The sequence below is a fragment of the Nicotiana sylvestris genome, chromosome 6 (assembly GCF_000393655.2).
Source record: "Nicotiana sylvestris chromosome 6, ASM39365v2, whole genome shotgun sequence".
Taxonomy (NCBI): domain Eukaryota; kingdom Viridiplantae; phylum Streptophyta; class Magnoliopsida; order Solanales; family Solanaceae; genus Nicotiana; species Nicotiana sylvestris.
The window spans coordinates 158,385,443-158,457,531 of NC_091062.1; the positions used below are offsets into that span (position 1 = coordinate 158,385,443).

The 72,089-nt window shown below is 36.8% G+C and overlaps 5 protein-coding genes across 7 annotated transcripts; 3 read left to right on the forward strand and 2 right to left on the reverse strand.

The window, feature by feature from the left end:
- Window positions 1-14,785: 14,785 nt before the first annotated feature.
- On the forward strand, window positions 14,786-15,678 carry LOC138871535 (uncharacterized). Its single transcript, XM_070149417.1, has 2 exons — window positions 14,786-14,961; window positions 15,144-15,678. The coding sequence occupies exons 1-2, from the start codon at window positions 14,786-14,788 to the stop codon at window positions 15,676-15,678; spliced, it is 711 nt and encodes a 236-aa protein (XP_070005518.1).
- Window positions 15,679-31,009: 15,331 nt separating this feature from the next.
- LOC138871536 (uncharacterized) lies at window positions 31,010-31,965 on the reverse strand. The gene is made up of 2 exons (XM_070149418.1): window positions 31,786-31,965; window positions 31,010-31,447 (listed from the first exon to the last, which is right to left on the reverse strand). The coding sequence occupies exons 1-2, from the start codon at window positions 31,963-31,965 to the stop codon at window positions 31,010-31,012; spliced, it is 618 nt and encodes a 205-aa protein (XP_070005519.1).
- A 2,732-nt stretch (window positions 31,966-34,697) lies between these two features.
- Window positions 34,698-35,105, forward strand: LOC138871537 (uncharacterized). Its single transcript, XM_070149419.1, has one exon. It carries the CDS (start codon window positions 34,698-34,700, stop codon window positions 35,103-35,105), a length of 408 nt encoding a protein of 135 aa, XP_070005520.1.
- A 1,062-nt stretch (window positions 35,106-36,167) lies between these two features.
- Window positions 36,168-38,185, forward strand: LOC104223581 (uncharacterized). 2 transcript variants are annotated; one of them, XM_070150061.1, is made up of 3 exons: window positions 36,168-36,690; window positions 37,607-37,697; window positions 37,858-38,014. In XM_070150061.1, the coding sequence occupies exons 1-3, from the start codon at window positions 36,271-36,273 to the stop codon at window positions 37,920-37,922; spliced, it is 576 nt and encodes a 191-aa protein (XP_070006162.1). In that variant the 5' UTR covers window positions 36,168-36,270; the 3' UTR covers window positions 37,923-38,014. The 2 variants fall into 2 exon arrangements, with proteins under 2 accessions (XP_070006162.1, XP_009773341.1); XM_009775039.2 differs by having other exon boundaries at window positions 36,170-36,690; window positions 37,607-37,728; window positions 37,858-38,185.
- A 159-nt stretch (window positions 38,186-38,344) lies between these two features.
- On the reverse strand, window positions 38,345-45,192 carry LOC104223582 (UDP-galactose transporter 1). Of its 2 annotated transcripts, none has more exons than XM_009775040.2 (5): window positions 44,772-45,192; window positions 41,444-41,693; window positions 40,966-41,173; window positions 39,637-39,868; window positions 38,345-38,954 (listed from the first exon to the last, which is right to left on the reverse strand). In XM_009775040.2, exons 1-5 carry the CDS (start codon window positions 44,880-44,882, stop codon window positions 38,733-38,735), a joined length of 1,023 nt encoding a protein of 340 aa, XP_009773342.1. In that variant the 5' UTR covers window positions 44,883-45,192; the 3' UTR covers window positions 38,345-38,732. The 2 variants fall into 2 exon arrangements, with proteins under 2 accessions (XP_009773342.1, XP_009773343.1); XM_009775041.2 differs by lacking the exon at window positions 44,772-45,192 and adding an exon at window positions 41,994-42,107.
- Window positions 45,193-72,089: the final 26,897 nt, after the last annotated feature.

Genomic DNA, 72,089 nt, shown 5'->3' on the forward strand with positions numbered 1-72,089 from the left:
TTTGCACATAAGTTCATATTTGTATAAAATCAGATAATCAAGCCGAATATAACAGTTGAGCGACCGTGCTAGAACCACGGAACTCGGGAATGCCTAACACCTTCTCCCGGGTTAACAGAATTCCTTATCCGGATTTCTGGTGCGCAGACTGTTAAACAGAGTCATTCTTTTCCTCGATTCGGGATTAAAATTGGTGACTTGGGACACCCTAAATCTCCCAAGTGGCGACTCTGAAATAAATAAATAAATCCCGTTTCGATTGTCCTTTAATTGGAAAAAACTCCCTTGTACCCCCTCGGGTATGTAAAAAGGAGGTGTGACAAGGTGCAGTGAACGAAATGAAATTTGAAAGTGAGGATCAAGTTTGCGATTCGGTGTTTTACGAGGATGTCACGAGCTCGGATGAGCAGGAAGGGGATTTGGATATTTGGAGTAAGTTTGTATTGTCTTCAGTGTCACCTGAGATCGGCATTTTGTGTCGGAGGCTTTGCATCTTAGTTATGGATTCTTGATATGTTTTACAGAATTAGTGTGACCGGTGGTATGGATGTGCAGACTTGTTATCTAGTGCGGAAGGTCGTGGGAGTGTACCTCACGGGAAGATTGTATAAGTGTGACATGTAGTCACTTGATTGATTGAAGATTTAAACCAAGTGTGAAGATTGTGGTAGTATCACTAATTTGAGAATTTATGCCTGGAAGGCACTCTGTTTATTGGGTTGTGGACTATGGAGGTTAGTTCCGGATATGAGGGTTGTTCTTGTGAGTCATGGGAAAAAGGGGTTATATGGACCCTTGAAAGGTTATTAGCCTAGTAAAGTGCGGTCAGAATCGGCTCGAGGTTGATGGGTAGATTTAAATATAAATATTGGCTCTATATCAGGCTGGAAATGTTCATTTTAGCATAGCACTCCTTATGGAGAAGTATTCGGACGTTGGATGTTATCTCGTTGTCGGCTATTTCATGTCATGCTATAGTGTGCCATGTGAGTTGTGAAACGGCTTGATAATTGTCTTATGTGTTGAGATTCTGCATAGCAATGGTGTTATGTGAGCGAGATGACTCTTGAGATTCAGATCATATATCGCACCCCAGTTGTTCTTGAGTTCTGTAGCGTATGGCGCTTTCCGTCTCCCCAGGGATGGTATTATTCACTTAGCGTGCTTATGGCCGATATTCGGTATTTTTTATTAATGAGCAATCTAGCTCGGTATGTATCTCCTTATATAGATTTTATGTGTGGATCGGGTGGCACACCGTCACGGGTATGTTGATGGGATCGGGTTGCACGCCGCAATAGTGTGATGTTGAGTACAGTCCCCTACATTCTATTTTGTATGTTTTGTTTCCCATTTTTCCTGAGGGAGGTTTATAACACCTTTTCGGTTGTCTAATTAGTTGTGTGAGTTGAGTAATCCCTTCCAGAGTTCGTTTTCCTTATGTATCACGTTCAAGTCTGTAGCCTATTGGCACATTGTGGCATCATATGAGACTTTTGGTCATGTCTGGAGTGGCTTGTTGCCTGAGCAGTTCGTACTGGGTGAGACGAGATTATTGGATCTAAGATCAGTGCGATCGGGTTATATGAAGCATATTAAAGATCAAATACCATTATTTCATTCAGAATGAGGTAATGGTTCTTGTCAGGAGTGTAGACTCAATGAGTTCTCGACTTGGCAGTTGGTTACAAATTTCTACACATCGCTTCCGTTGTGGCGGCATTGTGAGAGTTGGAACAGGACCTATATATGTCATGGGGTGCATTGTGAGCATCAGATTTGGGAAATGTTGGCTATTATTATCAGAGAGTGTTATTATGGTCTTGTGAATGATGTGGTGCATGGTGTGAATTCAGCAAGGGTGTGCAGCATGTTCTGGTACAGCGTGTGGTGCTTGATACGACATTCACATGTTGGAAACAAGCCTGGCAGAGAATTCCGCATGTTGGAACTGGACTCTAAGGCTTATTTGCCTAAATGAAAGAGGATATCTTCAGATTTGATCGAGCTAGTGAGCTCAACTGAGTTGTGGTAGCATGGGTAGGTGCACAAGGTGTTTAACTGTGATTTCAGACAACTCCAGCGCAGTTCTCAGCATGTTTGTGGACGAACGTATGTTTAAGTGGGAGAGAATGTAAAGACCCGACCGGTCGTTTTGAGCTCTAGCGCGTCGTTCAGTGGTTTGAGGCCCTGAGTAGCTTCACTTCAGGTATTATGACTTGCATGCATGGTTGGAATTGAATTTCTAGAAGTTCGGAGTTGATTCAGAAAGAAAATTCTCATTTCGGAAGCTTTAAGTTGGAAGAATTGACTAAAGTGTGATTTTTGAGTACATGACCTCAGAATCGGGATTTGAAGGTACCAACAGGTTCGTATGATGATTTTGGACTTTGGCGTATATCCAGATCGAATTTTGGTTGACTCAGGAGCGTTTCGACGCCTATTGTTGAAGTTAGCATTTTGGAAGAATTTCATAAATTTGGGTTGAAGTGCATTTCAATGTTATCAATGTCTGTTTGGGATTCCGAGTCTGGGAATAGCTCCGTATGGTGATTCTGGTGTTGGGAGCTCGTCCAGAAGTAGATTCGGAGGTTTGTAGGTCATTTCGGAGTCATTTGGCGAAAGTTATAAATTTGAAGGTTTTTGAGAAGTTTGACCGGGAGTGGACTTTTTGATATCGGGGTCGGATTCCGATTTTAGAAGTTGGAGTAGGTCCGTAATGTTGAATGTGACTTGTGTGCAAAATTTGATGTCAACCGGACGTGATTTGATAGGTTTCGGCATCGAATGTAGAAATAAGAATTTTTCAGTTTCATTAGAGTCGAATTGGGGTGTGATTCGTGATTTTAGCGTTGTTTGATGTGATTTGAGGCCTCGACTAAGTCCGTGATACATTTTGAAACTTGTTGGTATGTTCGGACGGGGTCCCAAAGGGCTAGGGTGAGTTTCGGAGTGATTTCGGACCATTTCTAGGCCATTTTTATCTGCTGGATTTTGGCTACAGTAGTATGCTACGCGATCGCGAGGAATTGGTTGCGATCGCGATGAGTAAAGTGGGAGAAAATGGCCAGTGATTCGCGAGCCTTTCGCGATCGCGTAGAGGAAAGTTTCTGCTGCATTGACCCGACTTTGGAAGCTTGTATCTCGCAATCTATAAGGAATTTGGAGATGATCCAAAAATGAAAGTTGTATCCCTTTGTGTCTAGATTTTAGAAAATTAAACCATGTGGCATTTGGAGTTGTGTACAAAAAGTTATGATTGGTACACTACAGCCTATTCGGGAAGAGTTTGGAAATCGTGAAGAAGAAATTTGTGTTGCACATGGCTGACTTTGGAAGCTTATATATTGTAATCTATACGGAATTGGGAGATGCGCAAAGCAAGAAAGTTGTAGTACTTGGAGTCTAATTTTCAAAAAGTTAAACCATTTGCAATTTGGAGTTTTGTACAAAACGTTATGGCCATTATACTAGAGACTGTCTGGAAGAGCCGGACATTTGTTCTTTGCGATCGCGAAGGGTAAACTTTGGGCTGAGAAATGTTGTGCTTCGCGATTGCGAAGCATTTTACGCGATCGCGAAGAGTAAATACCTGGGCATGAGCTATATTTCGAGGTTTCAGCCATTTTTAACATATTTGGAGCTATGGAGCTCGGATTGAAGCGATTTTTGAGGCGATTTTCACCATATGGGTTGGGGTAAGTGTTCTATATCCGAAAGTAATTATACTTCATGATTCTATGGTTATGTTCATCATTTATTTCGGATTTAAATGGAAGAAATCAAGATTTTTGCAAAACTTTTCAAGAACGAAAATTCAAGATTTGGAGGTCAAGTTGTTATCGGAATTTGATAAAATTGGTATGGTTGAACTCGTATTGGAATGGGTTGTCAGATTTTGTGAGTATTTTCGGAATCCGGGCTCGAGGGCGATTTTGTCAACTTTTCGGACGGAGTTAGGAATTTATCCAAATTGAATTGTTATGAGTATTAGAGCATATATTTATGGATTTTCTCATTTATTGGCCAGTTTGGAGCGTTGTGCATCGATTTGAGTCATCGGAAGGGCTTGGAAGCCAGTTTTGGAACTTCGGAGCGAGGTGAGTCTTCTTTCTAACCTTGTAAGAGAGAATTGTCTCCATAGATGAATTAATTGGATATGTTCTTCTATGTGTGGGGACTACGTACGCACGAAGTGACGAGAGTCTGTATGTAGCTACTACTATGCTTAAAACCGGGTAGTCTAGGACCCAAAACATGCTTTACTTGTAATAATTGTAACCTTATTGACAGTTTAAATTGCTTTAATTGCATTGAAGTGGTAAATGATTTTCTAAAAGAGTTAAACTTTGTTTTCTCGACTTGTAAAAGAGAAATTGACACTTCCTTGAATAATTGTCTCCCTGATGGAGTTTTGATTGACTGTTTGAATGTGTGTTTCTATGTGTACCTGCGTCGCATGTATGATTCGCGAGCGGGGTGATTGTTTATTTATGTTTGACCGCATCGCATGTATGATTCGCGAGCGGGGTAATAGATGCATCTATGGTTCGCACCATTCGACCCTCTAGTAGTGCACAGTTTAAATATTTGTTGGATCGGACCGTACGATCTCGGCATGATTTGCACATGCTTGTATTGCTTGCCTTGAGATTTATAGATGTTGATATTTGTTCTCCCTGACTTGAGATAAATGTATAAATGATGAAAATGAATTTGGAAATTTCCTATTAATAAAAGAATTGCTTACTTGTTCATGCTATTGAGTTACAACCATCTTTATGAAAATCCTCGATTTACTATATTATTGGTATATTACTTTTGGACCACTAGTAAGTGTCGAAGTCGACCTCTCTTCGAGATTAGATGGGATACTCACTGGGTACATGTTGTTTTCGTACTCATGCTACACTTGCTGTGTATTTTTATTGCACATGTACATGTACATCTAATGGCATCGTTGGGCACAAAAACATGGTTGACATGGAGACTTAGGTGAGATACATCTCTCGAGATGACCCGCAGCCAACAGAGTCTCTTTCAAAGTATAGTAGTTCTTTTCTGTCCAATTGTATTTCGGACAATTATCGTATTGTGCTTTATTTAATAAAAATTGCTCATGCACTCGTGACACTGGGTTCTGGGATTATTATGGGGTATTTTGTATACATTTTTATTTATTTTGTAATGATTATCTTTTACTAGTAAAATTGAAGGAAAATCATAGTTTTCAAAATTATTAAAACGAGAATTTAATTAAGTATTTATGGTTGGCTTGCCTGACAGCGGCGTCCGGGGCCATCATGACCTTTAATGGATTTTGGGTCGTGACAGTAAGTGATAAGGCGATCCTTGTGGTAGAGGTGGAAAAGGAAACACCAGATGAACCTGGTTCACTGGTTAGACGGTCTCAGAAAAAGAAGCAACCTGCTTCAGTAAAGAAGGCTTCAACCTCTAGCTCCAAGTTGAAAGATGTTGTGAGTGAGTTCTCGATGTCTGATGGGGATGTGTTAGTCAAATCCAAGGAAAAGGAGAAATCCAGTGGTGGGAAATCTGGCAAACGAAAGTCTGAACTTATTTAGGAACCTGGTTCAATGAAGAGGATAAGAAGTGAAGTCAGCTTTGGCTCAGAATGCCTGAGGCACCAAAAAGTCCTGTTGGGTTGCACTTTTGACCCAGCAATCTCTGAGATGGCTGATATACGACAAATTCTTGAAATGGTCGAGTTTCAACGATGGGCGCATATATTCCAAATAGATGCACCTAAGGCATATGAGGATGAGGTATAAAGCTTCTTTGCTAGCCTCTTTCCCGTTAAGACAGACCACATCTATGCTTTGGTGAATGGAGTGGACATCGTGTTCGATGTAAAGTTTCTTGGAGAGATCCTTAAAGTTCCTACAGTTGCTGTGTCCAGTGTAAAGGATGTGTGTCAGTTTAACTTCAGAAATGTCGTGGTAAAAGACAATGCAAACCAGAAGTGGGACCAGATCCATAAGAAAGCGTTACTCCCTGTCTATCAGCTGTTGTTCGAATTGGTAAACAAATTTCTATTGCCTCGAGCTGAGAGGAGGTCAGTGACTTCTAAGTCTGACCTATTCATGATGGAGCAACTGGATAGCTTTACTCATGTGAGTCTGCCTGCTATTATGATTGAACATATACAAAAGGTCGCCACCTTCAAAGATGGTAATCATGGCCTTCCCTACGGGTTCTTACTTATGCAAGTGTTTAAATTCTTTGAGGTGCCACTGGGGACAGGGAAGGTGGGGACTAAGAAGCAGACTTTCTCACAGACAACATTGGAAGAATGCGAGTGAATAGAAAAGAATGGGGGAGTAGGAAGTACATCAACCGTCTCACAACTTATTAATGCTCAGAACAATGCAGCTGAGGAGATTCGTCGGTTGAAGGCCAGGAATGCTATCCTGGAAGGTCAGCAAGTCCAAGGGGTTCCGCCGTCAAATGATGAGGTAGCTCGTTTGACAAAAGAGAATGTTGATCTCAGGGCGCAAGTAGAGAACCTGAAAGCACAACTGCTCAATGAGCAAAAGTCGGTCAATGCCCAAATAGACCTTGTTCTCCAAACACTTAATGCAGCTTCTAAGCCCTTTACTCCTAGTGCCCTCTAAGTACCCCTTCAGTGACTAGTTTCTGGAAATGGTTTTTTTGTTTGGCAGATGTTTTGTTTTCTTTTTTTGATGTGGTTGGGATGAAACAGTGATGCTCTCGTCTTAATAGTCCAATGTTGCCTTTGCTTTTTAAGCGAAGGCATATAAATTTTTTATTAATATCAAATCTATCCCTTTTTTATTATCTCAGTGCTTCTATGTTTCTCTGCTCTATCGATGTTAAGTTTGTCATCATCAAAAAAAGGGGAAATTAATAGGTTTTAAATGTCCTTGCATTATGTTTTGATGATCTAACAAACTTACTGTTAAGAACCAGATAGGGAACCTGGCCTACTTGGACTATACTGCAAGTTTAACGGATTCTAGCTAAAGGCGAACTGCTATAGCTTCAGGAGATAGGAAACCAAACAAGGACCTCATACCCTTGTAGTTTCCTTGTAGCAGTACAAAGTTAATTGGACACAGCTGGAGCGACGTGACTGCCTGCATTTTTTCTGCCTACACTGCATTGTTTCAAGTATCCACTTATTCCTTGACCAACTAAAGTGCTTACATCATTTCAAATGATGTCATCAAGGTGTATCAACAATGAGTTTATACAAAATATCACTTAAACATTTCTGTTTCTCATTCAAGCCTTTTGCAAAAAACAGAAAAATCAATTCTCATGAGCTTGAAGAACAAAGTTGAACGCTACTACGGATCAATTCCTAATGTCAGTATTCTGTTGTCCTTAGTTGAGTTGTAACTTTGTTATTGTACTTATCGTATCTCCTAAATTGCTCAGCTGGAAGCGTTGATTAAGAATCTTCTTGTAAATTTCGTAAACTCTTTGAGTTTATGTTGTGACGAGGTTTAGTCATAAGCAAAAGCCTTTATAACTGTACAGTGACAAAGTGACTTGTGGTGAGAGCATCACAAGTTAGTGAAAGTCTTTGTAACTATGGAGGCACAAAGTGGCTTGTGATAATAGTACCACAAGTTAGTTGAGTCATTACAAAGTGGCTTCTAATAGGTTTTTACAAGTTAGTGAAGTTGAAAGCCTATAGGTGTAGGTCGTGATTTTTGTTTTTGGTCTCCTTGTGTGGGATTTTCCATGTAAAAAATCCCTTGTCTCATTTACTTACAGTTTATTAGCATTCTCAGCAGAATCTCGTAGAGGACCAGGTACTCTACTGTTTGGTGGACTCATACAAACTAACAATCTTTACTTGTACATGATACTAATGTAAAACGAGTTTTAATTGACCCAGGTAGTTCTGTTAATATCATTCTGTTGAGAGTGGTAAACGAGATGCAAGCCGATGATAAGCTGATACCTAAGGCGCACACCTTGTCTGGTTTTGACAACTTGAGCGTCGTAATAAAAGCGGAGATAATACTCGCCACATTCGCAGAAGGAGTAATCAAAGACACCAAATTTCAAGTAGTAGAAATGGATATGGCTTACAATATGATTCTCGGTAGACCATGGATTCATGAAATGGATGTTGTTCCATCCACTTTACATCAAGTTATCAAGTTTCCATCACAATAAGCAATACGATAAATCCGTGGTGACCAACAAGCTTCTCGAAGCATTAACTCTGTGGCAGATTCAAGCGCAAAAAGTGACGAAAAATAGCAATCACAGAATTCAGTTGAGGACGCAGCAACACGAACCTCAACTGAAGATGGGCAAACAGATGTAGACTCGAGGCCCGATACTGCTCAAGAACCAGAAGAAAATGAAAATATCAAAACAACAATCGAGGAACTGAAAGCTATTGTATTATTTGTACATTGGCCCGATAGAAAAGTCTACATTGGAACCAACCTCAGCCCAGAGATGAAACGTAAGTTGATTGAATTTTTAAAGGCTAACGCAAATTGTTTTGCTTGATCCCATTCAGATATGACAGGTATACCACCGGAAGTAATGACCCACAAATTAAATGAAGATCCATCATACCCATTTGTTAAATAAAAGAAAAGGAAGCAAGGCTCATTCAAGAATCAACTGATTCAAGATGAGGTGCATAAGCTTTTAAAAAACGGGTCCATCCGCGGTTTAAAGTATCTAGATTGATTGGCTAATACTGTAGTAGTGCCCAAAAAGAATGGTAAGTAGCGCGTTTGTGTAGATTATACTGATCTAAATAAAGCTTGCCCAAAAGATTCTTTTCCATTACCACACATAGATCAACTAATTGATGCTACAGGGCATGAATTATTAAGTTTTTTAGATGCCTATTCAGGATATAATCAGATTAAAATGGATCCTCTAGATGAAGAAAAAACTTTCTTTATCACAGACAGGGGGACTTACTGTTACAAAGTTATACCGTTCGGCTTAAAGAATATTGGGGCCACATACCAAAGGCTAGTGACCAAAATGTTTAAAGAACACCTAGGAAAAACCATGGAGGTGTATATAGATGATATGCTGGTCAAATCACAATAAGTAAGGGATCATATTCAACACTTGACTGATACATTTCAGATTCTTCGCAAATTTAACATGAAGTTAAATCCTGAGAAATGTGCATGTGGCGTGTCATCGGGTAAGTTCTTGGGATTTTTTGTTTCTAACCGTGACATTTAAGTAAATCCTGTGCAAATTAAAGCTATTGAGGAAATTTCAAATATACTCACGAGCGTGAGCAAAAAAGAAGTACAAAGGCTGACAGGAAGAATAGCAGCCTTGGGAAGATTTATTTCCAAGTCATCGAAAAAGTGCTTCAAATTCTTTTCAGCTTTAAAAAAGCAAAATCAATTTGAATGGTCTGAAGAATGTCAACAAGCACTTAAAAATATAAAGGCGTACTTTTCAAATCCACTATTGCTAGCCAAACCAAAAGATGGGGAGAAATTGCTTATCTACCTTGTTGTTTCAGAAGTAGTGGTAAGTGCTCTATTAGTTCGAGAGGACCAAGGTAAACAATCTCTAATTTATTATGTTAGCAAGTCTTTATTAGATGATGAGACTCGATATCCTCATTTCGAGAAACTTGCACCTAGCATTAATTATGGCATCTAGGAAATTAAGGCCTTATTTTCAATGTCATCCTGTCTTAAGGCTGTATTGTGGCCCGGGACCGGCCCAGGACCGCGGGCTTAACGGGCTAGTTCAACCGGGCCTGGGCTCTAGTGGTGTAAAAGCCCGTGGTGGACCGGTTCAAGACATTTAGCCCGTGAGCCCGGGACCGGCAGGTGGGCTTGGGCCGGTTCAACCGGGCCCAACGGGCTCCAACGGCTAATTTTTAAATTAAAAAAAAAAAAAAAGACCAACGGTCAGATTTTTAAAATTTATCCGTTGGCCACTTTAAAAATAGCCATTTGGCCCCCAAACTTTGCTTTAACCCCAAACTTTTTATAATTACACTTTTTCCCAATTCTCAACTATAAATACCCCCCTCCCCATTCTTTCATTTTTACTCACAAAATCATCAATCTCTCTCTAATTTTCTTCTATAATTGCTTGCTTTATTATTACAATTTCGTAAAAAATTGTGAAGTTGATGAATTGAAGTATTCAAGTCTTCAACGATATTCAATTTTCAAGAAGTTGTTCGTCAATTCGGTAAACACGTTCCAACTCTTAAGTTTTAATATTATAGTTTTGTTAGTTTTATTTAGTACAATTATAATTAATATGGCATTTTCTTTGAAAAATATTTTTGGTGGTAAGGATAAGGGAAAATCAAAAATTGGTGAATCTAGTAGCCAAGCTACTACTCTTCCCTCGGCTCCCCGACCCAGACCTGTTACCCGTCCTCCTCCACCTATTATTCTTGATAGTAATAACCCTTGTTTTCAATTTTTCGATAGTCAATTTTGCCATGATGTTGCACCGGGTCAATAATTAAATGAAGAAGTTATGAATGCTCTTTATCCTAATGAAACTATCTTTGAAAATGATGAGAAAAATGATGATTTAGATGAAACACAACCGGATTTAGATGATACACCTACTAGTCCTGTTAATAACCCAACTGATGCCCCGCCTGACCCTCCTATAGTAACCCCTACTTTTAATAGACAACCTTCTAAACGGCCAGAAACATCTCTTGTTTGGTATTTTTTTTACCCACCTAAGAGAAAAAAATAAGGCTAAGTGTAACACTTGTGGGTCTCAACTAGTTCATAAATTTACTGGAAACCGTAGCGGTACGGGCAGTTTGACTAGATACATATTGAAACACCCTAGAGATAAAGCTAGATTTTTACAAATGAAAGCTGCGCAAGAGGGGACAAGTGTAGATAGTACGGTTAACCCTAGTACAGGTTCAAATCTAGTTCAACCGGGAATTAACATTGTTACCGGTGGCATTTTATATTATGATCCAAATAAAGATCGTGAAGAATTGGCAAAAATGGTTACTGTTATGTGCTTACCCTATAGTTTTCCTTCTAACCCTCATTTTGTGCATTATATTAGAAGAGTTTTTAATCCTACTTATAAAGGATGGCCTCGCGCAACCGTAAAGAGCGATATTTATAAATATAAACATGAATATGAACAATATTTGCGCTATTTATTTACTCATATAGATTGTCGCATTGCTATTACTACTGATATTGGTAGAAGTGGTAATGACTGTGATTATCTAACTGTTACAAGTCATTGGATAGATGAGGAGTGGATAATGCAAAAGCGCATTATTGCTTATAGAATAATTAATTCACGCCACACATGTAAGTTTATTGCAAACACAGTTGCAGATATTTGTAGATATTTTTGCATTAGAGATAAAATTATGTCGGTTTCAATGGATAATGCTTCTAGTAACACTAATGCTATAGGCTTGCTTACAACTACACTAAATCCTGCATTTAGTAATATTTTTCATGTTAGATGTATTTGTCATATTTACCATTTAATCGTCGGTGCTGGTATGAAAGTTTTAAATGTAGAAATTGAAAAGGTTAAAATGGCTCTTAATTGGCTTTTTTATTCAAACCGTAGAAGTAGACTTAGAGACTATTTTAAAAAATGTGATGAATTTGGCCTTAGAGAAAGAAAGGTTCCTAAACCTTGTCCGACTAGATGGAATTACATGTATGAAAGTTTAATTGTTGCATATGAATATAGGAATCCAATAAGCGCAACGTATAATGCTCGTGTAGGTGATGGTGATGATGATGATGATGAGCACCTTACAAATCAAGATTGGAGTAATGTTAAAATGTTTGTAGACTTTTTAGAACAATTTCATATTGCTACAAATGAATTATCTGGCCAATATTATCCTACTATTTCTAACTGTTTAGTTTATATTGCAGCACTTGTAGATTTATTTACTCAATTTTCAGAGGGTGGAGTAATTTATGAAGAAGCTATTAATTCTATGAAAGCTAAGTTTAAAAAATATTTTTTCCCTATCCCCCCTATTTTTGGTGTTGCTGCATTGTTAAATCCTACAATGAAATTAGGAGGTCCTCACTTTTGGTATTCAAAAATTTATAACGCTTTATCACTTTCAGCTGAGGAATTTGCTACACTTGGAGATGCAAAAGCCTCAATTAAAATAAATGCTCAAACTATTTATAATGCTTATCAACTTGCCTTAGATCAAGCTAGACCAAATGTTCCAACTCCTACTTCGTCTAGTTCGCAAGCATCTAAAAGAACTGCGAGCCTAAAAGCCCTTAGTTCTTGGACGGAGTTCAGGGGTTTTCAAGGTGATAATTTTGGTGATAGTTCACAACAAAATGAGCTTCAAGTTTATTTGTCGCAGGGACTTGAATAAGAGAATCCCGACGGCTCCTTCGATGTTTTGGAATGGTGGAAGGACAAACAAAAACACTATCTGGTTCTTTCAAGGATGGCTCGAGATATTTTAGGTGTTCAAGCTTCAACAGTGGCATCGGAGAGCGCATTCAGTCAAGCGAGGCTTCAAATCGGTGATCATAGAGCGTCTATGAGGGAGAGCTTGGAAAAATCAGTACTCTTCAGAGATTGGATCCATTCAAAAAGAAGAAATTTTGGACTTGCAGAATCACAACCGGAGATAGATGAAGTTTATGAAGAAATGCAGCGGAACTTGCGCAGGATGCTGCTTCGCCCGGAAGCGGTAATAAACAAGCTTCTTTTCCACCACCACCAACGGAAATTCCTCCGGACCTTCAAGGATTTATGAGATTTGTTAGAGATAATACATAGACTAACATGTAACTTGTATTTTGGCACATCTTCCTTAGTTTTTTCCTTTTAATGGTGGTATTAGTACCTTGTTGTGCTCATTCCATTAGGGGGAGGAAGACTAAGAAAGATATTGTCATTCTTTGTTAATGTCGTAATAGTAAAATATATAAGACATTCCCTTGAATATTTCTTTGCAATTTATTTTGTGTTTAAATTTGATATAGTATATATATTATATATCTAATACATATAAACTATATATATATATATCTAATACATACTATATACACTATATATACTATATATATTTATATAGCTATATATAAGCAATTTATACTAGTATATACATATATAGTTTACAAGAAAGTGCCTTACATAAAAAAAATTTAAAAAAATAGCCTATATATATATATATATATATATATAAGGCAATATATATTACATAAGGCAATATATAATTATATATACACATAATACACCCTTATATATACATACTATTTATACTATATATACTATATATATTTATATAGCTATATATAAGCAATTTATACTAGTATATACATATATAGTTTACAAGAAAGTTCGTTACATAAAACAAATTAAAAAAATAGCCTATATATATATGTGTGTGTGTGTATGTATGTGTATATATATATAAGGCAATATATATTACATAAGGCAATATATAATTATATATACACATAATACACCCTTATATATACATACTATACATACTATATATACTATATATATTTATATAGTTATATATAAGCAATTTATACTAGTATATACATATATAGTTTACAAGAAAGTGCCTTAGATAAAAATAAAATAAAAAACATAGCCCGAAACGGAAAAAGCCTGATAGGCTCATTTAGGCCCGCGGGCTCGACACATTTAGCCCGGGACCATGTGAGCTTAGGACCGTCGTGGGCCGGTTACACACATTGGGACCGTTTGGCCCTGGACCGCCTCAGTCCGGCCCGCCTCAAGCCCGGGCCCTGCCCGATCCGTTTAGGCCCGTTTGGCCCGGACCACAATACAGCATTATCCTGTCTCTGTAGTAACTGCGTACCCCTTACGTAATATATTTCATAAACAAGAGTTATCGGGTAGATTAGCCAATTGGGCTATAGAGCTAAGCGAATATGAAATTACATATCAACCTAGAACTCCAATAAGTCACAAGTTTTAGCAGATTTTATGGCAGATTTTAGCCAAGGGATACAATTGAAAGCAGAAAAAGAACTACGGGTATTTAATGGGTCTAATCTAGGTACTTGGACCTTATTTACTAACGGTTCGTCAAATGTAAAAGGAGTAGGTCTAGGCATTGTCTTGGTACCACCTGTGGGAGAAACCATACGACAAGCCATAAAATGTCATCCTATCACCAATAATGAGGCGGAATATGAAGTTGTGATTGCAAGTTTAGAATTGGCATGAGAGCTCGGAATATAACAAGTCATAATCAAAAATGATTCACATCTTGTAGTTAACCAAATGCAGGGGACTTATATAGCTAGAGAGGCAAGGATGCAACAATGCCTTGAAAAGGCACGAGATTTGGTTAGACAATTTCAAACTTGAAAAGTCACGCGGATACCAAGGGAGAGAATGCCGAGGCAGATGCTTTAGTAACCTTGCATCCGCTGCAGAAGTAACAAATGAAGAAAACGCTTCCGTAATACATTTGTTTCATTCAGTGCTTGATCAAGATAAAAACGAGGTAAATTTCAATAACCTAACTTGGGATTGGAGAAACGAGATTGTCAATTTTTTGCAGTATGGAATACTACCTGAAGATAAGAAAAAGGCTCAGGCACTTCGCCAAAAGGCTGCTCGTTACTATTTAAATTAGGGCAATTTATATCGGAAAATATTCGGTGGCCCTCTAGCAAGATGACTCGGGCCTTCTCAGATGGAATATATGATGAGAGAAATACACGAGCGGCATTGTGGAAATCACTCTAGAGGAAGATCTTTGGTAAAAACAATAATTAGAGCTGGCTATTACTGGACAAAAATGGAAGAAAAAGCGGAAAATTTTGTGGTTAAATGTGACAAGTGCCAAAGATATGGCAACAACATGTATCGACCACCTGAATTATTACATCTGGTTGTTGCACCATGGCCTTTTATGAAGTGGGGAATGGATATCATAGGTTCACTACTACAAGCCAAAGGCAAGGTAGGATTTCTGTTAGTACTCACCGACTATTTTACTAAGTGGGTAGAAGTAGGAGCCTTCAAACAGGTACGAGAAAAAGAGGTTAGCACTTCATCTGGCAAAACATCATATGCCGGTTTGGGGTTCCAAAGGAGATCGTGTGTGATAACGGCCCGCAATTCATAGGTACGCAAATCACAAAATTCTTCCAAAGTTGGCAAATTAAAAGAATTATCTCAAAACCTTATCATCCGGTGGCCAATGGACAAGCTGAATCAACAAATAAAGTTATTATCAACAACTTGAAAAAAAGACTAGAAGAATCAAATGGAAAATGGCCAGATGTACTACCTAGAGTCTTGTGGGCTTATCGAAACAAAGCAAAAACAAATACGGGAGAAATACCATTTTCACTTATATACGGAGCTGAAGCCTTAATTCCAGTTGAAATAGGAAAGACAAGTACGAGATATACTCAAGCTACTGAAGAGTCAAATGAAGAAGAGATGCGGGTAAATCTGGATTTACTTGAAGAATGGAGGGAAACTGCCTTAATAAGGATGGCAGCGCAACAACAAGTTATTGAGCGGTATTACAATCGGAAAGCTTGTCTCAGATACTTCAAGATTGGGCACTACATATTTAAGAAAGTTTTCCAATCCACGAGGGCAGCCAATGCAGGAAAGTTAAGTCCAAATTGGGAGGGGCCTTACAAGATTCATGGTATCGCAGGAAAAGGGTGCATATGAGTTTGAAACATTGGATGGCAAGATTCTACCTTCAAGCCGGAATGCTATTCATCTGAAGAAGTACTATTTCTAAGGGAAGGAAATACCGACGGTCAGGTATCCCCACTTACGATTTTTATTTTTGAATTGTTAAAATTTTACTAATAATTTTAGATGATAGGCAAAAAGCTAGCCCACACTACATGATGAATTTAGACCTGAAAGACACGCGGAAGGAACACAATTCCCGGTCTAGGGTTACAATTATTCTAATGGAAATGTAATGGGTTAAGCAGTCTTCATCTAAAATTATACCTCCGAGTCCCGTATGTTTTTCCTTTTCAGGAAAAGGACCGCATGGAAGGAATAATCAAGTGCTCAAGATTTCATACTTCAAAACTCAAACACTTGGGGACTATATATATATATAAGGAAGGCAAAGAAGGCTGAAACAATTAAATTTCAAGTCAAGCCTAAAGTCTACTCAACAAACATCAAGTTCAGAGCAAAGTCACGAGCCAAAAAATACAAGCCTGATCCAAAAACCTGTGATGAATACACTCGTGGATACAAATTTCAAACATCTACGAATGATTAGGTTAAAAGCAGTATTTAGCCATGGGTCATAAAAACCCTTGGATTTTCTTTTCTACAAATCTGTTGTAAAGAAAACAGTTACGGAAGAGTTATAAAAGATATTTAAATACATGTAAGGTGTTATTTAAAGCTTGACAAAGTTCGAATGAAAACTTTTATCAAAGTTATTCCAAGAAACATGTGTGTTCCTATTTCTCCGTTCGTATGTTTACACCATTATAATATTGAGATGTCTTCTTCATTAAGTGTCGTATATAAAAGGGCCCTCTTTTATAATTCGTGCTTGATTCAAAAAGTCACGAAATTAATATAGCATTTTTAAATGCAAAAGTTAAAGGGTAAAATAAAAACCCACATATTAACACTAAAGTGGAAAGTAAAGCCCCAAACTTATAAAGAAAAAGGCATGGGTAAATTATTAAAAGAGTATAACAGAAACTCAAGTCAAAGATATTATAAGTTGAAACAAAAAAATTTATAATATTTAATTGAAACTAAGTATGAACTTAGTCCTAACTTAATTGTCATTATAAATCCCCGAAAAGACCTGGGGATATGTTGTTACAAAAATATTACCCCTAAATAGGACCAAGGGTAAAACCACCAAATGTTCCACCATCAAAACAAAAAAAGTTAAACTTCACAAACAAACTTTCACTGTGGAGCAGGTTCTGAAGAAGAATTCAAGATGGCATCATCAGCAGCAGAAGGCTCGATTTGATCAGAAGGAGCTGGGACATCCACCGCACCAGAATTAGCTTCAACATTTTTGGGAGTATCAGCCATGGGTGAAGAAAAACTTTGACTTTGCTGAGTTTTTTCTATTGTTTCCTTAATCTTTGCTAACTCAGCATCCAAGTTAAAACCTTCCTAGCTTACCTCCATAAGAGTATCATGACGCGTGTTCAAAATGGCTCAACTTACTTCAATAGCAGCCTTGTCCTCAAGAGCCTCGTATTCTCTTTCTCAATGATCAATTTCACTTTTAAGCTCCTCCTTCTCGGCTAAAGCAGCATTGTAAGAAGACTGTAAAGGGGAAAGTGAACTCTTCAAGAACTTAACCTTATCGGAAGACACTCGAAGATCTTTTTTGGGTCTGGGTGAGTGTTTGAACAAGCTCACTAGCATAAACCTCTTTCTCATTCAACAGGGCCTTCAGACCTCTGATCTCTTCAGTAGTTTTGGAGAGTTATTCAGCAAAAGACGACTCGAGGAGATTTTTATCCTTGCCCGCCAAGTTGGAAGAAGTTTTCTCAACTGCTAGCTCTGATGCCATGACTCTTAACTGCTGCTCTAAGGTACATTTGTTTTCTTCTAACACTTCCATCTCAAGTTGGAGGCTTTCATACTGCTCTTTCCAATTATCTATCTCAATCTGGTAATCATGCATCAATTGCTCTGTATGGGAAACCCTTTTCATCATCTCTGTACCGATGAGATTGATCTACATAAAAAAGGGATAAGAATCCTAGCAGAAGGAAAATGGAATAAAATATAAAAAGAAATATGTACCTTCAATGATGATTGCACGATGTCATTCATCCAAGTCAAAGAACTGTGACTTTCTAGCTTGGACTTTTCAACCGTACCAATCAAGTGTTTTAACCATACGTCAGCCTGGCTTGACTTCTTCAGAAGATTACCATCGGCAGGAACTTTAATGGTAATTGCTTCATTACCCTGCTTCACTTGAAGAACCAATTTTAGTGCGAGAAATATTGGTAGCAGGGATGGTAGACGAAGTCATAATGGCTTGAGGCGAAGCAGAAATAGTAGTAGTAAGAATAGGCAAGTGGCGTTCCATTGGGACAGATACGGGAAAGGAGGCAAGAGGTACTTCCTCAAACACCAAGTCAAAGCCTTCATTATCAAACCCACGCGAGAAGAGTTGATCAGCAGAGTCACGAGTTGCCATGGGAGTAGGAGTAACCTCACTAAAGTGGCTTTAACAGGACCAGTCACAGAAACAAAATGGGGAGTAGGAGTAACCTCGTCATCCGAAATGACGCGTCTTCTAGCCCGCGGCTTTCTAACAAAAGAACTTCCATCCCGCTCCTGTTCGTCTTCAGAATCCTGGGGTCTGTCAGCTTTCCTTTTCGATGAAGAACTCAAGATTATCTCCTGAGCTCTTGCCAAAGAAAGTCTAGAAGCTGCGATAGACTCAGCGCTTACACCATGAATAGGAAACCCTGATAAAAAGAAGGGTCAAATACATTCTAATGAAAGAATGAACAAAAATATAAGGAGAAGAATAAAATTCTTACCATGAGTTTTAACCGTCCAACCAAACCTATTTGAGAGGTACTTCCAAGATCTAACTTCCATCGGAGCAATGGTCAACAATTTCTCTACCCAATCACAGAAATTGGGAATCTCTTCAACAGTTCCCATGGTTTCTTAAAGGAGAAAAGCAAAACAGTCACGGGAAGTACAAACCCTTTTTTAAAAAAAAAAAAGAAGAGAGAAAGTTGTAAAGAAAACTTACGTGCAAAATTTCATTTTTCAGGGAATGACATATTTTCTTCACTCACTAACCCTACCATAGGAGCAGCAACAAATCGGGCATACCAGCCATGATCTGTATTGTCCTCAGGGCTGAATAAAACCCTCTTACTCCTCGCCACAAAAGTAAAGATCCCATGACGGAACAACTTAGGGGAGTAGAGGTGGATTAGATGAAAAAAGGTGAAAGGCAATTGAGCCAAATTAGCCAAGTATCTTAAATATGCAACAGCCCTCAATACAATATGGCCAATTTGTCCTAAACACACATTAAAAAAGCGACAAAATTCAATAATAACTAGATCAATAGGGGTCTAAAGTCCAATGTGAAGGGGTACGAATACACAAAAGAAAAGCCAGTCTTGAAGGAAGTGATCCTTTGATTTGCATTAAGGATCAAAATTGGGAAATCAAACCTCCAATGACAATCTCTACGGACAACAGAGATCAAACCTTCAGTAATCTATGAAGGGTAAACATTGGCACGATCATGAGAGGACATAGAAGAAACTTGGTTTCTAATTGATTCTCTATCAGTATAAAAAGAAAGTTCAGAAGGGATAATTTCGTCTACTGTAGGTTCATAGACTAGTTCACTGAAATCCCTACTTCTGGCAGAAGACCTATGTGGAAAAGAAGCCCTAGTTCTAGAAGATGAAGGAGGAGTGGAACTAGGTAGAGAAGAAGAAGAAGAACCTCGAATGGAAACTGACCCTAAACTACGTGGCCTAACCCCTCTCCTGGTAGGAGCAAGGGGAAGTTCATCTACGATAAGAACTTTTTGAGGATCAGGGTTTGAAGAAGACATAACTATATGAAGAGGAAAAAAAGATTGAATAGTCAAAGATGGAAAACTTTTCTATGAAAGAAGAGACAAAGGATATATTTATACTCAGAAGCAACCGTACAAAAAAAAGGTAATGATGGGAATGTCATAATGAAAACTGTCACTTCATGATTGATGCAGCCGTAAAAAAAGCCTTAAAAGACGTTGAAGGGTTGCAGAACCAATCAAAAGCCGCCACATGTCACATGCATTAAATGGAAGTGACATGCGAAGCGTCAGTTCTGGAGAAGGTATAATGATATGTGGAATGGCGGGAAAGATGAAAGATTCCCGCTTTAATGAGATCCACTTCCCAAATATTCAATTGCTAAATAAATGGCAAGTGCGGGGACTATCTGTATTGGGAAAAATCGAGTTAACATTTGAAATTAATTATGTGATGGCATGTCAAGACACGTGGATCAATAAAAGCGTGACAACTAGCAAAGAGTATTCAAAGAGTTGTGAGCCTTAATAGGTACGGGCAAAGGTTCAAGAAAACAAAAACGAACGGTTACTTGGATCTCTTGATAATTTGAAGAGACATCGGAGGAATGAACCTAGTTAGCAAAACGTACATATACGTATTATCTGTAATTAATGAGCATCAATGATGGGAAACGTTATAGAATCTTCACGAAACAGTTACGATTACCAATTATAACGTTACATTAATGCCATTATTTGCTCATAATGGCTCTATTATGAGAGGAAAGAAACGTAGCTTAGAAATAGCTATAAAAGGAGAGAAATAACATTTGTATTGGGGACACGGATTATTATTGGAATATACTGATTTATTTTGCTTTATTTGCTTACTCAGCTACTTCTCAATTTAATTCTTCTTTTTCTTTATTTGATTATCAGTAACCTGAATTCTTCTAAAATTAAGCTTTGACCTAAATTTCTATTTTCTAGTTAAACAAATATATAGTATATTTTGAATATCCTTGACACAATTAAAAAGATTGTCTAGTGGCCAAGGATGTTAAACGTGAGGTAGAATTAAGTGGGATTTGAATCCTTGTGTTAACATGTCTATTTGACTATTAAAACTTAAATTTGTGGTAAAACCAACAACAAATCTTGAAAGTTGCCTTTAACTAAGGATGCTTATTAAGCAAATCTTATAACTTAAAAGTCAAGCTCTGCCGAAATTTCTTTAACAAAAATATCTCTACTGATTACAAACATGTTCGGCTCTCTCTTTCATTTGGTTCTATATATCCTAACTTTTGTTAGTATATTTTTTGTTGTTGTTAGTTTTGATTTATAAATTGTTGTTCTATTACTATTAATAGTATTTTTATGATTTAGTGTAGTTTGATTTAAAAAAATTTATGCACCCCTTCATTGAAAAAGAAAGTTATTAACTAAATTTCTAGATACGTTACTGACTTCTGACAGTTAGATATGTGATTAATTATTTATTGGTTCAGTGGACTAACTACTTATTCACAAATATTTTTTAAATACTATAAATAATGTACCGAACCAAAGATTTGAGTTAGGGAATAGAGCTGAGCCCCATATGTTGTTTACTACAATGAATTTAGTTTTTTTTATTTATAAATTGTAGTTTTATCTGCATTCATCCTACCAACACGAGCTTACTAAGGCTTTATCGCCCAACCAGCAACACTAATGTCTATTTATATGTTTGAGAGCTCCACTTATACTACTCATACAATCTCTTCTTAATCAATAAAGGGAGAAACTCAAAAATAGTCAGATTTACGAGTGGTCATTCAAAAATAGCCACAGTTTCAAAAGAAATCAAAATTTAGTCATTTTTCATGTAAAGATAAATTTGAACGAAAATATTATTCAAAGTTCGGAAAATACTCCAGCATAATATACTGGAGTTCCAGCATAACTATACTGGAACTTCAGTATAATATACTGGACTTCCAACATAATATACTGGAGTTCCAGTACCATATACCGGTCTGACATAATATGTTGGAAGTTCAAACACAAGTGTTCCAATCTCGAGTATATTATGCTGGAACATTCTGTGTGTTGGAGTTCCCGCATAATATGCTGGAAGTTCATACACAGGTGCACCGATCTCCACTATATTATGCTGGAACTTTCAGCGTTGCAGCAAAATAGTGGTTGTTTTTCAATGACTTTGCGAACGCTGACTATTTTTGAATGACCAGTCTGAAAACTGGTTAGCCCATGCTATTTTTACTTAATAAAGCCCCTACTGTTACATAAATTTTCATTCAATCTAACAATCAGACTACCTTCAATTCTGTTAGATAGTTCGCTTGGTAGAAATGAATATACTGAATGCATATCACGAACTTATGAATTCGGATGATAACACTGTGAGTTGAGTTGATCTCAATCACAGCTCATCCTCCATTAATGGAGACTCAAATGAGTAAATCGAGCTACAAAAGAGAGGATGAATATCAGAGAGAACAATGAGTGAAAAACTTTCTAGTATATTGAAAAGCATATGCAAAGTCTGATATACATCACATATATATACACAATCACCCCACTAACTTAATCTCCAATTAACTAATGCTAATTATTTTAACTACTCTAACTAACTGGTGACAGCTAGCTTCTGTCCCCACTAACTTGTCCAGTTGTCACTCTCCTTCACGGTCTCTCACACTCCCCCTCAAGCTGGAAGGTGTAGAATGTTAAGCACTCCAAGCTTGCTCAACAAATATTCATGTTGTATTCTCCCAAGTCCTTTGGTCAATAGGTTCGTCGGTTGCTCATTTGTCCCTATATGATGTGTCTTAATCTTGCCATCTTTGATCTTGTCTCTCACAAAGTGACAATCAATCTCTATATGCTTAGCCTTTCGTGAAATTTAGGATTGGATGCAATCTGTAGAGCTGCTTTGCTATCACAAAACACATTCACAAGTTGTTCAACTGAAATGCCAAGCTCTGTAAACAACCCAAGTAGCCATACTATCTCTGCAGTAGTTGTTGCAAGGCTTCTGTATTCTGCCTCTACTAAGCTTCTAGACATTGTCTGCTGCTTCTTAGATTTCCATGACACCAATGAATCCCCATACTTCACAAAAAAACAAGTTACTAACCTTCTGGTATTAGGACATGCAGCCCAGTTTGCATCACAGAAGCAAGTCAGACTGTTTCCACCTTTGCTGCTTAGTAGAATGCCCATTCCTGGATTTAATTTGATATATTTCACAACTCTTAATGCTGCTTCCCAGTGAGATTGCTTAGGTAACTACATAAATTGACTAAGTGTTTGGACATCAAATATTATATTTGGCCTTGTGATTGTCAGATATATTAATCTTCCAATTAACCTCTGATAGCTTGTAGCATCCTTCATCAGCTCATCTCCAGATACCCCAACATGTGCATCAAACTTTGCTGAAGTGAATTTTGTGATTCATATCTATTGGAGTGGACGCAGGTTTAGTAGCTCCTAATCCCATATCAGAAATCAGTTGCAAGGCATACTTCCTTTGGTTTAACAAGATCCCTTTGTTGGATCTCATGACTTCAACTCCCAAGAAATATTTTAGTTCCCCCAAATCTTTCACTTTGAACTTGTGATTTAGAACATCTTTAGTTTCTTGGATGAACTGTTCATTGTTTCCTGTGATGAGCAAATCATCCACATACCCAAGAACAGCCACAAAATTTGCTCCTTTCTTCTTGGTAAACAGTGAATAATCATATAGACTTTGTTTATATCCTACCTCAAGGAGTGCCTCTGTTGGTTTGATGTTCCATTTTCTTGAAGCTTGCTTTAGACCATATAATGACTTCACTAGCTTACATACTTTGGTCTCCCCCTGTCTTCTAAAACCTTGAGGCATCCCCATATATACTTCTTCATATAAATCTCCCTGCAAAAATGCATTATACACATCCATTTGATACATATTCCATCCTTTTGATGTTGCTACTGCAATAACTAACCTTACAGTTACCATTTTGGCAACTGGTGAGAAGGTCTCATGGTAGTCTAGCCTCTATTTTTGGCTGAATCCTTTTGCTACTAGCATGGCCTTGAATATTTCAACATCTCTATTAACTTTATACTTTATTTTATACACCCATTTTGATCTAATTGTGTTCTTTCCCTAGGGCAAGTCTACCATCTCCCATGTTCTGTTGTCTTCCAATGCCTTGATTTCTTGCTTCATTGCCTCAATCCATCTCTTGTCTCTTGATGCTTCTATACAGTTCTATGGTTCTGTGAGTTCTGAAACCTTTGCTACAAAGCTTTTGCATACCTGTGAAAGCTGATCATAACACTGATAGTTTGAAATAGGATATAATGCCACATTATGTGCCTTTTTTTGGTAACATAATCTTGTAATCATATGGGTTATTTGGTACTTCTGCCAGATCTTCTTGGTTCTGATTCCTAAGGAAACACATTCAGGTACATCATTTTCTGCATGCTCATCATGTGTAGCTTGTTGAGGTTCAGATGCTTTTTTAGATACTACAACATCATCAATGTTGCCCTCTTCAGATACTACAACATCAGCAATGTTTCCCTCTTCATAGACTGCATCAACCTCATCATTTTCATGAGCTTCATGGATTACAATAGTTGTATCAACTTCACTTTTAGATGCATGATCTGCAGCTGGTGTATGCAATGGTTCAAATGTATGATCTGCAGCATGTCCCTGTAATGGTTCATGCTCAAATGATGCACTCCCCCTAGCAAAAACATTAACAGGATGCAATGAGGAAGACTTAGCAAATGGGAACAGATGCTCTTTGAAAACAACATCCCTGCATACAAAAAAATGATTAGTTGCAAGGTCCAAGAGCTTGTAGCCCTTTTGTGTATCTGAATAGCCCAAGTGCACAATAGGTTTGGCTCTTACTGAGAACTTGTTGTCATGTAACATAGTTGTGGCATAGCATAAGCATCCACAAACTCTTAAATGCTCAAGAGAAGGCTTCTGATGATGTAGAAGTTCATATGGTGATTTGCCTTGCAAAATGATAGAACGCAACCTATTTATGATGTAAACAACAGTAATAATACATTCTCCCCAGTATTTAGTTGGTATATTTGCCTAGAATTTTAGGGCCCTTGTTGTATCTAATATATGTCTATGTTTTCTCTCAATTACCCCATTCTGTTGGGGAGTGTATGCACAGCTACTTTGATGTATGATGCCATAATGTTCAATCAAATCAATGCACTGTTTGCTAAAAAACTCTCCTCCATTATAAGTTCTAACTATCTTAATAGCTACACCAAATTGTGTTCTTAGCATAGAGAGAAACTTTTACAACACAACAATTACATCACTTTTCAACTGCAGTAAATGTACCCAAATATACCTCGAACAATCATCTACAACTATTAGAAAGTAATATTTTATATCATGTGTGGGAAACTTGTATGGTCCCCAAACATCCATGTGTAAAAGCTGTAAAGGATTACTACTTCTTGTAACACTTCTAGGAAAAACTAGTCTGCTCTGCTTAGCTAATGGACATACAGAACAGTCTTTATTTTTATCAAGATCTTTAAGATGTAAGGAATCTATGTTTTTCATTGTACTAACAGAGGTGTGACCTAATCTTTTATGCCAAAGAATGCCATCTACTTCTGGTTTCTAGACTGCTGCAACCGATGCTTGCCTCAAACTTCTAGCAATGTGCTCATCCTTCACCACATACAGGCCTCCCCTTTCCTTACCAATCCCCCTCACCCTGCCACTCCAAAGGTCCTACAACACACAGAAGTCAGGATAAAGGTGAACAGAGCAACTGAGTTCCTTTATTAGTTTTGACACAGACAACAAATTAAATTTGAAGTCAGGAATATATAGCACATTCTTAATCTCCATGTCCTTAAGAAATATCGCGCTACCAATATGAGATATATTTGTCTTCTTACCAGTAGGTAAATGAACTTGATCCCTATCAATTTTCAACTTAGTCTTAGAATGTAGTATATCTAGGGAAGCAGCTATGTGATGAGTCGCACCAAAATCAACTATCCATTCTTTACTAGGATTATCAGTCATTAGTGCAGTAGCAATACCTGCCATGTTGACTTGTGGAATTGTGGTATCTTTATTCAGCACATCCAGAATTTGTTTATATTGATTCTCATTAAAGAAGTGCCCTCCTACAGGACCATCATTGTGTGCTTTTCCTCCAGCTATGTGTGCTTGTTCCTCATGCTCAGCATTACCAGTTGCATAATTGGCCACAACTTTTCTCTTAGCATTGAAATATGCAGGATACCCTATCAACTTGTAGCAATTTTCTTTCAAATGACCAGTCATCTTACAGTAGTCACATTTCATGAATGGCTTTTTTCCTTTGTAGCCTTGTCCTCGTACAACCTGCATAGCAATAGGATCTCTTCTAACTCCTAAGGCTGGATATGGATTTGATCTTTGGCTTCCATCCTCAATTATCAATGCATAAGCTTGGTTCAAGGTTGGTTCAAAAGTTTTCATCAAAATTTGCAGTTTGTTCATAGGTCTCATTCAGACCACTGAGAAACTAAAGCAGCCTTTGACGATAAAGGTGTTCAATGTAGTCCTTTGATTTAGCACATTCACAACCTGGCGTGGGACTAAAGCATCATACTCCGACCACATTTCCTTCAGTCTCGTGAAATAGGAGTCAACAGAGTCAGTTCCTTGCGAAATTGTTGCAATTTCTCTGTACGATTGAAAATTTTGAACTCGATTGACCTTATCAAATCCCCCCTTCAAGTCTTCCCAAACTAGGTGCACATCTGATGCAACTAACTAGGTTTGTTGATACAGTGTTCTTGATCCATGAGAGCACAATCGCATTGCATGTCTCCCATTCCTTATGTAATTCCTTCTTAAAGGTCTCCTTCTTACATGTACCAGTTACAAACCCTAGCTTTCTCTTAGCTTGAAGAGCAATTCGCATCGTCCTACGCCATAATCCATAGTTTTCAGACCCGGTGAGTTGAATTGGAATCAAAACTGAGCTTGGTGTATCAGAAGGATGCAGAAACAAAGGAGGAGTGTGATTAATTTTCTCCTCTACCATTACTGGACTTTGAGCGAGAATCTGTACCATATAAACACAGAATTGTTCAGCTAAGAAACAATCAGTATCGATTGCTCTGATACCATGTGAGTTGAGTTGATCTCAGTCACAGCTCATCCTCCATTAATGGAGGCTCAAATGAGTGAATCGAGCTACAAAATAGAGGATGAATATCAGAGAGAATAATGAGTGAAGAACTTTCTAGTATATTGAAAAGCATATGAAAAGTCTGATATACATCACATATATATACACAATCACCCCACTAACTGAATCCCCAATTAACTAGTGCTAATTATTTTAACTACTCTAACTAACTGGTGACAGCTGGCTTACTGCCTCCACTAACTTGTCCAGCTGTCAGACTCCTTCACAGTCTCTCACGGATACACTAGTCATGTTTCAAATTTGAATCATAAAAATAAATTAAATTTAGGAGCAAGTCTTTTATTAAAATAAAAAATAAAAAAATCATTGCCATGCTTTACTCAAATAAATTTAATGATCCCATTGTGTTCATTCAATATTTGATTTGACTTATTTTATCAATTTAAATAAACATTGACATTTTTGTTGAATGAAATGTAGCATCCCCGATCATAATTTGATAGTAAGATTTATATCAAATTATAAATCAATTATCTATACGCTAGTCTTGTTCCGATTTATAAATCAATGTTCAAATCCAAACGAACTAATAAATCATTGACTCTTGTAATTTTAACCCCTTCCTTTTTTTAATTTGTCAAAAGGATTTATTTCTTATATAAATTTAGGGTCCAAATTATATTTCTAGAAGTACTATTAAAAAATAAGTTGACATTTGAATATTTTAACTTTTATGATAGGGTATTATTTTGTTCTTATTAATATTTATATTCGGAATTCTCATGTTAGTCAAAATAAATTATCTGAAGGAAAATTAAAAGGTAATTGGATTGGAACGTTTGTTTTCCTGGTTGGATTGGAACAAGACAGATAAAAATTAGAGAAAAAGGACAAAAATGGTAATTTTTCCAATGCGTAATAGTAGTAGTAACAGAAACAACCAAAAAGAGTAGAGCCCAGCGATTTCAGCGGGAGCAATTATTTGGAAACTGCTCCTTATTTTACTGACCGCTTACCTCCAACCAAATCCCAATTTTCGAGGAAAAAAAAAATTATTACCTACAGTAATTAGTTGCATTTAGTGCTAATATGAGAGGCTCTTAAATTAATTTTCAGTTGATTTATTTTAGTTCAACTTATGAGGGCCCACCTATAATATAGGAATAGATTTGCTTAATTAGTTGCATTTACTACTGATAAAAGTAAAAATTCCTATTAATTTATTTTTAAATTCCTTTATTAAGTTACTCATTCACTTTCGTTATTTATTTACTAATTATTTTGTATGATTGTAAAGGCTGCCATGCCAGCTTCCTCACTCAAATGTCTGACTCAATGAATGAACAGGTTAAAACAATCATCAATGACACATCAGAGCCTGCAACTTGTTGCTTGGCAAATTTATAGAATTACCCTTTGTCAAGTATTCTGTTAGATGATTTTCTTTGTTTTTCTAATTTATATTTTCTTTATTTATTTTTATTTCCATTTTAAACATATGTTAGTAGTATTAGAATTTCATCAAGAAAAGATTTTATGGAATGTAATATTATCAATGTACATCTTTATTGCCTCTGGCAACCTAAATTGATGGTAATTGAAGGAAATGATACATTCTTGGAGAAATTAGAATTAGATGTAGGATTATTTAAAAGGTTAAAATTGATTAGGTAGTGATATTTGAAACACGTGTATAGTTTGTTTGGTCTAACCTTCTAAAATTGGTTATGTTGAAAAGTATTTTTCTCGAAAGTACTTTTAGTAAGAAATAATTTGTATTTAATTAATAAATTTAAAAAATATTTTTAAGCAGTAATTAGTGTTTGGTCAAAAAATTTAAAAAATTTTTAAATTTATTTTTCTCAAAAATATTTTTCAAACAAAATTTTTTAGAGAGAAATTATTTTTTTTCTGCTTCTCAAAAACTACTTATTCTTCTATTCAAAAATAAATAAGTAAAATTTCTTATAAAAGATTGGTCAAACACCTTAACTTTTAAACAGAAAAATACTTTTGACTAAAAGTGCGATAAATTCTTGCCCCATCAATTATTCATTGAATAATTTGTAGAACTTTGATTACCTCGACTATTATTGCAAGTGGAAGGTACAAATGGATGAAAATATATTTCAACTGGATGCACAAAAGATAAAACTCATCGTATTTAGTGTTTACGTCAACAAATGCATACACGTCACCAGTTATATAGCTCCGTTCACTTTACGTGTTCACGTTCTAAAAATAGATTTTAACTTTTAATTATTATTTTTAGTATATCAAGAGAAGATAAATTTTTTTCTATAGTATTAATTATTTATTTTAAATTATTTTTTTAAAATTCATTAAAAATATGTATCAATTAATATAAGTATCATGATAAATTATACACTTTATTTATTATTTTTTAAAAGATGTGCAAAGTCTATAGTAGACTATTAAAAGTAGACGGAGGGAGTATATTCATAGCACTAAACCGTACTCCTTCCGGTCCATAATAAGTGATTTTTTACTTTTTGGCATACCCTTAAGAAAATACGAACCCCTAGAGAAAAAAAGGATGTATTCACTAAATTACTTAATTAATTGTTACCTTGACACATTGAGATATGTAAATAAGGTCAAATTTTAGAAAAATAAAATTAATTCCTTCTTGATTATATAAATGACACTTATTTTGGACGAAAATAAAAAGGCCAAAAGGTCACTTCATGTGAACCAAAGGGAATAGTTAATTAATACTCCCTCTGGTCCATAATAAAGTGATCAATTTACTTTTTTATTTTGGTCCAAATAAGTGTCCATTTATATAATCAAGAAAGAATTCAATTTGTTTTTACAAAATTACTCTTATGTAAATATTCCTAAACAATTTTCTTACTCCTCACATTAAATATTTAATTAAGGGTAATTTAACCATACTAGATATTTTTGTATAAAATTTAGTATTTTCTTAATGGACTGTCAAAAGTAAATTGGTCACTTATTTGCACCGTAGGGAGTATATATTTATAACTAAATTAATATGATTTGTGTAAAATTGAGTATTATTACCATGCACAACTGGTCACCGATAGCATTAATAAGAAAAGGCAAAGCTAAGCAGTTTCTTGTCTTTTGTGGGTGTGGTCCCTTCACTTTCACATTTCAGAGTATTCATTTTCCCATTCTTCTTTCTCATGTCTGATTTGTAAGTATGAAAATGCAAGGCAAATGATCCATAGTGGAACACTACTTTTATAAGTTCCATTTTTCTTTTTATAATTACACAAGTTTGAACATATTATACAAAATAATCGTTAAAACATACGAACAAGAAGATTTCTCATGCATGGCTGCTCTCGAAAAACTGAATGTGGAGTAACAAAAATAAGATAATACGAATGTTAACAATGACAATTACCTAGGCAAAGACATAAACGAAGCAGCGGAACAGGAATTACGCATATTATTTGACAACATGTTCTTAAGAATGATAATCTTGCCTTAGGGGTTGATCAATGCATAAAATGAGGTGTAGTAGAGGTATTAATAAAATGCAATTAGCATTAATTAAATTCCTTTACCGATAATCAAATTTGACACATTTTATATGAAGTTAAAATAGAAGGTACTTTAATATATAAACTGCAGTAGCAACTTTCAGTATGATTTTCCTCTTGTTGAAATCATTACGTCTTGAGACTTGCTGAAAAGTAAAGTACTTATTATTATTTGCTTTAACATTTATGCAAGAAAATGTGGTAATGACAACAGTCAACAGGGCAAAGGCTGCAAACGACAATTCTATTGCTCAGAATTGAGAACATGGACAAAGATCTTCTTCATAAGGCTGATCAGAAATCAGAATATAGTCAAGATCAATCATGAACAAAAAAAAAAAAAAACATACCCAATATTATCTCACACCGTAAGGTTTGGGGATGATAATATATATGCAGACCTTATCCCTACCTTGTAAGAATAGAGAGACTGTTTCTAATAGACCCTCGGCTCAAGAAAGCATAAGCACCACCTTAATATAAAAAAATATAGACAAAAAGGGACAGTACCAAAAAGCCATATAAAAGCATAATAAAAACAACAAGATAGTAAGGTAATCAACAATGAAAGAAAATAACGGTTAGTCATAAAAACCTACTGCCCACAGAAAGCGAGACTACGTGGCAATACTACTGTTATGAATACTCTATACTACCTACTCTACTACCCTAATCCTCGACCTATATACCTTCCTATCAAGGGTCACATCCTTAGTCAGCTGAAGTTGCGTCATGTCTTGCATAATCATCTCTCCTCACCTTTTCTTTGGCCTACCTCTACCTCTATGTAGGCCCTCAAATGTCAACCTCTCACAACTCATCATCGGGACATCTGTACTCCTCCTCCTCACACGACCAAACCACCTAAGCTGCACTTCACGCATCTCGTCCTCAATAGGGGCCACCCCCACCTTGTCGCGAATAACCTCATTTCTGATCCTATCTAACCTGATGTGTCTGCACATCCATCTCAACATTTTCATCTCTGCTACCTTCATCTTATAGACATAAGCGATCTTGACTGGCCAACACTCAGCCCTAATCAACATCGTTGGTTTGACCACCACTCTATAGAACTTACCCTTAAGTTTTGGTGGCACCTTCTTGTCACATAAAACATCGGAAGTGAGTCCCCATTTCATCCATCCCGCCCCAATACGATGTGTGACATCTTCATCAATCTTCCCATCCCCCTGAATGATACACCAAGGTACTTAAAACTCCCTCTCTTGGGATTACCTGTGAGTCCAGCCTCATCATTGAACTTACACTCAAAGTATTTTGTCTTAGTCCTGCTCAACTTGAAATTTTTAGATTCCAGGGTCTACCTCCATACATCTAATTGCGCGTTCACACCGTCTCGAGTCTCGTTAATCAGTACAATATCATCTGTAAATAGCATGCACTACGACATCTCCCCTTGGATATAGCGCGTCAGTACATCCATCACCAGAGCAAACAAAAAAGGGCTGAGTGCCGACCCCTGATGCAACCCCATCATAACAGAAAAATAGTCTGAGTCCCCACTCACCGTCCTTACTCGGGTCTTTACTCCATCGTACATGTCCTTAATCAACCTGATGTAGGCAACAGATACACCTTTAGCCTCCAAACGTCTCCACGAAACCTCTCTCGGAACTTTATTGTACGTCTTTTCTAGGTCGATGAACACCATATACAAGTCATTCTTTCTCTCCCTATACTGCTCCATCAATCTCCTAACAAGGTGGATGACTTATGTAGTCGAACACTCAGACATAAACCCAAACTAGTTCTCGAAAATAGACACATTATTCCTTACCCTTAGCTCTACCACTCTCCTAGACCTTCATAGTATGACCAAGTAGCTTGAAACTCTGATAGTTATTGCAATTTTGGATATCACCCTTGTTCTTGTCTACAAAAACCATTGTGCACCACCTTCACTCTTCGGGCATCTTCTTCGTTCGAAAAATGACATTAAATAATCTAGTGAGCCACTCCAAGCCTGCATTGCCTGCACTCTTCCAAAACTCCATCGAAATTTTATCCGAGCCAATCTTTTTGCCCCTGCTCATCTTACGCACAGCCCCCTCAACTTCATCAACTCTAATTCACCTACAATACCCAAAGTCACAACAACTCCTGGAGAGTTCCAAATCACCCAGAACAATGCTCTTGTCCTCCTCCTTGTTCAAGAGACTATGGAAGTAGGTCTGCCATCTCTGACGGATAAGCTCCTTATCTACCAGAACTCTACCTTCTTCATCCTTGACGCACTTCACTTGGTCCAAGTCACGCGCCTTCCTTTCTCGCGCCTTGGCTAACCTGAACAACCTCTTATTTCTACCTCGACCCTTGAGTTCCTCATACAAACGACTAAAAGCTGCAGTCTTGGCCGTCGTAACTGCTAACTTTGCCTCTTTCTTAGCTTACTTATAATGCTCCCTATCTGCCTCTTCTCCTCCTTGCCTACACTTTGCGCTAGCTTCAGATACACTCTTTCTTGGTTTTCACTTTTTCTTGCACCTCTCCATTCCACCACCAGTCTCCCTTGTAACCACCAGAGTAACCCGTTGAGACTCCTAATACCTCAGTCGCAGCTTCCCTAATGCACTACTCAGTCATGGTCCACATAGCGCTTGCGTCCCCACTGCTCCTCCAAGCCCCCATAGTCACCAGCTTGACCCCCAACTCCTGCGCTTTAGCTTTTGTCAAGGCTCCCCACTTGATCCTGCCCTCTTTCTCCTTTTCCTCGTGATCTCAAGGTCCTTGACCAAGAACCTATGAAGGGTCATGAAAACAAAAGTGAAAAGGAAAAAAAGAAGTTGGAATAATGAGATTATATAGACGCTCTTAAAATAATATCGAAAAAATTATATTTTTTATACATACATCTTTTTGTATGTTATACAAACAAACATAAATTTGACTATATACTTTTACAATTGCAAAATGTAAATAGCTTTGTACCGCGAGCTATCATTGCCCCTAATAATTCAAGAAGGAAAAAAAAAATCAATTCGTATATAAGCGTAAAAAGTCGTATGTTTTTCCTTTTGTTTCTTTTTATCTTTTGCGATAACTTTTGAAGAGGAAGATTGCATTTTGAAGAAGTAAAATGTGTCATTAATTCTTAATTTTTAAGATTGGACGTACATAAAAATGAATTAAAGACACTGAATTTTGATTCATATTTGGAAAAGGAAAGGATCTGATAACAAAGGATTATGATTTCGTATTTGATTTAATTTATGTGACAGAGGGATGAGAATTTATTTTAATTGATTTTAAGTTTTTGTATCTTTTAGTAATTTGTTTGGATAGGGAGGCCAGAGGGAAATGAGAAGAAACGATCCAGTGAAAAATATTCACTTACACATACAATTGTATAGTAAACGTGAGTTGGTAAATTGAAGATAATGTAAATAACATGGTATATGTGATTAAATTACATTAGTAATGCATAATTTTATTCTATAGTATATAATTTATATATTATTTTCAGTACCTAGTTGCAAATAATAATACCTAGTATTAATTCTTTAACAATCTTTAAATAATATTAGACTGGTTCATTAACAATCTCCACGAAGGAGTGGAGTGGAGGTGGAGTACGGTAGTTCCATTGTATAAAAACAAAGGTGATATCCAGAGTTGTAATAATTATAGGGGTATCAAATTACTGAGTCATATCATAAAAGTGTGGGAGAGGATGGTTGAAGCGAGGATGAGGATGACAGTGCCTATATCCGACAATCAGTTCGGATTCATGCCGGGTCGTTCTACTACAGAAGCTATACACCTTGTTCGGAGATTGGTGGAACTGTACAGAGAGAGGAAGAAGGATCTGCACATGGTGTTTATTGACCTAGAGAAAGTGTATGACAAGGTTCCTAGAGAAATTCTCTAGAGATGCTTGGAGGCAAAAGGTGTGTCGATCCCGTACATTATGGCGATTAAGGACATGTACGATGGGGCTAAGACTCGGGTTAGGACAGTATGAGGCGACTCTGACCATTTTTTGGTTGTAATAGGGTTACACCAAGGTTCTGCACTCTGTCCGTTCTTATTCGCCTTGGTGATGGACACGTTAACGCATCATATTCAAGGGGAGGTGTCATGGTGCCTGCTATTTGCCGATGACATAGTTCTGATTGATGAGACGCGACTCGGTCTTAACGAGAGGCTGGAGGTTTAGGGACAGACTCTTGAGTCTAAGGGTTTCAAGTTGAGCAGGATGAAGACGGAATACCTAGAGTGTAAGTTCAGCGCTGACCTGGGGGAAGTGGGAGTGGATGTTAGGCTTCAATCACAGGTCATCCCAAGTAGAGGCAGCTTCAAGTACCTTGGGTCGGTGTCACACATCGTATTGGGGTAGGATGGATGAAGTGGAGGTTAGCATCTGGAGTCATGTGTGACAAGAGAGTGCCACCGATACTCAAAGGTAAGTTCTATAAAGCGATGTTTAGACCGGCCATGATGTATGAGGCTGAGTATTGGCCTGTTAAGAACTCACATGTCCAGAAGATGAAATTAGCAGAAATGAGGGTGTTGAGGTGGATGTGCGGTCACACTAGGATGGATAAGATTAGGAATGATGATATTCGGGAGAAGGTGCACGTGGCTCCCAATGATGACAAGATGCGGGAAGCGAGGCTCAGATGGTTCGGGCATGTTCAGAGGAGAAGACCATATGCTCCAGTAAGGAGGTGTGAGCGGCTAGTTGTGGAGGAAACGAGAAGAGGTAGAGAGAGGCCTAAGAAGTATTGGGGAGAGATGATCAGGCATGATATGGCGAGGCTTCAGATTTCCGAGGACATGACACTTGATAAGAAGTTGTGGAAGTCGAGTATTAAGGTTATAGGTTAGGAGGTAGTTGAGTCTTGCATTACTAATACCTTTTGAGACCAGTCTGATAAGGTTTTTGCCTGAGATAACTAATGGCAATGTTGTGTCTTACTACTATTTTTAGTGCAGAACCTATTTACTAACTATCGGTTTTGCTTTGCATCTTTCTTTTGGATTTCATGTTGTTCCTATTTTCTTATGATTTCTGTGGATACTAATATTGTTTACTTTTGTCTTTTCGTTCTCTTGAGCCGAGGGCCTTTCGGAAATAGCATCTCTGCCCCTTAGGGGTAGGGATAAGATCTGTGTACACACGACCCTCCCCAGACCCCACTAGTGAGATTTTACTGAATTGTTGTTGTTGTTTTAACAATCTCCACGAAGGTGATAATCCTATGCTAATATCAGATCGGATCATAATCCCTTTAAATTATAGATCTGACTTCTACCACTAGCTCAAAATTTCTAATTTTTCTCTTAAAATCATGCCTTAATTGTTTTTTTTTAAAATTAATAATTCATTCTATTTTCTTATTTCAGGCAAATTATTTACATATATATTACTTCCTCTACTCCATTTTACATGACAATGATTTAATCTTTTTTCTTACTTACTGCTTTCTATATTAAAAAAATCGTTAACTTTTAATTTTTTATTTTATCTTAATGATATTTTTATAGGAGTATAAAAATATTATACTAATATATTTAAAATCAGAAGTTCTAAGAATAAATTTTATTCAAGTGTAAAACGTTTTTTTCTCCTTAAACTCTAGTCTAATCAAATGTAATATAGTACTACTGCATAAAATGAATGGAGTGTACGAGTACTAAATCTGGCTCAAGGAAATTGTACAAAAGATTCGGGGTCAGGCTATAAAAGCAAAAAAAGGGTACGAAAAAAGAATCCACCATTTCATCATCAAAACTGTCAGCATATTAAATCCTTTTCTTTAATATTTCTCCCCCCACCCACCCACACAGAGTAGTGTACTGCCATAACTAGCCACTGAGTAATACCCGTGAGTGACCCCCCTCTCCCCCCCCCCCAACACCTAGCCAATAATAAATAAACATTAAAAACCATAGCTTTACATCACCAAAGACCCTCTCTCCCCATAAACCTCTGCACTTTCTTGTGTTGAATGAAAAATACATGAACCTTAAGTGGTAAAAGTGGAAGAAAATGACAATGAGTTCAAGTTCATTTCTGAGGCAACTAAGTGGGAAAGAAGGCTGGAAATCAACATCAAGAAGATGGGGTGGCGGGACTGGAAATGGTGGAGGATTTCAGAGTTATAACTGGAAACAAATGGAGGAGCTGAACAATATGTGTGGAGGAGGAGGAAATGGGTATCAAAATAATGGTGGGGGTTTGGTAATGAGGAAAAGAGTAATGGTAGTTGTGGATCAGAGTTCACATAGTAAACATGCTATGATGTGGGCACTTACACATGTTACTAATAAAGGAGATATTCTAACTCTACTTCACATTGTTCCACATTCTTCTAATAGTAATAAGGGCTCTTCTTCAGCTGATTCATCTTCATCTGCCGCTCATCTTGCTAGCTCTCTTGGATCCCTTTGTAAGGCTTGCAAACCTGAAGTAAGTCCCTTTTCTTGGCTCTTGTTAAATACCTATATTTTGCTTGCTTTGAGCCGACCGTCTACTGTGGAAGGCTGTGTACACATTATCCTCTCCGGACCTATTACATTGGATTTGTTGTTTGTGTTGTTGAATACCAATATTTTGTTTGGTAAATAGGTCTAAACTGTTTTAATTAGTGAATAATAGGAGTAGTAAAAGATTAGCTAATATTAATGTGCACAAATTGTATTTTGTTCCTCTGCATGTTCTGTTTTGTTTGTCAAACAGTGTTCAGGTGCTAATGTTCTGCAAAAGATTAACGTATTGTCGGTGTTTTTATGGGTAAGTTTTAAATTACAATGTCCCTTGATATCAGGCGAAACCAAAGATTGGTAGTAATAAGGTCCTTTGAATTCATATATTTTGGGGGGAGGCAGTATTATCTTTAGTTCTATGAAAAGATGAAGGCTTTTTTCTTCTTTATTTTTACTTTGTCTGTTTGGTGGGGAGGGGTTTTGGTCTTTGATAGATAAATTTACCATCTTTTCTTTATTTTCCTTTCCCTTTTCCGGTGGCTGCTGAAGTAAGGAGGGAAGATTTCTTTATCTATTTTCCCCTCTTTCTCTCTCTCTCTTGTGCTCACTGCTCAATGCATTTTTTCTGTCCTTTTCCTTTCAAATGCACACAATAATAAAGGAGGGAAATCATTACTAGTGACAGTTTCTTCTTTTCCTTTTCAGAAGGTTTTAAGATCCTTTGTTTCTTTCTCTCAACCAAACAAACAACACATTACTAATAATTTCTTCCACTGGCTTTTGCATTTCCCTCCTATTATGCCTTCTTTTTCTTTTTTTCCTATTTACTAAACAAGCTTGACATAATTCTTTTGTTAGTATTATGACCTATTTTCATTTTTTTTTTTATTTATAAAAAGGTTGAAGTGGAAGCACTAGTAATACAAGGACCAAAGATGGCAACTGTAATGAGCCAAGTGAAGAAGCTGGAGGTCTCTGTGTTAGTCTTGGGTCAGAAAAAGCCCTCTTCTCTACTTACTTGGTACTGAATATATATTCTCCTTTTCACATTTTTAAGCAAAATAACAATCAGAAAAATACTAATTTTCGAACTCTTCATTTTTTACATGATGATTTTTCCTTTAATTTTGCAACTCTACTACTACTACAGTCTGTGTGGGCCAAGCAGTGAAGATGAATTTGTGGAACAATGCATCAACACATTGGATTGCTTGACAATTGGAGTAAGGAAGCAAAGCAACGGCATGGGAGGATATCTTATCAGCACTAGATGGCAGAAGAATTTCTGGCTCTTGGCCTAGTCTTAATTCAGCTTTAGTTTAGTAATTAATATCACTCACCTACAATATGGATAATAATTTGTGTAGAAACCTTTCAGTAGTATTTCCAATGTAGCATTCCCTAAAAAATTCTCTTCTGGTCTGTAATTTTATATTATATATCTAAATGCTAACTGAAAACTTGTTATTTGTGCGAAATACACTTCTTGTATCAGCTAGTTTTCCCTTCTCTCCGTGCTGAATATTTGTCTAGTTATAGAATTACTTGACACAAAATACAGAGATGGTTAAATTGATCTTTTAGGCTGAAGGGAAAAGAATATCTAACGTCGAATTTTTTTGAGTAACCAGACACTATGCCTCGAAATACAACAATCCTTCTCATAAAAGTTGGGTCCCAATGTTTGTTGGAGGAAAAATTACACAAATATGTGAGATAAAAAAAAGCCCCACACAAGTAGTGTAAGGCACAAAATAAAATCACTCGTACCGGAATTACCTAATTGGTACATTAGACAAAAGTGAAAGAACCATTTCTCTGTGCTTCTCTTCTATACGCAAAAACAAAAACCAAATCTAGCCAATTGGGAGCAGGGTATGAAGGTAAATAAATAAGTTAAATAAGAGTTCCAGAATTCGATATACCTAAACGGTAAATTAGACAACAATGAACGATTTGTTTCTTCTTTATACTTCTCTTCTATATCAAAGTTTTACCTAGTTCCTGTTTCAAGCACACCTGACACTAAACTTTATCCTCCAACTTCTCGTTTACTAGAGGGACAAACTCCATACTTTTTCTTGGGGTCCGAGGTGTCCGAGGAGTGCCTGGAGTTTGTTGTGAGAGCATGTGCCTCACGTACCCATAGAATGTACACCCGATAAGCGTTATAGCACATCCAACCGCATTCATCATTGAGATTGGGTTTCGGAAGATGAGCCATGAACAAGTTACAGCAACTGCAACCTGCAAAGATATTCACAAGAATTTTTCACTGAAAGACAATAACGTTGATAAATACAACAGTACATTTAGTTTTCTAATCAACTGGAGACCATTATATATAAGACAATAACAGATCTAGATGCCATTACTTCGGTAAGGAACGTAGTGACATCAAAAACATAAGCAGACACATTAGGTGGACAGTGTTTGAAATGGTCAACTCATGAGATATTTGTTTGTATTGTCTTATTTAACATGCAATCAAGGCTAGCTCAAGATTAGCTTGATTTGAAAAGTTCAATCCATATTTTCACTTTCATAGGTTTAAGTAATGAATCAAATTTCTACTTTGTCAGCATCTTATTAAGTGTTGATGAGATCAGGTAAAAGCAACGTCCTACAAGATATGCTCATATTGGTCCCTAAGATAATTTTGGCACATGTATACATGCATATGTGTCATGATAAGATCTATAAATTCATGTTGTTTAGCAATGTTAATGCACCAAACCACCAAAATGCAATTGAACATGCCAAATCAAATGAGCTAACAGATAATAAAGAATTATTAGAAGTGCAAATGCACGGGCAATAAAATTGTTAGCTCTGGCTATGCATGACTCTGAAAATGTATATATGAAAAACTTTCTTACAAGAAACAAACCAAAAGCATTAATAAACAAAATAAGAGCATAGCTTGTACCTTAAGGTTTCCAGCGACATTAAAGGTGACTGCTGTGGTTGAGTGAATGACATAGAAGATAGAGAAATTGAGGCAAAAAGCCAACAGACCAGAACCAAAAATAATGCAGAAGGATGAAAGAAGTGGGGGACCCGTCTGCAACCATGCCACTACTCCAGGGCCTTCCAGTAGTAAAGCTGGTACTGCCAAGATCATTGTGGCAAAAGGAGCCATATAATATACCGTGTTTATGCTACAAAATAAAAAAGTAAATGAACATTACGTGCAAAAATGATGATGCCAAAATTAAGAGCAGCGTTCAAAATCTTAAGAAAATTTTGTTGATTATGAACACATGTACAACTTAATCTGGGGAGCCAACTCTGTTCTTTTTCTTTTTTCTGTTGATAGGTAAATACAAATTTTGATTATGAAGTTGTACTCAAGAGGATTGCAGCCCTTTTATGACAAAAGAAAGCATACGAAAATGAAATGACCCAAACTGGTGAACAAACGGTTAACATGTCATTGCAAGTTCCAATTCTGATAATGCCTTGTTATATTTTCTTGTAAGATTTTGTGTAAACAAGGATTTAGGTTTTAGAAGCCATAAGCCTATATTCTGAGTTGAAATACAATGTGAGTTTTGAAAATAAACTACAGAATAGAAATGGATAACACAAATTTGGCTCCAATTAGTCTGCTGAATTATAATGAACCTGCTGATAATTCTAGAGATAAATGAAACACATATAATTTAAGAATAACTGCAGACTCCCTGTCTTTCCCTCACAGTTTTATATTATAATCTTAAACATTCTTTTCATTAGTACTTATATTATCCTCTAAAAGGCTAGTAATAGACAAGGATTAGCAAAACTGAGTGAATTTCCGAAAAAAGAAAAATAAAGAGGTTGAGTTCCTTAGTTATTTCTTTTTACGTATGTGATATTCTTTTTCCTTGTAAAAAACAAAAGTAATTTTTCTGATCATGAGTTGCAAATTTTTATCTCGAGTTCAATTTCATTCTAAATTAAGGCCTAAAGTCATCATAGGACCTATATCTTTGGTTGGAATCCAGATAGGAGGGATTAAGATAGTCATCTCCTCCTTTTTAGCTTGTTCACTATTTTGTGATGATATGCCAAGGTAAAGCATCAACAAGGTGATGAAACCTGCAGAGGAACTATGACCTATACCCCACCTAGACTGCGGTTTCTCCCATGGAAAAAGAAATTAAAACCGGTCTCAGAACCTTCCTAACAAAGGGTGGAAAAGTAAGTATATGAGAGAGAGAGAGAGAGAGAGAGAGAGAGAGAGAGAGAGAGAGAGAGAGAGAGGGGTCATTACCTGTCAAATTTGTAACCATGCAGTAGAGACTCTGCAAGAATAGTCTTTGTGGAAGTAGCCAAACAACCAAATAAGGCAGCACAAAATCCAAACATGTTAAAACTTAGCTCTGTGATGGAGGTGAGGAGAATTCCTCCAACAATAGGTATCAAAGAAGCCCAAATCCGCATGTCAAAGTGCTTGCTCCAAACTAGCCATTGTAAAATAACTGTTCCAAAGACATAGCAGTCAGTTGTCCTCCATTGTTAGAGGGGAAAGAAATGGAAAAATCAGCACAATGAGATGTAAAAGTTTGTAATATGACTTATGGACTTAAAAGATTTACTAATCCATATCCCGAAACATATAAGCACACAGGTGAAGCAAAGGTTATGAAGAATTGCTAAATTGCTTTGTTGTGTGCTATTACATTTTTCACAACAAGCTTGTCTCATAAATTATTTATTAAAAAATAATAAATGCTCTACCCAAAAATCACCTGTAGTTGCAGGGGTGAATGACTTTATCGTTTGCATAAATGAAACAGGGATGTAGCGCAGGCTGACATTGCCCAGCACTATGTTGATACAAAACACGAATGACATGGGGAAAATCCTTCTCCAGCGATCCTCAGGGTCAACCACAATAAGAGGTTTAAGCTTTAGCACTTTAATCACCAAGTATGCACCAATGGCTGAGCAAATAAAGTGTATGCAAGATACTGTCAAGGGAAACTTAAAATCCATTTTCTGCGAAGGACAAAAGATCAACATATTATTAGTTCTTTCAGACCATACCTCATACACTTGACAATAGAAGTTATAAAGAGATAACAATATCTCCAACAACACAAGATAAATTAAGTACAAGTTATTGAACATCTAGAACATGCATCATCTCCAACTAACTTGAGATGAAAATATTTGAATGAGATCACTATGCCACAACAAGCATCATGGATGGTTAGACAGATTATAGGAGCTAGAAGTACGCTTGAACAAGTTCAATGTTCTCCTTCACAGAAGCATAGTATGATCGGGAACATTTACCTGAAACTATTACCTGACTGTCCACGAGTCCATGGAAGTGCTTGGTGTTCAAAAATGATGCTCGACCAAGGCCAAGTTTACCATGTGGCTACATTTGCAAGGTAAATTATTGACAACTAACAGGTTGATAAAATGGGGACTACCTGTTAATCCAACTTGTGTCCTATGTCAAGCCCAGGATGAATCCAGAGACCACATGTTTGTAAACTGTATGTTTGCGCAGAGTCTATGGGCAAGAGTGCTCAATGGCTACAAAAAGTCTGGAGCTTAGAATTGAAACTGCTTTGGCAAGTAGGAAATGTTCATGCAGGCTATACCTCTCTAAAAGTGAAATGCTTCTTTTCAAGTCCTCAGTAACCAATTAGGATTGCTTCACGACAAGCAACACTTTTAAAAGAAGGGAATAGACCACAGCCAAAAAACAAATTACTGCAGTCAAATTAGTACACAGTGGAAGCCTTCACAGTTGATCAGGACCACAAGATAATCACAGCCTAAAACATAATCAGATGTAAATTCACCTCTGAGAAATTTGACACCGAATCTCCAATACCCTGCCATGAAACTGGCTCCAGGAGTATCATAATTACAGCAAAGTACATTCTGGAAATACCGATACAACAACAACCTCAACTAAAGCCTCAATACCAAGCTGACGGGGGTGGCCACTATCCATTTCACTCCATTTAGACTCATCCCATTCAAATATATTATAATTTAAGTTCTCTAACCCTAGAAGTACTCTATGTTTTATACTTTCTACAAATGTCCCAACCAGATTAATTCTCCTAGCAAATATTGCACTAATATAACCATGCCAACAAGACTAAGCTTTAAATTCAACTAGTTAATATCGCCTATATAGATTTCTTTTTTTCGTCGTTATAGGCTGCCTACATAAGACCAAACCCTTTGATGTGCGGCCCTTCCCATGAACCGGCGTGAATGCGGGATGCTTCGTGCACCGAGCAACCCCTTTCCCCCTAATTTTCCCTAAAATCTCCATGGATTCAAAGTGATAGTAAATACTTTGATACAACTTCCTTCACGGTGATTTTTGGTCTACTTCGTCCACCTTTTAAGATATTCAGCCATCATGATTTCACATTTACGAACTGGTACATCTCGATATGTACGCTAGATAAGATCAAACTATCTAAACAACCATCTCTCATTTATACTCAACGAGTGTTATTTGCACCTTCTGCCGAATGTGATCACCTTTTATCTTGTCTAATCTTTTATGATCGGACATCCATCTTGACATCAATATTTCCGCGACAGCATCTTGTGGACATACTGGAACTTAGCAGGCCAACATTCATTCCCACAAATTTGATAATTTCCAGTAGCTAGTGTTGACCAGCCATAGACGAAGCAAAGCACATAAAGTTTTTTAAAGATAAAGCAAAAAGGCAAACAATATCTTTAGACAAGAAAGTGACTTCCATTTTGTCTTGCTTTATGTGTTCTTATTTGGTGTAGCCTAGTGGTCAATGAAGTGGGTAGAGAATCATGAGGTCTCAAGTTCTAACTCATAGTGGAGACAAAACACTAGGTTATTTCTTCACATATTTCTAAACCTTGGTAGAGAGTTACCCAGTAACTATACTAGTGGGAGGTAGCAGGTACCCAGTGAAATTAGTTGAGGTGCGTGCAAGCTAGCCTGGTACCATGTTATAGAAGAAAGTGTTCTTCAATTTGAGGAGACGATGTTCATGGTTATGATGTCAGGAAATTCAATCCACGACTCTGTCGTGCTCCTTGCTTGAGGCGATATAATTGATGCATTTCTATGTGCCTCTTTTGGTGCTAAGCTCGAAAGTGTGTAGCTAATATAAGGTTAAAACAATACTCTGAATCACCGGAAGAATGAGGACCGCATAACAAATGACAACCCTTAAGGACAGTCAATCCTATCAGTCATTCTGGGATTGTTTATGCGTTGTTCCTTCTTTTACTGTTTCAACCCTAGTCATCGTAAAATTGTAAAACGCATTCAAGCACGAATACCTACCAGTTAAACACCACTATTTGAAATCTGGTCTTCCATTCATACTTCTTTTAATTTATCCCACCACCACTAATATTACTCCAGAAAGAAGGATACTTACTTTAGCAAACAACGAATAGAAATTTGCAGATAAGGTGAACAGTAGGAGTACTTTCATTTCTGGCTACCACCCATCACAGTATAACAATTAAGCAAATTCATGAATAAATAAATTTCAGATAGTCCAACATACAAAAACAAGAACCCAAATTCCACTAAGGAATGCTCATAAACCGAAAATTGGCACCACTTGAAATGAGGAAAGGAGATCATTCAGCAATACAAACGACAAAGGAAGAATAACTTTGTAGCTATAAATAAGAAGAGATAAACTTCGAATCTTGTCCTGAATTTTGTTTAACAAAGGAGATACTGACAAAACATAAGCTAGCTCCAGTTCAATCTCTACAGACAAAGACAAATTGCCAGCAAAGATCGTGCTACAACTTTGCTTGGTTTGAACACCAAGACTAAAAACCACCTGTTGAGTCCAAGTTTCGCGCACATGGTTATTGCATTTACTGATATCAATACCCCGATGAGGTACTAACCGAATTGTAATTTGAAAACCACTGCTACCATAATGAAATGTGATTTAAATACAGAAATAAAAACAGGATCAGTAGATAGAGAACAGTGAAAACCAGGAAAATTGAGAAGAAATCCACACATGACAGAAATAAGGAATTGAAAATTCGAGATGTGAAGAGGGAAAAATCACTCACCTGAAAGATCCATTTATTCATGATAATAACAGTGACATTAAAACCCCACCATTGAAGAATGGCTAATACGGATCGAATCACACTCCACTGACACAACCTACTTTCCTCCATTTTCTCACTTACGCTCTTTCACTAACTCGTTCTCCCTATATAATTAGCAACGAAGATCTAGAAAAACAAACCTAAATCCAAATCTTGTACTATAATTTAAAAAGAGGGAAGAAGGAAATTGCAAAGCAAGCTAAGCTGAAAGCATAATTCGCTTAAAAAAAAAAAAAAGATTTAGAGAACTCGGACAGGAGAGGTAGTAATAGTAATAGTACTTCACACGCACCCCCTCGCCTTCGTTACCCGGTCCCCTCGCCCTCGCCCTCGCCCTCGCCCTCGCTCAAAAAGGACAATTCTCTATTGGAATAAGAATAATTACTGAATGGGGACTCAGATCTCAAGAAATATTAGTAAATGAAATGCGTCGCATTTTGCAAATAAGGGCACTAGTATTTTTTTTTCTTTTTCTATTTTTGTTTGGAAATTGTCAAGTTTCCACTCTTATATGCAATATCTTAATTTATCCTATTTATTCTTGACTATTCTAATTTCTAAGTTTGATTATGTGTTTTAAAATGTCCTATATTCTACTTTAGCTTGGAGCACTATTAAGGTCACTAAATATTAAGACAAATTGTTAGATGATATGAAATCCTAAAGTATAAGAAATGATATATTAAAATATTACAATGGTGGGAAATAGCGCATTGTTATAGAGGCAAATAATTATATGCTCACATATATTTTTATTTTTACTCGATATAACATGTCTCTGATCTTAAAGGTTCTAAATGGATATATTTGTTTACTCATTGAGAATTCATGAGCTTCTACACTCCTATTCTTTCCTACCAAAATTTATGTTTCTTTTATATTTAAAAGATTTTGCCTCTCCAAATAAATCCCTCTTTCAAATATATAAACTTCAGTTCATTTTTCTTGGTTTTAAAAGTTTTTCTTACCGATGAATATTCCTACTTTATACTACTTCAAAATGTTTATTCAAAAAAACATTTCGTAAAACACAATGGTGTACGCAGAATTTTTAATAAGCGGTGTCACGATTTTAAATAGTAAACAAATAATAAATAACAATAATAGCATATTTATTCAAATTATTTATAGAGCACAACTCAAGTATCTTACTAAATATGAATTTTCATTTTTAAAAATATATTCAATATAACCTCATCAGAAATAATATATATACTTTATATATATATATATATATATATATATATATATATATACTATATTAAAAGCACGAAGGCCTTTAGCGAAATGTCGTTCACCTTTTTTACCCTCTAAAACTTGATTTCATACTAGACAAATTAATCATTTTATTATTTCTCCTAATTTTTTTAGGACTTTAAAATCACCTAAGATTTTTCTTATTATATCTTTCCTTAATTCTTTTTTGAAGTATATATGTAAAAAGTCATAATATTTGGCAACATGTGTAACACATTAATTATCAAACCTAACGTGAGTGATTTTCCATCCAAAGAAAAGCTACATTTCCATTGTTAGATATCCTTCGACAAATATAAGAAATATAAAAAGAAATCAAGAAAATTAATTTTACACTCAAAAGAATCATTTAATTATTTTTCTAACTTTTAAGACGTTAAAATTAGCTGAAATTTTACTTATTATATTTTTTTTATTTGAACTATGTAAAAATCTTAATATATTGAATTATATGACGTGTAATATATTTATTAAATCAAAACTAACGTGAGTATTTGCCATTCAAAGCAAAGCTAAACTTCCATTGTGATATTACCATTGTTCCGGCTATCATTTCTCTTTTACTATAATTCAAGGGTCTAAAAAATAACTTTATCAATTAAAATTTGAATGATTATAATAAAATAACAATAAATATTGGTTTTCTACCTTATTTTTTGTGACCTTTATTTTATATGACCATGTAGGCATATAAATTTTACTTAAATTAAATCCATAAAATAATTTGGACTATATTTTAAATTCAAGATACATTGGTCCAAATAAATATTATGGGCTAATATATAAATGAATTAATTATATAGGTCCAATATATATGGATTAAATAAATGAGTCTTAATCCATTGGGCTAGCCCATTTAATTGGGCTAAAGTGATGAACCCACTTCATTAAGCCCAAGATATCATCTTCCTAGAGGCCCAGTTTGGTGTCACGCGTGAAATGATGTGGCACGCCAAGTCAAACAAAAGAGCCAATAGGATCATGCCACGTGTCAAAATGACAAGGCATGACAAGTCACACTAAAAGACAAATGAAATCGCGCCACGTGTGCAAGTGACATGTTCTGGCCAATCAAATGCGGTCATGTCACACTTCAATTTGATTGGTCGGAAAGAGTTTGTTCTTATCATGACTCCTTCCTTCCACAACTATAAATAGGGCTCTTCATAACTCAGAAAAGAGACTAGAAGTTATAACAAGAAACATGAAAGAGCTCGTGGATCAAACGCTGCAAATTCCTCCACAAGTTTTAAGCTTCAAGTTCAAGAACGAAAAACAAATCAAGTTCAAGCTCAAGAACGAAGAACAAATCAAGTTCAAGCTCAAGAACGAAGAACAAATCAAGTTCAAGCTCAAGAACGAAGATCAAATCAAGTTCAAGCTCAAGAACGAAGACCAAATCAAGTTCAAGTGCAAGCAATCAAGCTCAAGCTCAAGAACAAGATCATCGTTCGTGGCAACAAACATAGATTCAAGATCAAGTTCAAAGGCCCTTGAATTTATTTACCATTGAAAAGAAGAATCAGAGGATTCATAGAGATTGTACACTTAAATATTCGAAATTAAATACTACGATTGTTGCGATATTTTTCGGTCTTGATTTTATTTTCTCGACGCAATTTATTGTCTACAAATTCTGGCACGCCCAGTGGGTCAATCTCTACTCTCATATCAACTTTTCAATCACCAAAGTTCAAGAACATTTAAATGGCTTCGACGAAAATCAACTCCAGATCAGCATTCACCAAGGCTGCTAACTCCAGGTTCTATGCTGATGTGGAAAGCATCCTCGATGTCACCTTTGGAAGCTTCGGACCAGTTACGAGGAGCAAAGCAAGCTCTTTAGGACAACAAGCACCCCAAGTATCGTCCGCATCAACCCCTGTTTTCGGATCTTCATCCTCAAAAGGAGCAAGATCTTCCACAAATGCATCTGAAGGAGGAAGCGATGTTGCTGAAAAGATCAAGAAAACTCTTGCTCTACTTGACCTCTTCGGCTCCAAGCACTCTGCTGTAAAGGAATATGATGATGCTTCAAGCGATGGATCCTCCCCACTTACACCACATAGCGTGAGCCAGTCAAGGATTAATCTATGTGAAAATCCATGCTACTCTCCGTCATCCACGACAATCATGCAAGCTATGGTGACAAACACTTCATCTATGGAGGAGCAGTTGGCAAACTTGATGGAAGAAATCGCTGGCTTGACCAAATGCATGCAAAATCAAGAGGCTAGAATTAACAAGCTAACAGACAGGGTGGGAATCTTGATGGAAGAAGAATCTACCCATGCACACGGCAAGCTCCCAGAAGTTCAAGAGAGTGACTCTTCCCCAAGACAATCAACATCCACTAAGGCTATCCCTATCTCATCTGAAGGGATGATTCCAATCGATCAACTAAAGGAGTTCATCGAAGGAACCATTAAGAACAAATATGAAGCTGCTGTCAAATCCTCCCTTACATATGCAAAGTCGTACACTGCAAGGGTCGATATGTTGAAGATGCATGCTGGCTATCAACCTCCAAAGTTTCAACAATTTGATGGTAAAGGTAACTCAAAGCAACATATTGCGCACTTCGTGGAGACGTGGAACAATGTTGGGACTTATGGAGATTACCTCATCAAGCAGTTTGTCCTCTCGCTAAAAGGAAATGCTTTTGACTGGTACACGAACCTCGAGGCTGGATCTATCGACAGTTGGGATCAACTAGAGCAAGAGTTCCTCAATCGCTTTTATAACACAAGACGCACGGTGAGTATGATAGAGCTTACAAATACTCTTCAACGAAATGAGGAACCAATTATCGACTTTATCAATGGAGGAATGCAAGCCTCAACTGCAAAGACAGTCTTAGTGAAGCTTCAGGCATTGAGATGTGCATCCAAGGCATGCATTGGGGATTGCGCTACATCTTGCAAGGTATCAAGCCTAGCACATTTGAAGAACTTGCAACTCGTGCCCATGACATGGAATTGAGCATGGCCTCCGCTGGAAATGAAAGGCTACCCATCTATGAACCTCGCAAAGTGAATGACAAGCAAGAAGTCAGGAAGTGGGGCAAGTTCATACCCAAGTCTGAAAGCAAAGAAGCTATGAATGTCAATACGTCACCTATGAAGTTCACGATGAAGGTGAGCAAGAAGCAAAGTGTAAAATCCACTTCTTTTCAAGACAAGCCAAGTGGAAAGTTGACTCTAAAAGAAATGCAGGAAAAAGAGTACCCATTCCTGGATTCTGATGTGCCAGCCATTTTTGAAGAACTCCTCGAGTTAAATCTCATTGAGCTTCCGGAGATGAAGCGACCAAATGAAGCTAGGAAAACAAATGACCTGAACTACTACAAATATCACCGACTTGTAAGCCACCCTCTAGAGAAGTGCTTTGTTTTCAAGGATAAAGTCATGGATTTGGCTCGCGAAAAGAAGACCGTGCTTGAAGATGAGAAAGAAAGCGCAAACCAAGTCTCTAGTTGGTTCCGCATGAAGATTTTCCCATGGGGGCATTGATGCCTCTTGTTGCCATGCTGACAAAGGGGAAGAAAAGAGTGATGATCTACCGTTGTCACCATCTTCAGAAAAGCCCATCGAGTCCACTCCTCAAGAAGTTAATGCTTGTGAGGAAAAGGTCACGTTCACAAATGACGATCTTTTGCTAGGTGACACTCCTCATAACTGCCCATTGTACACGGTTGGCAATATGCGCGATGAAAGGGTAAATCGGATTTTGGTTGATGGAGGATCCTCAGTGAACATTTTGCCAATCCACACTGTGAAGGAACTTGGTATTCCCATGAACGAACTCTCAGAAAGTCGTGTGATGATCCAAGGATTCAACCAGGGGGGGCAAAGAGCCATAGGCGCGATCAGGCTAGGAATCACTATTGAAGATATGCAATCAAGTGCATGGCTACATATGATTGACGCGAAGACTTCATACAATATTTTGCCTGGGAGGCCTTGGATACATGAGAATAAAGTAGTTCCATCTACCTACCATCAATTTTTAAAATACTACGAGGGTAAAGTCGAGAAGACGGTAGTTGCTGATGATGACCCATTCACCGAGGCTGAGTCACACTTTGTTGATGCAAAGTTCTACTTGAAGAACCACATTGTGAAGGAGCTGAAAGTTGATGATGGTACGAAAAGCAAGAATGACGAACCCATAACTAAAAGAGCTGATGTGACTATTGGTAAAGCCAAAACTGTTACTGAGGAAGTACCCGCCAACGTGAATAAATCTCATAAAGAGGGTATTGCGTCTTATGGAAAGAAAGTAAGTCTCGCGCTCCAATATGTCCCTAAAAGGAAGAAAGACGAGGGCGGATCACATAATATCCAAACCAAGACGCTAAGGGAGTTAACTCTTCCGGTAAAACGAATTGAGGCAGTAAAGTTGTCCTTAAAGCCGCTTGCAGGGTTTGTATCCCAAAATCGTTTGCAGAATGTGGCACTCCCTACAAAGCGAACAGATGAAGGTTTGATCCTAATGCTTACAAACTATTTGCAAAAGCTGGATACAATCCCAATGAGCCGTCAAAGTTAGGGAAGCTCCCATCAGAAGCTGCAATAAGGCAACCACGTGAAGGTCTAGGATACAAGCAACCGTCACCAGTGCGCATCTCAATAAGAAGGGCGAGTAGAAATTATATTAGTATAGAAAACGAATTTGCCGCTTATAACAGGCCTTCTGTCTTTGATCAGCATGAAAAATCAACTGTGAGAACTTCTGTATTTGAGAGATTAGGTCCATTAAATAAGGGGAATAAGTTCCATAGAAATCATCGAAATACAAGAACACCCGCTTCACCCAACATTCAGGAGATCTCTAAGGATTTCCAAAGTTTGGTTCCTTCCAAAATGAGGCAACAAACAAAACTGATGGTTTCATTTAAAGAAGTACTGAAGGTAAAGCCATATACTGTGGTCTACACTAAGGAACGTGACGAAGATGAAGAAAGTGTAGGTTCTTCGTATCATGTCACTGTACAAAGCGAGAATGGTGTTTCGTCTTCGATGGAAGATAATGCGGAATTGGAGGATGTTTCGCCATGTTATCACATATCCTTCAATGATGGGGACCCTCAAGAAGATGAAGATGCGAAAGATGCTCCACCTGAACTTGAAGAAGGAGTGAAAACGACAGTTGATGCCTTAAAAGAAGTTAACCTTGGCACCAATGAGGAACCAAGACCCACCTACCTAAGTGTTTTACTAGAAGCTGATGAAGAGAGCACTTATATTGAGTTACTCAACGAATTCAGGGATGTCTTTGCTTGGAGTTACAAAGAGATGCCTGGCTTGGACCCGAAAGTAGCAGTCCATCACCTTGCAGTCAAAAATGGTGCTCGCCCTGTTAAACAAGCTCAAAGGCATTTTAGGTCGGACTTGGTTCCCCTGATTGAAACTGAAGTTAACAAACTCATTGAAGATGGATTTATTCGGGAAGTTAAATACCCAACATGAGTTTCAAGTATTGTCCCTGTAAGGAAGAAGAATGGCCAGATTCGGGTATACGTTGACTTCAGGGACCTCAATAATGCATGTCCCAAAGATGAATTCCCGCTTCCTATTCCAGAGCTGATGATCGATGCTACTACTGGTTACGAGGCAATGTCTTTCATGGACGGTTTGTCAGGCTATAACCAAATTCGCATGGCACCAAAAGATGAAGAGCTTACTGCGTTTAGCACCCCCAAGGGTATTTATTGCTACAAGGTAATGCCTTTTGGCTTGAAGAATGCTGGTGCTACTTACTAAAGGGCTATGCAGAATATTTTCGACGATCTTCTCCATAAGAATGTTGAATGCTATGTTGACGACTTGGTGGTGAAATCAAGCGAGAAGGGCGACCACATGAAAGACTTGAAAATGGTATTTGAATTGCTCCGGAGTTACCAACTTAGGATGAATCCGTTGAAATGTGCCTTTGGAGTTACTTCTGGAAAGTTCCTTGGTTTTATTGTCCGCCATCGAGGGATCGAAATTGATCAAGCCAAAGTGGATGCCATTTTGAAAATGCCTGAGCCTCGAGATATCCATGAATTGAAAAGTCTGCAAGGAAAGCTAGCATACCTTAGAAGATTCATATCAAACCTGGCTGGGAGGTGCCAATCATTTAGTCACCTCATGAAGAAAGCTGTTCCTTTCAAGTGGGATCAAACTTGTAGCAATGTCTTCGAAAGTATCAAAACTTACTTGATGAAGCCTCTAGTTTTAACAGCTCCTATACCAGGAAAGCCATTGATACTATACATTGCGGCACAGGAAAGGTTTGTTGGAGCACTGTTGGCCCAAGAAAATAGTGAAGGGAAAGAAAACTCTCTTTACTACTTGAGCAGGATGATGACACCTAACGAGTTGAACTATTCGCCAATTGAAAAGTTGTGTTTGGTGCTAGTCTTCTCAATTCAAAAGTTGAAGCACTACTTTCAAGCTCATGTTGTCCGTCTTGTTTCTAAAGCAAATCCCATCAAGTTCGTGATGTCAAAACCTGTTCTTAGTGATCTACTAGAGAGATGGTACCTCCAATTTCAACAATTCGAGATTCTGTACATCCCTCAAAAGGTTGTAAAGGGACAAGCATTGGCAGACTTCTTGGCAGATCATCCGATACCCGATAACTGGGAGCTAACTGATGAACTACCTGATGAGGACGCAATGGTCGTTGAAGTTCAACCTCCATGGAAGATGTACTTTGATGGTGCTACGCATCGTGGGGGAGCCGGGGCTGGCGTAGTATTTGTCACTCCTCAAGGTGAAGTCTTGCCCTACTCCTTCACCTTGACACAACTCTGTTCCAACAATGTTGCTGAATATCAAGCATTAATACTTGGGCTTGAAATGGTCGTTGATATGAAGCAATTGCAATTGCAAGTCTTTGGTGACTCCCAGTTAGTGGTTAATTAGCTTTTGGGTAGTTACGAGGTCAAGAAGCCTGAACTACGCCCATATCATGATTACGCAAAAAAGTTGATGGGGTGGATCAGTGATGTGACTATTCAGTATATACCAAGGAAAGAAAATAAGAAGGCTGATGTTTTAGCTGCTCTAGCTTCATCATTAGCCCTACCTGACCAAGCGCAAGTTATCGTCTGCCAAAAATGGGTAGTATCGCCGCCAAATGAGGTCGAAGGTGAAAAAAACGAACTCAAGCATCTTGTTGTTGTTTCTGAAGTTGAGAAAGAAGAATTGCGACAACCCATTATCGACTACTTATGTTATGGGATACTTCCAGAAAATCTGAGGAGAAGGACTGAAATCCGTCGTCGTGTACCTCGCTTCCTTTACTATAAGGATACTCTATACAGAAGGTCGTTCGAGAGAGTACTATTGCGATGCCTAGGAGAAGAAGAAGCTCTCCAAGCTTTGCAAGAGGTACATTCTGGGGTATGTGGGTCACACCAGTCCAGACCAAAGCTCCACTTCCATATAAAAAGGATGGGATATTATTGGCCAACGATGGTAAAAGATTGCTTGGACTACGCTCGAAGATGCAAGGCTTGTCAATTCCATGCGAATTTTATTCATCAACCTCCTAAAATATTACACCCGACTGTTGCATCTTGGCCATTTGACGCCTGGGGATTGGATGTTGTTGGACCACTGCCAAAGTCCTCTGGTGGGCACCTATGCATCTTGGCTGCAATTAACTACTTCTCAAAATGGGCTGAAGGTGTTGCTCATAAGGAAGTAAAAAAGGAAAATGTTGCAAGTTTCATCCGAGTAAACATTATTTATCGTTTTGGCATTCCTCGTTACATAATAACGGATAATGGAAAGCTATTCGATAATAGGTTGATGAACAGGATTTGTGATCTCTTTGGCTTCAAGCAACGTAACTCTTCGATGTACAATATTGCCGCCAATGGTCTAGCTGAGGCATTCAACAAGACTCTATGCAACTTGTTAAAGAAAGTTGTCTCCAAATCCAAACGATATTGGAATGACCGTATGGAAGAAGCTCTATGGGCGTATAGAACGACTTATCGCACGCCAACACAGGCGACTCCTTATTCACTCATTTATGGAGTCGAAGTCGTCTTGCCACTTGAGCGTCAAATACCTTTGTTACGACTGGCTATTCAAGAAGGGATCACTGATGAAGAAAATGCTCCGCTTCGATTAGCAGAGTTGGAACCTCTTGATGAAAAGAGAATGGAAGCTCAACATAGTCTTGAATGTTATCAAGCTCGATTGTCTCACGCCTTCAATAAAAGAGTTCGTCCGAGATCCTTTCAAGTAGGAGATCAAGTCCTTGCAGTACAAAAACCCATAATTACTTCCCATAAACATGTAGGGAAGTTCACTTTAAAATAGGATGGGCCATATGTCGTACAAGAAGATTATTCAAGTGGGGCTTACAAGCTGGTTGATGCAGATGGTATGAGAATTAGCCCTATCAACGACAAGTTTTTGAAGAAGTATTATCCATGAAGTTGCAAGTCATAATGCTCCTCGACGTACGAGCCTAAACTGCAAGTCATGACGCTCCTTGATGCACGAGCCTAAACTGCATGTTGCCACACTCCTGGCCCGCAATAGTATAAACTGTGTACGACCCCAAAAAAAAGTCCGCTAGGTTGAAAATCTCGAAAGAGGCGGCCTAGGAAAAAGTTAGGACGTAAAAAAAAACTACTCAGTCTGAACTACGATATAACTTGATCCTCTTCACCGAGGTACGTAGGCAACTTAGAATTTCATTCTAAGTTCAGTAGCATAAGTTCAAAAGATACATATTGCCCCAATTGTTGTTCGAATGAAGTATGAAGGAATGTAAGATCAAGCTGAAATGTCATCCTCCTACTGAACTTTGACCTCATTTGATTTAAAGGGGACGCCCCTCCATGGCAAATTGATATCTTCGATGGGCCGATTTTAGGAGGATGTCAAGTATTTGCATTAAAGTCCAGGGATTCTCTATGTCTTCAAGTTCGCCAAACCTTCAAGTTTGTTGGTCTCCAAGTCCGCCCTCTACCTTAAAAAAAAGGGAAGAGAAGAGAGACAACAAAAGGAAACACAAGTCTAAGTAAAGGATTGCTTGGCACAACGTTTCAAATTCAGTCAGACTTGAGTCTAGTTTTCTTGAAATCAACAAAGTTGAAGTCTTCAAATCCATTGATCTTCAAGTTGAAATATATAGGCCCTCCAAGTCTCAAAGTTGAAGTCTTCAAGTCCGTCGGTCTTCAAGTTGAAGTCTTCAAATTTGTTGATTTTCAAGTTGAAATATTTAGGCCTTCCAAGTCTCAAAGTTGAAGTCTTCAAGTTCGTCGGTCTTCAAGTTTTAGTCTTCAAATTCGTCGGTCTTAAAGTTAAATTGTTCAAGCCCTCCGAATCTTCGAGTTGAAGTCTGTAAAGTCCGCCAAATCTTCAAAGTTTTCCAAGTGTTCAAGTAGATTTCGTCTTCGAATTGAAGCTTTATAACTTTCCAATCTTAAGGTGGACATATAAGTCCCTTTGCGCGTTAAGTTGGCCTCGCCGTAGTTGGCCACTTTGAGAGTAATCTGTCTAAGAATTGGGCCACATTGAGAGTAATCTCTCCAAGAATCGGGCCATTTTGAGAGTAATCTCTCCAAGAATTCGGCCATTTTGAGAGTAATCTCTCTGGTAGTCGGGCCACTTTGAGAGTAATCTCTCCAAGAATTGGGCCACATTGAGAGTAATCTCTCCAAGAATCGGGCCATTTTGAGAGTAATCTCTCCAAGAATCAGTCCATTTTGAGAGTAATCTCTCCAATAATTGTGTCACATTGAGAGTAATTTCTCCAAGAATCGGGCCATTTTGAGAGTAATTTCTCCGGTAGTCGGGCCATGAAAGTAATCCCTCTGATATTTGGGCAGGGATGAGTACCCATCCCCTCACACCCCAAGATTGTCTTCTTCATGTGTGGATCATCTTGTTGAACAAGAACAAAACGACAAGAACAAATCCTTCTCGTTTGACCTACAAAAAAAAGGAAAAAAAGGACAACAAAACAAGAAAAGCACAAGAAAAGAAGAAGAAATTACCTTCGCGTCAATGCTTCCAAGTCGTCAAAAGTAGACTCAAAATAATTAGCAAACGCTGAAATTAATACTGAAATTAGTGCTTATGGAATGAGAGTATACAAGCTTATATAGATCTCCAAAGGCAGTTGTCGAGGACAAATTTCCGATGTGGGATGATCACTATAATTTGTCTCCTAATTGAATTAAGTTAGCCAGTGGTGGTGAAACATGTTTCTCTATGTCCAAAGCCGATATTATTGTTGTGTAATCCAATTATAATTGGAGATAAAGTACAGTGGAAATTTCAATTGAAATAAAGTGTATACAAGGGGATCACGTGGATAAAGTAAGATGCAATATCTAAGCTTCTGTTTAATTATTATAGGTGGAGACAACATGTTCTAGTTAAAGAAAATACAATTCCAAGTACCAAAGTTTAACAGTGACGTAGTACCAAGTATTTTAATAAATATGGAGTTATTTCATGTCTTACACTTGAAACTGATGTTGCATTAAGTTGTTGATAGTTCTCTATTTTCGTGGAACACATTGCATAGATTACTGGTAATCTCAAAAAGCATCAAGTTAATACTTCAAGCCTAGTCATCAAAGGTTCAATACCCCATCAAGTCTTGAAGTAGGGGGCATTTGTAGGCATATAAATTTTACTTAAATTAAATTCATAAAATAATTTGGACTATATTTTAAATTCAAGATACATTGGTCCAAATAAATATTATGGGCTAATATATAAATGAATTAATTATATAGGTCCAATATATATGGATTAAATAAATGAGTCTTAATCCATTGGGCTAGCCCATTTAATTGGGCTAAAGTGATGAACCCACTTCATTAAGCCCAAGATATCATCTTCCTAGAGGCCCAGTTTGGTGTCACGCGTGAAATGATGTGGCACGCCAAGTCAAACAAAAGAGCCAATAGGATCATGCCACGTGTCAAAATGACAAGGCATGCCAAGTCACACTAAAAGGCCAATGAAATCGCGCCACGTGTGCAAGTGACATGTTCTGGCCAATCAAATGCGGTCATGTCACACTTCAATTTGATTGGTCGGAAAGAGTTTGTTCTTTTCATGACTCCTTCCTTCCACAACTATAAATAGGGCTCTTCATAACTCAGAAAAGAGACCAGAAGTTATAACAAGAAGCAAGAAAGAGCTCGTGGATCAAACGCTGCAAATTCCTCCGCAAGTTTCAAGCTTCAAGTTCAATTTCAAGAAATCAAGTTCAAGAACGAAGAACAAATCAAGTTCAAGCTCAAGAACGAAGAACAAATCAAGTTCAAGCTCAAGAACGAAGAACAAATCAAGTTCAAGCTCAAGAACGAAGAACAAATCAAGTTCAAGCTCAAGAACGAAGAACAAATCAAGTTCAAGCTCAAGAACGAAGAACAAATCAAGTTCAAGCTCAAGAACGAAGAACAAATCAAGTTCAAGTCCAAGCAATCAAGCTCAAGCTCAAGAACAAGATCATCGTTCGTGGCAACAAACATAGATTCAATATCAAGTTCAAATGCCCTTGAATTTATTTACCATTGAAAAGAAGAATCAAAGGATTCATAGAGATTGTACACCCAAATATTCGAAATTAAATACTACGATTGTTGCGATATTTTTTCGGTCTTGATTTTATTTTCTCGACGCAATTTATTGTCTACAGACCATTCGATTAAAATTTTTGTATGATAACCTACATACGAAGTCTTTTTTTTGTTTTTCTTTTTATAACAATTCTAATAAATGACAGCTTCCTATATTTACGTTATTTTTTATAAAGTATTAACTCTAATATTATAGTATTTTTTTAAGATTTTATATTATTATTTATTTATCGAGCTAACGGGCTAAAAATGATCAATGTTCATCATATTTAAGAACTTATACTTTTTATTTTATTTTATTCAATAACTCACATTATTTAATATTTTTTCGTATTTAAAAAAATTATATATTCATTAATATAGGGTACACGCGCAAAGCGCGTACCCTAATACTAGTGTAATATATATACAGAACAACAAATAATCACACAAAAACTCTAACATTCATTCAATTCGATTATGCAAATTATTCTTAATCAATTTTAATGATGATAAAGAAGAACGGGAAAAAATAATCTAAAAACTTATAATACAAGTCAAATAATTTATTGCTGCATAAAGCTAGCAAATGTTACTCGTGGTCTATTGGTTTAGCTTAATTTTAATGCTTAAGAGTTAAGAACTCAATGGTTCAATCCTCAACTTTTTTTTTTTAATTTCTACATGAGGCACAAGGAATCTAAAACAAAAATGAGGCTCAAAGAATTTTAAACAAAAGTAACGAAGCTGACGAGATTCGAACTAGTGACATCTAACAAGATATTGAAGCACCTGCCCAACTGTGCTACACACATATTGTTCTGATGTGTTGTCACGTTTATTATATTTCTCTTCGTTTCTCCTGTTGGATTTTTATTATATATACTTATTCAGTAAAATTTTAGATCCGCCTCAGGTAAAATATAGTTTAGACTAGTTGGTTTTGAAAATTAAATATTATTATTTTCAGTCTTTGAGTCTAAAAATCAACATAAATTCAGATTTTGAGATAAGAAAAACTCGGAATACTTTCTGAAATATTTTAAAAATAATATATTTTAGAAACTAAGCAAAAAACAAATTATAAACAACACCAACTTCTAATTTTATTTTTAATATGGTAATTCATACACTCATTGGGATCTCAACTGAACTGGATTTATGTCGCGTAAGGTTTTATTAAAAGGGAAAGCGCTTTCAACCAGGATTTTTTACGTTGCTAAAGCTCTAACCAGATACATATGATTAAGGGTGAAGAAATATTATCTATCCAACCACAACTTTTAATTATAATTTTTTTAATAATAAATGTGAATTATTACTATAAAATAAAATAAAATAATATATCTAAAGAGCATGTAGATCAATATCTACCTTCGAGGAAGGGTGATTAACAGAGGCGGACCTACCTTGGAGCTAGGGGTCATCGAAACCCGTTAGCCTCGAAAAAAATAATGTAAATATATTTTATATATGTTTGTATATATACTGGGGACCCATTAAGTAATTTTCCTGGCACCCTCAACAACAAAAGCAAGATAGAAAAGGTGGTTTTTGCAGCCTAGTTGAGTGCTTCAGTTCTTGGCGGACCCAAGTTCGAAATGCATTCTCTTACACTCCTATTTTATTTTAGTTTTTTTTTAAATCAACAATTGTTTCCTTTGGCCTTAGATGTCTACTGTTTTTATTTTATTTAGTTTGAATTCTTAATACTTGTATACAACAGTCAACCTAAAGTTTTAACCTTTTTCAAACTCAAAACAAAAGTAACCCTTCTGCCTCTCACCTCTCTTTTTCAAACAAAAGTAAAACCCCTCCAATCACCCCTTCTGCTAAAAAATAAAAATACTTTTTCAAACGATTGTTTTAATCTTAATTTGTGTCTGCTTTAGCTCGACTTTGACAGCCCAAATCGGCGACATAAAGAAGAGTCTCAAACTCAGTACTCAGTCTGAGTTTGTTTCGGCTGAAGAAGAGTCTCAAACTCAGTCAGCTGAAACAATAAATTTATTTGAGAAAATTTTAATTTTATTTGAGTAGTTTTTTGAAACCTACCCATTTAAACTAGAAATAGCCGGTGAACATATAATAAATAAATTATAATTTATGTATTATATGATGTATAATTGTGTGTAACTAATGTATAATCTATATATATAGTTAGAAAAAGTAAATAATGAATATGACCGGCTATTTTGGGTAAAGATCCCTAATTTTTTCGTTTGAAAATATTAACAAAGCAAAATAATTTGGTATCGAACTTTTGCTTTCTGCAAAGAGTTTTAGAGCCAAAAAGTAAACTTAAAGTTCGTATTTGCTAATACATTATTATACTCATTTTTTAATAGAGTTACACGCGAACTTTATCACTAGTAATTGGTATGCTTAGGGTAATAGTGTCACGTCATGCTCAAATTCTGGGTACGCCTCTGGGGTGATATGACTTCTTGGGCCTCTAACAAACACAAAATTTAATTCCATAATCTTTGAATCAAAAAATTGCAAACTTCGAGCTTTCTTGGAGCCCTTCAATAAGTCTCAAGGATTTCTACCCGTATGAGAATTTTAATTCCTTTCGTGTTAATTTTCTGTCTCTCTCTTCCCATGTTGAAATATCCATTAAATTTTGAGGCCCAAAATTTCTGTTCTAATCGAAGTCTAAACGTTTCGAAGGGGAAAAAAATAAAGTCGAAGTCCTAAACGTAATGTAGCAGTGTAACTACCTTCACGCTATCAGACCTCTTTATCGGCAGTGCCCCACCACACATAGGCACACACCAAATTGCACGCACATACGAAATAACGTGGAGAATTGGGAACACCCCCAATAGAAACAATACTTTTTGACTTCTTGTAACTTGTACTATCGGAATTTTTTTACTTTTTGATTTCTTGGCCTCAAATTTAGGTAAAATGCCATGTTCATTCCTATCACCATTTTGTAAACGGAAAATATATTTGGACAAACTAAGAATGGCCCAAATGTTCAGAATGGGGGTGTTATGGTAATTTCACACGGTTTTTTTAGGACATAATGGATATTTAAGTATTATCGTTTTCCAGATATACCCTTTAGCAGATTTTTATTTTTAATTTAATTTTTTCCCTCGAGTTCTTTCTCATTAGTTTAATTGTTTTACATTCCCCATGCTTCTTTCACATTTACACATGCATGCTACACTATTTTTCATAAAGCAATTTATACTCATATACATATACTATACCAATTAAACGAAATAAACTAAAATATATGCATAGTATACTAAAAAAATACGATTAAACTACTGTATTATAGTTTCTATATTACTGTATCACTAAAATAATATCGTATTACTTTCTAACCCTAACACTTAAATATATAATGCTTCAACTAAGAAGTCACTACAACAAATGTGATTTTTAACCACGAAAATATTAGCTACAATAGAAAATTTGTCACTAATTATCCATTTTCTGTGATAAAAATTATATTTCGTACTTAAATACATTAGGCACATACTTTTAGTGACAAAATATAAATTTCGTAGCAAAATTTTTGTCTACTAAAGTTTTTCACAAAAAAAAAAAAAAAATTGGCGCCAAATATTGATTAATATTATCCACAAAATTAGTATTATTGGTGACAAATTAGTTTCGTCACTAATGTTGTAGACAATTGGTGACAAATAATTGTTCGTCTTAAAATTAGTTATATTTTCGCTACGAAATAGTCTCGTCACTAAAAGTTTTATATTTTTTGCAACCTTAGTTTTTGTCACTAATAACATAAACAAATTAGTGACGATCGGTGTATCATCTATATTTTACCTATGAAATTAGTAGGTACCATAAAAAGTCCATCACTAATTATTGTCTTTTTGGAATAAAAATTAGAGTCGTACTTAAATGCACACGCACATATATTTAGTGAAGGAACAAAAAATTCGTAGCGATAGTTTTATCTACTCAGGTTTTCCACCAAAAAAAATGGATTGTCGCTAGTTATTTAGTAACATTGGTCACAATATAGCAAACTAGTTTCATCTCTAATATTGTAGGCAACTAGTGAAAAACATTACTTGTCTAAAATTAGTTATATTTTAGGCTTTAGCGGTGAAAAAGCTTGGTGACTAAGAGGGTGTTTAGCTAAGCTTACAAGCTAGTCCACTTCCCAATAGGACTTAAATTCTCTTTGTAGAGAGCCTATGCAACTATTACACTTCCTAGTAGTCATATCCGCTCCTCCATGCGGACATTACACATCCTAGCAGCTCCTTCCACTCCTCCATGCATCTATTACACTTTCCAGTAGCCCCTTCCACTCCTTCATGCAACCATTACACTTCCCAGTAGTCAATTTCACTTCTTTATGTACCATTACACTCCTCAATGCAACCATTACTCTCCTTCATGATTATAATTAATTATAGAAGCTTGTCTTTATCCATCCGTCTATACAGATTTTGGATTTTTTTTAACTTCTGCCATATAGTGGCAGTGCACTTTACATATTTTGGATTTTTTATTTTTATTTTTATTTTTTTTAAACTTTTGCCATATAGTGGCAGTGAACTTCATAAGTTTTATCTCATAGTCTTAACCTTCAACTTGGTGGTTGAATTCTAATTAATAACGGATCAGTCTCCAAAATTTTGTATTAGTAAATACAATTTTTGATTTTCCGTGTTGATTTTTTCACTTCTCTATGAGCAAATTAATGTTGATTTTTATTTTTATTTTTTAAAAATGATCTTCCTAGTCTTGTTCTTGGTTGTAAAATGATAAAAAAATAATATGGGGACTTCTGCACTAAATATATTGTTAAATGATTTCTCAATTTTAATTGGCTATTTTTAAACCAATAGTCTCTTAAAATAAATAAATATAACAAAAATAAATGGGAAAAACACAAACAATATTATAAGGAACAATCATATTAATCCATTACTTTGATCCATTTGAAGTCAGTACATATAACTAAAGAGAAGAAATTATCAAGCTAAGCATTAGTTTATCCTATCACTTCAACAGAGAAGATCACAACCCCTGATGTAGCCCGAACTAGTTCAAAGAGAAGAACACTCCCTTTCTTCATATTATTGTCGACAACAAATTATTTTCACCCATTAACGAGTCTTCTATGAACACCACTTGTGAGAGTCATAACCCACTCCTTCCCATTATATTGATTAATCGAAATAGGAGAAAGATAGTCACAGATACTCTTTAGAAGAAACTGCAAGAACATAATGTAAAGATAGGGTTCAGGGTACATTGCTAGTTGGGATAATCAACAGTTATCAAATCATGAAAATATTTAAAAAAATTACCAGATAATCACGCTTGATGTACGATCTGGGCATGTCCATCCGAAACTATGGATAGAATTCATCTTCAGTCCATCCACTAGTATTCATATTTAGAGCATCTATTTTGTTTAAAGAGTTGGAAATGTTGTTCTTGTGTTTAAGAGATATATATAAAGATTCAAAACTTTCTATTTCCCTCCAATCATATTTTTACTTTTCCCTTTGCTTCCCTCCGAAAATTGTATTTGACATTTTAGTCCAAAAATATCATCTTGTTTTCCCTCATAATAAAGAAGTTAGAATACATTTTAGTTCTAAAATTTAATCATGATTTTCCTTTTATTATAATTAAGATTTTTTGTGAAGATTATTATAATTAAGATTAACCAATAAAAATATGTCGAATTATATATTTACTATTATATAAATAAGGTCATACTAGTGAATGGACTTATATGGTTGCTATGGGCCGTTATGCATGAAATTAATATAAAAGGTCGATATTACTAAGAATCACAACGATATAATTAGCATAGGTTATATGACTACAACCATATTAGTGAATGGACTTATATGGTTGCTATATGCCGATATGTATGAAATTAATATAAACGGTCGATATTACTAAGAATCACAACGATATAATTACCATAGGTTATATGACTTCAACCATATTAGTCAATAGACTTATATGGCTATAGGCCGATATATATGAAATTAATATAAACGGCTATTATATAAATGGTCGACATTACTAAGAATCACAACGATATAATTAGCATAGGTTATATGACTACAACAATATTAGTGAATGGGCTTATATGGTTGCTATAGGCCGATATGTATGAAATTAATATAAACGGCTATTATATAACGATAGATATTACTAAGAATCACAACGATATAATTAGCATAGGTTATATGACTACAACCATATTAGTTAATGGACTTATATGGTTGTTATAGGTCGATATGTATGAAATTAATATAAACGTCCGATACTACTAAGAATCACAATGATATAATTACCATAGGTTATATGACTTCAACCATATTAGTCAATGAACTTATATAGTTGTTATAGGCTGATATATATGAAATTAATATAAATGGCTATTATATAAACGGTCGATATTACTAAGAATCACAACGATATAATTAGCATTGGTTATATGACTACAACCATATTAGTGAATGGACTAATATGGTTGCTATAGGCTGATATGTATGAAATTAATATAAACGGTCGATATTACTAAGAATCACAACGATATAATTAGCATAGGTTATATGACTACAACCATATCAGTGAATGGACTTATATGGTTACTATAAGCCGATATGTATGAAATTAATATAAACGGCTATTATATAAACGGTTCATATTACTAAGGATCACAACGCTAACCATATTAGTCAATGGACTTATATGGTTGCTATCGGCCGAAACGTATGACCATAATGAATTAAATTATATCAACGGCTATTATATAAACGACTATTTTACATCTACCTCATCAATGGGCTATTTGACAATCACCTCATCAACGGACTATTATAAGTTTGTATACCGTATAAAAAATAATATTGTGTATAGACAATACACTTTTGATCATCCCATCGTATAATTTGTATTTTTTTTAAAAATGTAATAGTATAGGTATACGTATACGAAGGCTTTTGATCTTCCCATCTGTATGAATTTTATTTAAAAAATAAAATAAATACATAATAGTATAGATATACACATGAAGTTGGTTGATCTTCCCACGAGAGAATGATGATCTATGGGATCAATGTTGTGGGATAATCAATATTTATTAACTAATTTTGAAGGGAAATATTTTGGAGGGAAAAATGGTCATTAAGCCAAATGAGAAATGAAGGGTTTTACTGGTATTTCATCAGTATGATCATTGTTGGGCCACGCTGAGTTTGGCCGAATACCAGCTCTCTTTTGTAAAATATTACTCCACTTTTATTTGATTTCGGTACTTGATATTTAGTTTAAATGCCATGTTTATCTTTGTTCTCATCTTGGGTTTTGGTGCGTTATTGTGTTTGTGTCAATAAATTTGATGAGTTTGAGATAGTACTTTGGATTAAAATGGTTTAACTTGGAATATAAATATTTTTAATTTTAGTTTGTTGAAGATTCCTTTGTTGTAGGTTTACATAATACGTTTATTGTGCTTTACGAGTTGTAAGAGGAAATAACTAATTTACGTTTGTTTAAGATTCAAATTATTCGATTGAAAAGAAAAAAAAAGATTTGAATTATTCAGAATATTTAAAATTAGTGTTGCATGTAAATGTTTGTCTTCTTCGATCCATATTTACAAATTTAAATCCATCCTCCTGTCCACCCCAAAGCACCAATATATTCTAACGGAAGAATGTGAATGGATCGAGATTTTGAGATGAGATTTAAAAAAAAATAAAAAATGAGAGAGAGAGAAAGAAAAAGTGAATTCTTTCGGAAAATTTAACAGTGTAATCGCGTTCTATCTCCATAATTCTTTTATTCTTTCTTTTTCTTCTTCTTATTCTGCTTGTACTATACTAAAATTTGTTGTGCCTAAACTAATGGTAGTATCATATAATTAGGGGTAGATCCAACATTTCATCTATGGATCAATTGGACTCATGACTTTTATCTTAGACATAAATAATTAGGGAGAAATTAAAAAATAACCAGATTTATATGTGGTCATTCAAAATAGCCACAATTTCAAAAGTAATCGAAATTTAGCCACTTTTCATGTAAAGATAAATTTGAATAAAAACATTGTTCAAAATCCAAAAAATACTCTAGCACAATATACTGGAGTTCCAATATACTTTGTTGAAACTCTAGTATATTACCGAGGCGGTAATATCAATCGAGGTCGGAGAGCCCAGTCTAAGGTACTCCTACGAGAGCGGCACAAGCAACAACGAGCGACGAGGGCAGAAGGCAGGTACTCGACAACGAAGAGATATGGACTATATAAGTATAATCGCCCAAAAATAGCAAGAAGAACGCTATTATAATAAGAAAGTAAAGATCAAGCCGCTCAAAATCGGGGACTAGGTGTTGAAAGTTAAAACCCAAGCGAGCAAAGACCCAGGGAAGGCAAGCTGAGAACAAATTTGTCACGACCCCAACCCCAGTCATGATGGCGCCCAACACACTGCTACGCAAGCCCGACCATTCAACAACATTATCCCAAATTTCTTATTCAGATTATAGATAAATATCACAAAGAATTTACTAAGTCATTACATTCAAGTGTATAATTAATAATAAAATCTGCGGAAGTTCAATTAAAATACCACTCCATAGCCCAATAGATTCTGGTGTCACGAATATGAGCCTCTAATACAGAATATCCACCTATTACAAGTCTGTCTAGGAAAAATGTGGAATAAAAGATAGAGATAGAGGGGAGAGATCAAGGCTGCGAACGCCATGCAGCTACCTCAATACTCCCGGACACTGCTGCTCAGCTAAACAAATCCTCACTCAGCCTGTGGTGTACCTGGATCTGCACGCAAGGTGCATGGAGTAATGTGAGTACTCCGACCCAGAGAGTAATAAACATAAATAAAGGCTGAGAATAAGAAATCGTGGAAAAATACAAAGTAAACTATGACTGGCAGTTTAGAACAACAATTAGTGAAACAGCAAGTCAATTAAATCAGAGTACCAATTGCTGAGACATGTATAACAGATAAAAATAAATGCATGAGTGCAATGCAATGCATATGATGGTACACTCTATGCATGAGTGCAATGCAATGCATATGATGGTACTCTCTAGTACCCACTGCGGCGTGCAGCCCGAGCTATCCATTTTATTTATCGTCGACGGCGCTCACTAGGGGTGTGTACAGACTTCGGAGGGGCTCCTACAACCCAAGCGCAATATCAAGTCATCTCATGGCATCAAATCTAGACCCTCGGCCTCATATCAATATCAGTATAATCACCCAGGCTCTCAGCCTCAATATCAATGTAATCAACCAGGCCCTCAGCCTCAATATCAATGTAATCAACCACGCTCTCGGCCTCAATATCAATATAACACTGCTGCGGCGCGCAACCCGATCCATGCTCAGTCCAGAAATCATCATAAGCTCATTGGGCATTTGTAAAACAGTAGTTCTCAGCCCGAAATATCATTTAGAAATATCATTTAAGTTTTTAAATCTTGGAAAGATGGGTGAGTTTGCAAAACAGTATTTAAAACCTTGGACTGAGATCAAATGATATGCATGTATGCGAAAACAGTGATGTAAATCCCTGAAGGATTCAAATAATTGGCAAGAAACCCAAATGTAACAATTAAATCCAAGTAAGGATGATTCTCAATTTAGTTCAAGTAGAAAACACGGTAAAAACATCTCTCGGAACGGACCAAGTCACAATCCCCAATGGTGTTCTACCCCACGCCCGTTATCCGGCGTGCAAGTCACCTCAATATAGCGTTACGATGTGAAATTCCGGGGTTTCAAACCCTCAGGACATCATTTACATCAATTACTCACCTCAAGACGGTCAAAGTCTAGCTCGCTATGCCCTTGCCTCTCAAATTACCCTCCTCGTGCGACGAATCTGCCCAAAATCACAACGAATATATCGCATTATGCTAAAGAGACAATACCCAATCGAAAGCAATCGAAGAATATCAAAATTCACAAATTTGACAAAACCCGAGCCCCGGGCCCACGTCTCGAAACTCAGAAATTTTTACGTCATCGGGTTCCTTATCTCGCCACGAGTCTATACACAAAAAAATCTCTCAAATCGGACCACAAATGGCCCCTCAAATCCCAAATTTAGAATTTCAATTTCACGCCCTAATTTCTTACAATTTGGCTATATTTTCATGAATTTCAAGGATGATTTCACAATATAATCATGTTTTTAACTCATGAAACTTACATCCAATCAATCCTCTTCGAATCCCTCTTCAATTGCTCCCAAGTAGCTCTCAAAATGCCCAAAAATGGTGAAAGAAATGATTTAGCTCGCGGATGAAATGTCTTATAAATTCACTGCCCAGATTTTGTTTCGGAAGTACTGTTCACCAGCGCGGTCACTGTTCACCCGCACGGTCACCGTTCACCCGCACGGTTACTGTTCACGCTGCTAAAAAAATTACAGCAGCCAAAAAAATTGCAGCACTTTGCTTTTCGCTAAAAATGGCTCTAACTCTATTATACGAACTCGGAATTCGATGATTCTTGTTCCTATGAGTCACAAATAATGATACGAACATAGTCCTTCAATAAAAACTCAATTCAGAGCTCGTTTGCTCAGTGCGATATCCATTTTGCTCGTTAAACAATTAACTCATGTTTCGTGTCAAAAACCCAATCGCGACTTGATGAAATTAGACCAAACTTTCCAGATCACTCCTATAATTCATTATTTAAATTTTGAAAATCTCGAAATAAAATTTCGATCTCTAGAACTAAAAATGGACCTTTGGATCATTACATGCTTATGCTCAAACGGCAAAAATCTTCCAAAAACTCTTCCAAAACTTATTCGAGCCTCATGGGACCCCGACCAAACATGCCAACATAATTCATAACATTATTCAAACCTCTTCCAATCATCAAAACACCTCAAACAATATCAAATTACCCAAAACTCATCGAATTCAAGCCTAATTTTCTAAAAAATTCCAAAATACACTTTCGATCAAAAACCCGACCAAACCACGTCCGAATGACCTAAAATTTTGCACACATATCCCAAATCATCTAACGAAGCTACAACAACTCTCGGAATTCCATTCCGACTCTCGGATCAAAATCTCACCTATCAACCGTAATTCGCCAATATACTAACTTCGCCAATTCAAGCCTAATTCTACACCGGACCTCCAAAATTACTTCCGATCACACTCCTAAGTCACAAATCATCCCTCGAAGATAACCGAATCATCAGGATTCAAATCCGAGCCCTCTAACACATAAGTCAATGTCCGGTTGACTTTTCCAAAATAAACCTTCCTTAAAGAGACTGAGTGTCTCATTTCCTACTAAAACCAATCCAAATCAACTTAAACAAACGCTCGTCCTCGAGCGTACCCAGAGTTGTCCTAGAAGCCCACCAATAGCTGAACGACCTTACCAAGAATATACCCGTGGGTGATCCCACACTACCCTATCTCGCATAGGTCCGATAACACAACATAGCGGAAATTTCACAATCCATCTAGTCCATAAACCATAGAACCACACTGCACCTTCCGAAATCATACACAAGATTAGAACTTCATATTCATACTCATAATAAGCCCGAACCAGCTGTAATAACCCATACCTACAACATCAGGTACAATTATCTGATATACCACATAACTCAAACACTCGTAACGATAATTTCTATTCACAGTAGCTGCACATAATAATCGAATATCGATAGGAAACCTCTTAACAACTAAAGCCTCATTCCAACACTTTCATATACTGCCAATGATAAAGGAAGCACGTAATAAATCATAACCATTTCCTATGTCAACCATTCATGAAGTCATTTCTCTCCTGGTAATTACCATAGCAAATTTGAACCGAACCTTAATATTTACCCATCACACATACTGAAATCGAATCCGTTCGCATTCATTAATGATTTCAATGATCTCTTCTGACCAAACACACTACTCTGGTGACATGACACATCAATACATGCCTAAACCACAACTTGCATAATACATGCACCAATAAGAAACGGTCCGAACATACTCAATTCATGAAAATGACTCAACTGAGAGAGTTGTACCTCAAACTTACCAATACTGCCACAACACAAGGTTGAGACCCTGTCTCACATCATAGAAATAGGACACACAAATTTGACCCGCAATGTCATGTTTCCACACAGCTTTGCTGCAACGCGCGTTCCTATCCAAATACTACTCCACAGAAAACACCTCAAGTCACTATGCTTGAAATCGACAACCATGCTCAATTGATGTTTGGAGCCAAAGCAAATCATTACACCCATGGTGAAACAAATAACACATACCACACAAACCTGATAGAACATAACCAGTACGTTATTCACCGAGCAACACCCAATTACTCATCCCGCTCGACTTCCACTATTACAACTCCTATCAGAGCCAGACGATCCAGTGCCCGGCTTAAATTAATACAGAAATCAACAACCTCACCCGGCGACATGCCTAGCCATATGAAACTCATATGAAAAGTCCCCCAACACCGGAACTAAATTAATGATAGCAACCTTTGCACTGACATCCATCACGAATGCCCAATTAAGAAAGCAATCCTTCCCAACCGTCCGCTGGTCCTTTGAAATATAAACCACTCTGCTAGAACATAATCCAACGCACTTCATCACTCAACCCGTGGCATTTTCAGTATTACCCGTAGCGTAATAGTTCAGAATCACTTAACACTAAGACAACCAGTCTGAATTCCGACATCACATCATAAATCTAACATACCAGCAAACAAAGATCCACTCGAGCCTCCAAATCCTGATTGCCGCTAAACGGTGCCGAATACACACGATCCACCACCACAACCTAGCCTGTACATGAGAACTCCCAGTCTCCAACTCCATATGGCACACAAATCATCATACCTGATTCCAGTTTCCACCGTGCGAATACATGCACACCTTTGATACCCAATCATTCCACGACAGATACTCAAAATTTTCCTATGCTACCAAGCAAACCCGAATACCACCAGTGGACCCACCAAGAACATGTTGCAATACTACCGAAATATCATCAGTTTAATCACATTACCTTTTTCTGAGACATATACTCTCGTCAAATCACTTCCAATTAGCAATATCATTTCCTTAATCATCTGAAGATCATTCACCCTAATCATCTGAAGCTCATTTCTCTAATCACCTAAAGCTGCCCGTACCGCCTAAGAATGTTATGAATTTCCATTCAGAACTGAACTGTAACCTTACACATGCAAATCTCAATCCTTCACAACATATCGCATATACCATACCATCCTAAGGTAACATGAGGACTTCACATCCTTTCCGAACCATGAACGTTTACGTACTCAACTAGTCAAGAACTTCCATTGATCCCATCTAGAAGAAAAATCATTACACATCCCATGCTCTGCATGACATACATAGGTCTTGTTCAAATTCTTACAATACCGATACGACGGATGAGATATGTATAAATTCATAACACCGTCGAATCAACAATTCATTGGGTCTATACTTCTGGCAAGAACTATCACCTCATTATGAACCAAACAATGGTCTTAGCCCCTTGATTTACTTCATATACTCAGATTGCACTGATCTCGAATTCAATGATCTCGTCTCACCCATTACGAACTGCTCAGGCAATAAGCCACCCAGACATAATCAAAAGCTGCATATGATGCCCCAATATGCCAATAGGCTATCAATTCGAACGCGATACAAAAAAGAAAACGAACTCTGGAAGGAATTACCAATCTCACGCACTAATACAGACTTTCCTTAGAAAATAAGAAGCAAGGCATACAAAATAGTATATAGAAAACTATACTCAACATCACACCGTTGCGGCGTGCAACCAGATCCAGATAACATACCCATGGCGGCATGCCACCCGATCTACACATAGATCTCGCATAAGGAGATGCACATCGAGCCAAATTTGCTCATTACAACAAAATACCGAGTATCGATCGTAAGCATGTTAAGTGCATAATAATATCTCTGAGGGACATATAGCGTTATAAGCTACAAAACTCAAGCACAACTGAGGTGCGATGTACAATCTGAATTTCAAGAGCCAAGATGCTCATATAACGTCATTCCTACGCGGATTCTCAACACATAGCAATTTCTCAAGCCGTCTCACAACTCACACGACGCAATGCATCACTACACGAAATATCTAACAACGAAACATCAACCTAACTACTCCTCCATGAGGACCGCGTTACTAAAATGCACACATATGGACTGATATAGAGCCATTATTCACATTAAATCTATCCACCGACTTCAAGCTGATTCTGATCACACTGAACTAGTCTGATAACCTTTCAAAGGTCGATAATAACTCCCATTTTTCTCATAACACACAAGAACAACCATCACAATCGGAGTAATCCTCCCCAGTTCACAACCCAATATTC

Coding starts and splice junctions, on each gene's coding strand:
- LOC138871535 (XM_070149417.1), top strand. CDS start 14,786: ATGGAAGAAAAAGCGGAAAATTTTGTGGTTAAATGTGACAAGTGCCAA. Junction 14,962..15,143: donor AAAGGCAAGGTAGGATTTCT/GTTAGTACTCAC, acceptor ATTCTTCCAAAG/TTGGCAAATTAAAAGAATTA.
- LOC138871536 (XM_070149418.1), bottom strand. CDS start 31,965: ATGGAGCAGTATAGGGAGAGAAAGAATGACTTGTATATGGTGTTCATC. Junction 31,448..31,785: donor TAAAGACCCGAGTAAGGACG/GTGAGTGGGGAC, acceptor TGTATCATTCAG/GGGGATGGGAAGATTGATGA.
- LOC138871537 (XM_070149419.1), top strand. CDS start 34,698: ATGTTTAGACCGGCCATGATGTATGAGGCTGAGTATTGGCCTGTTAAG.
- LOC104223581 (XM_009775039.2), top strand. CDS start 36,271: ATGACAATGAGTTCAAGTTCATTTCTGAGGCAACTAAGTGGGAAAGAA. Junction 36,691..37,606: donor GTAAGGCTTGCAAACCTGAA/GTAAGTCCCTTT, acceptor ATTTATAAAAAG/GTTGAAGTGGAAGCACTAGT. Junction 37,729..37,857: donor CCCTCTTCTCTACTTACTTG/GTACTGAATATA, acceptor CTACTACTACAG/TCTGTGTGGGCCAAGCAGTG.
- LOC104223582 (XM_009775040.2), bottom strand. CDS start 44,882: ATGGAGGAAAGTAGGTTGTGTCAGTGGAGTGTGATTCGATCCGTATTA. Junction 39,869..40,965: donor CATGGTTACAAATTTGACAG/GTAATGACCCCT, acceptor TTTATTTTGTAG/CATAAACACGGTATATTATA. Junction 38,955..39,636: donor ATGTCGCTGGAAACCTTAAG/GTACAAGCTATG, acceptor ATATCTTTGCAG/GTTGCAGTTGCTGTAACTTG.